This window comes from Dendronephthya gigantea, unplaced genomic scaffold, assembly GCF_004324835.1.
Source record: "Dendronephthya gigantea isolate DGI-Jeju-01 unplaced genomic scaffold, DenGig_1.0 000172F, whole genome shotgun sequence".
NCBI classification, from domain to species: Eukaryota; Metazoa; Cnidaria; class Anthozoa; order Malacalcyonacea; family Nephtheidae; genus Dendronephthya; species Dendronephthya gigantea.
Window position 1 is genome coordinate 112,690 of NW_021163182.1, and position 72,089 is coordinate 184,778.

At 35.2% G+C, this 72,089-nt stretch overlaps 4 protein-coding genes across 4 annotated transcripts; 2 read left to right on the top strand and 2 right to left on the bottom strand.

Moving 5' to 3' along the window:
* Positions 1–4,932: 4,932 nt before the first annotated feature.
* Positions 4,933–10,496, bottom strand: LOC114538003. The gene is made up of 6 exons (XM_028559114.1): positions 10,434–10,496; positions 9,470–9,532; positions 8,840–8,877; positions 8,280–8,319; positions 5,496–7,986; positions 4,933–5,243 (listed from the first exon to the last, which is right to left on the bottom strand). The coding sequence occupies exons 5-6, from the start codon at positions 7,975–7,977 to the stop codon at positions 5,101–5,103; spliced, it is 2,625 nt and encodes an 874-aa protein (XP_028414915.1). The 5' UTR covers positions 7,978–7,986; positions 8,280–8,319; positions 8,840–8,877; positions 9,470–9,532; positions 10,434–10,496; the 3' UTR covers positions 4,933–5,100.
* A 2,983-nt stretch (positions 10,497–13,479) lies between these two features.
* On the bottom strand, positions 13,480–28,257 carry LOC114538004. The gene is made up of 6 exons (XM_028559115.1): positions 28,138–28,257; positions 27,178–27,240; positions 26,548–26,585; positions 25,989–26,028; positions 25,584–25,697; positions 13,480–16,695 (listed from the first exon to the last, which is right to left on the bottom strand). The coding sequence occupies exons 5-6, from the start codon at positions 25,686–25,688 to the stop codon at positions 13,480–13,482; spliced, it is 3,321 nt and encodes a 1,106-aa protein (XP_028414916.1). The 5' UTR covers positions 25,689–25,697; positions 25,989–26,028; positions 26,548–26,585; positions 27,178–27,240; positions 28,138–28,257.
* A 5,571-nt stretch (positions 28,258–33,828) lies between these two features.
* Positions 33,829–40,645, top strand: LOC114538005. Its single transcript, XM_028559117.1, has 8 exons — positions 33,829–34,061; positions 35,720–35,802; positions 35,971–36,203; positions 37,029–37,080; positions 37,702–37,936; positions 38,327–39,299; positions 39,608–39,689; positions 39,895–40,645. Exons 1-6 carry the CDS (start codon positions 33,829–33,831, stop codon positions 38,622–38,624), a joined length of 1,134 nt encoding a protein of 377 aa, XP_028414918.1. The 3' UTR covers positions 38,625–39,299; positions 39,608–39,689; positions 39,895–40,645.
* Positions 40,646–61,051: 20,406 nt separating this feature from the next.
* On the top strand, positions 61,052–71,268 carry LOC114538006 (interferon-induced very large GTPase 1-like). Its single transcript, XM_028559118.1, has 5 exons — positions 61,052–61,127; positions 61,774–61,903; positions 64,298–64,507; positions 65,200–65,319; positions 66,566–71,268. The coding sequence occupies exons 2-5, from the start codon at positions 61,816–61,818 to the stop codon at positions 71,266–71,268; spliced, it is 5,121 nt and encodes a 1,706-aa protein (XP_028414919.1). The 5' UTR covers positions 61,052–61,127; positions 61,774–61,815.
* The last annotated feature ends 821 nt before the right edge of the window (positions 71,269–72,089 follow it).

Below are 72,089 nucleotides of genomic sequence, written 5' to 3' on the forward strand. Positions count from 1 at the left end.
TTCATTTCCAAAACTATCCGCCATCTATTGCGTGGGTGGCGAATAGTTGATTTTATACATTGCTTCTGAATGTCATATCTCAAAGAATCGAAAACTAATAAAACATATTCTTATAGGTTTGTGAAGTACTCACCAACTTGATGATATATTCTTCACTTTTTAATTCATATTCTAAAAGAGAAAGATAAATTATAACATGAAATTTATATCATGCTGATTACGTGGTCTACTGGTCTTGTTGTTGTATGCAAGATAATGGTTGTTTTGAAATACTTACCGAGCGAATTTGTACTTTTTACCACTCACTTATTTCATGTTATGTGAGTGCATGTAATGGATATGCGTTACATTTAGCAAAGAGGAGATGAACTGATCCAAAGTGAATAAAATCGTCTCACACTCACACAATTCAGTGAATGATGTGACAACTCTGCTCTTACAATGACGTAATTTACATGTTTACTAAAGACTTTCATTCCACAAATAACAAGTTTTGAAACAAATGTTATCATCATTTGTGTATCTCAAAACACGCAGGCGTCATTTCGTGCGATCATTTTACGCAATTTCGTGAACTATGTAAAATAACGAAAATATTGCAGACATTGTTGGGTTTTTACTTGACAATCTAAATCTGTCATCGCCAACCAAACGAAACGAATATTTCGCCCTATTATATCCACAAATATATTTATTTATACACAAAGCTTATCCTCTCGTAACGAAATTTAGTAAATTGACTGCCATTTGAAAATCATGTTATAGTAACTAATTACAGTAACCGAAATTCGAGCCACGTTCCACAAATAACAAATTTTGAAACAAACGTTACCATCAAACATGCATCTTAAACAAGCGTCTTGTATATCTGTACATTTCGTTTGGGCTCAGCCGGACAGTGTTTGAGATTCGAATGGAAAACCTCTGATTATCAGACCTCACACCCGAGAAATGCCGGTGAAATATTCAAAATTAAAATACACATTCTGCCTACTTTATGACAATGACAGATTAATGCCATTATGCGAGTATAAAAATATCGTGAAGGTGGATATATATATTTTTTGCCAATCACCAAAGCACTCATGCATCAGGTAGTAAGGAATAATAAAGAATAAAATGACGCCTTATTAATTACGATGAACCGAGCAGTGAATGCAGTATACAAATATATTGAATAAAAGCGAAACTGATAAATTTCAACATACGCCATCTATTGCGTGGGTGGTGAATAGTTTGATTTTATGAGTTGCTTCTGAATTCATGTCATGTCTCAAAGAATCATGCGTCAAAACTAATATTCTAATAAGAATACTCACCAACTTGATGATATATACACTTTCTAACTCAGATTCTAAACAAGAAAGATGATTATAATATGAGATTTATCTCATGCTGATTATGAGGTCTACTGACTTTGTAAGCTATAGCGTTCTGTTCAAGATAATGGTTGTTTTGAAATACTTATACCAAGCGAATTTGTAGTTTCTACCACTCACAAATTGTAATAGCAAGATTTGTTTCGAAAAAATAGAGATGAACTGATCCAAAGTGAGTAAAATCGTCTCACACTCACACAATCAGTGAATGATGTGATAACTCTGCTCTTACAATGACGTAATTTACATGTTCACTAAAGCCATGCATTCTACAAATAACAAGTTTTGAAACAAACGTTATCCGGCATCATTTGTGCATCTCAAATCATACCATATAATCCCCACTTCCCCTTCCCCGAGGAGCAATTTTGAGTGAAATAAAGTCATTTGCCGAGATATTTCGCGTAAATATTGTATACGGGGGGGGGATGGGGAAACGTGACGCAAAAAAAAAGTCTACAATTTTTTTCCAGGATTGTAGTTCTAGTCGCTCATTTAAAGCCATAAATATGATAGTTATAATTAGGTTTTAAAATATAGTTCAAGTACACACTTCCCATACTGCTCTCTGGTAATCAAAACTGTCCAACTAACAAATAACTATGTCCCATAAATTCTGAAAATATTGAATATAGATGGCGTCGTCTCGCTCACATAATTCGACCATCATGTGACAAGCTAAGTGTTTTCCGCGACTTCAAACAAGGGTGCGGAATATGCGCTAGTTTTTTTTTTTATCAACACACGCTATTTATATGACCAGGCATTACTTTGTGTTTTGTTTGAAAATAAACAAAAAATTAGCACGGCTTTTTAGCCTTGAAAGGGTCCTCAAGAGCCATACGAATTCACGCATTCACGCCCCAAAATAATCGAAATAACGCGTCACGCAAAAACAGGAAGAAAATTTCACGTTCACGCCGAGGCTAAAAGAGAGCATGCCTAATTGAATTCGACAAACTAAATGACAACATCAAACATGAATAGAAAGTCAGAAAGGGTCCAAAAAACACTTTTGAGATATTTTCTGTGGGATCAAGCCATTTTTGGAGCAGCTTGTATCACGTAATCACGCTATTTCGCAAAAGAATTCACGAAATCCGCCGCTTAGATTTAAACATTACCGGCTCTCGTTAATATTTGAATTCCCCATTTCACGCACCGAAAATAATTTAATCCCGTGATAAGGACGGAAATAAACGCTTCACGAAAATCATGGGGGCAGTAAAAACTTTAGACAAACTGATCTGAGTTGCAAAATATTTTTCAAAGAATTTGATCTGTCGTCTACATATCGAGACATGACCAAAACAATCAACACAATACTAGTACAGACCTCGATATTATTTCAAATGTTTCATTTTTGTTCACGATGAAGTTTACGTAGTTTCTTTACCAGCCAAGATATTCACATAACTCGTAAGCGAGGTCTACATTATCAGAAGTTGAGAAGCGATTGTCAATGACTCAATTCGTCTATTTCATCTGAATACGAAAACGAGACGAATTTTGTTATATATGCTACCTTGAAAGCTTTTGTGTATGCAAACAGGAAACTAACTGAAAGGGAAATTCCCCACTTTTGATATTGCATTCGAATGAAATAAAAGACATAAAATGTCTTTAAAATCCTGTATCGTGTTTCTCAAACCTTCGCAATAGCTTTTGCTACTCCAACTGCTTGTTTTTTTGCCCAAACACAAGAAGGCAAGAACAGTACCATGGTTGTGTGATAAATTGACAGTTGAGGTATTTCCCTTTTGCTTTTGATATTGCATTCAATAAAAATGACAGTGACAAATAAGAATTTAATCAACTTGTGGGTAACAGAAACACATTAACACCAGCAATGTCTCGATATAAGAGGGAAAATAGACAGAAGACAAAACAATTATTAACAGACAATTATTCTGAAGCATGAATTTCAACATACGCTTTCTATTGTGTGGTTGGTGGATAGTTTGATTTTGAATGTCAAATCTCAAAGAATCATGCATCAAAACTAATAAAACATCAGTATTCCTACAGGTTTATGCAGTATACTCACCAACTTGATGAAATATTCTTCACTTTTTAACTTATATTCTAAACAAGAAAGATTAATTATGATAAAATTCATATTTTATATCAAGCTGACTGAAATTTATATCATGCTGATTATTCGGTCTGCTGCCTTTATATGCTGGCGTTGTGTGCAAGATAATGGTTGTTTCGAAATACTTACCAAGCGAATTTGCAGTTTTCACCATTCATTTCATATTGCGATTATAATTGTTACATTTTAGTTCGAAAAAGACGATGAAATCGAGGAAACTTCTCTTACACGACACTCAACGAATTCGAATAACTTGCCATGTAAGCAACTAATTGACAGGGGAATTCCCTGTTTTCCTCTATATTGCATTCAAATGAAATGAAACGTAAAAACAAAAAAAATATTAAGTTAACAAACTTGTGTGTATCAAAAGATAGAAACGAGCGATGTCTCGATATAAAACAGAAAATAAACTGACGACAAAACTGTTTGCATTACAGAGGAAAATTACTCTGAAGCATGAAACATAAATTTCATCACACGCCATGTGTTGCGTTGGTGGTGATATTTAGCTAATATATCTGCTCCTAATACTCTGAAGAAGGTTATATAATTATGTTATATATATGATTGGGTTTATTTTGACTAATCTAAGTCTGCCGTCATCAACAAAATTAAATGACTTGTTCGTATTCCTGAAATTAAAATCATCTTTTTCCAGCGATCAAACTATTAAGCTCAAATTAAATAACTTATCCTAAATAATTTATAATTAGGCGAAGAGAATATATTTATTTAAAATACCTGGGCAAAGTGACCAACGAATCTTTGGATTTACAAACCACTAACTCAAATAATAGTTAAGACTTAAAGCGACGTCTCTGCGATCACATTCGCCGAAATTTTCTCGGACACTGCTGCGATATCAATAAGGTAACCTGGTGAACAGCAAGTTATTCTGATATTTGCTGATATTTGATAAATCCATAACTTCAGAATTGGTTGAACAAAATCAGTAATTTATTATACAAGGGAGTAGGAAACAACTCAAAGTTGGGAGTGGGTGCAAGGGTCAAGGGGCACTTTTGGGCAAGAAAAGGGCAGCTAAGGGGCTGTTTGCATGAGCCCGGTTACCCGAAATTCAACGAAGCATGAGATGATTTTGAGGTATTGAAATGAGCAGATAACATGATCCTGGCATTCGTATAATCACCACAACAATAGCATGTGCTTGTTTGGTGTCATAAAAATTTATTTCAATACCTCAAAGTCCTCTCACGCTTCGTTGAATCTCGGGTAACTGGGCTCATGTAAACAGCCCCTAAAACATCTATAAAGGTAGTTAATTGTTAAATATGCTGGTTAAAGGGCACTTTTAATCATTTGAAAAATTAATGGGGGGTGCATGCCCTGTACCCCCGGGTCCCGACGCCTCTATTTATATAGACAGCTTTATGATTCGAAACCTGATGTTTAAAAATAATCAATGGCTCTAATTAATGCAAACAATTAGTAAATTAATTCCATTGAATTTTAAATTATTGCAGATTCCGAAATCTTTATATTCTTAATCCAGAGGTATTTCAAGTGAATTTACAAAAATTTGTATAAATTCTTGCATTAAAGTCCGACCAAATCGTTGCAATATAATGTCCATAGCCCAATGATGATATTCTTCAGCTTTCTCTAGATCGCCTTGATTAAAACACACAGCGCCCAGCTGGCAGCTGACGTAGCTAAGCCAGCTACGTCAATATGGTTCTCTCCTAATTGTTCTAATTGAATCTTCAGCGCCCGCTGATGATAATCACTGGCCTGTTCCAGATCACCTTTACGATAAAACACATTACCCAGGTTGTTATAAGAATTAGCAACGTCAATATGGTTCTCTCCTAATTGTTCTAATTGAATCTTCAGCGCCCGCTGATGATAATCACTGGCCTGCTCCAGATCACCTTTACGATAAAACACAACACCCAGGTTGCTGTAAGACGTAGCAACGTCAATATTGTTCTCTCCTAATTGTTCTAATCGAATCTTCAGTGCCCGCTTATGGTAATCATTGGCCTGTTCCAAATCACCTTTATCAGAACGCACAACACCCAGGTTGTTGTAAGATTTAGCTACGTCAATATGCTTCTCTCCTAATTGTTCTAATTGAATCTTCAGTGCCCGCTGATAATAATCACTAGCCTGTTCCAGATCACCTTTACGATAAAACACATTACCCAGGTTGTTGTAAGAATTAGCTATGTAAATATGGTTCTTTCCTAATTGTTCTAATTTAATCTTCAGCGCCCGCTGATGATAATCACTGGCCTGTTCCAGGTCACCTTTATCAGAACACATATTACCCAGGTTGTTGTAAGAATTAGCCACGTCAATATTGTTCTCTCCTAATTGTTCTAATTGAATCTTCAGCGCCCGCTGATGATAATCATTGGCCTGTTCCAAATCACCTTTATCAGAACACACATTACCCAGGTTGTTGTAAGACGCAGCTAAGTCAATATGGTTCTCCCCTAATTGTTCTAATCGAATCTTCAGGGCCCGCTGATGGTAGTCATTGGCCTGTTCGAAATCACCTTTATTGTGACACACACAACCCAGGTTTTCGTAAGCACAAGCTGTAAGAACATGATTTTCGCCTAATAGTTCTAATTTATTTTTCAGTTCCTGTTGAAAAAAATCCATCGACATTTTGAACTCAGAAAAATAAAAAAGTTTTTTCCCAAAAAACCTATACACTCCAATCATTTCAGTTTTATCAAAGCCTGTGCTCAATAAAGATAACGCTTGATTCGGAAACAATCTGTTAATTTCTGTGTGAAATACTTTCAAATGTGGAATCATTTTAATTATATCTTTCCTATTCTTGAAGGAATACATTGTTTTCACAACGCTGTGAATTACTCTTTTTATAGTTCCACTTTTATTTGAAATTTCATTTTCGGGTGAAATGTCGTAGTTAATATGTTCTTTTAAAGGAAAAATCAATTTGATCACCTCGTGGACAACACGATGCAGGCGTATATCACCGTCTTTATTCCCAACATGAACAAACAACGAGCAGTGTGTTATTGTAAGTATAATATCCTCGGCATCCAACTCTTCTTTCTGCTGAACGTATTTCACAACAAGATCAAGTGGCAGTGGTTCAAACGATATCAAAGAGAAAAGGTTGAACGCGTCTTCAAGAATTTTGTTTTTTTCCGCACATTTTGTAACAGCTAAAAGCACAGCTGCACTCATGGTGGATGAATATGCTGCTGAATTTGTCTGCTTGAGACGCTCTTCTGTTAATTCCCTTTTCCCTTTCTTAAGCTTTTCTAAATAATCTGGCCACGAAAAGTCTTGATGACACTCGTTGGCTTGTCTCATATACACGGCTGCCGAAGCCATTGCCAGTGGTTGATGATCTAACTTCTCTGCCACCTCATCTAATAATGAATCATTGACTTCAGTTTTTGACAACAGGGCAAGAAGCTCGCGACTTTTTTTGTTATTCATACCGAGACTAAGTGAAATATGTTTACTTGACAAGCTGTCGGAAGGAACTGCATTTGTGTTTTGTGTCGTCACTATGATTTGACCGTTATTCCAAACATCGTCGCCCATCAGAGGCAATAGTGGGAAAATGAGCTCGAGATTTTCCACATTGTCGACGATAATCCACCACTTCTTCCAATGCTTGATTCTGTTGGATATTTGCAATCTCAAATCTTTGATTTTCCCATCTTTTGGTTTAGAAGAGCTCAAAAGATCTTTTAATACGCTTTCGTTGCAATTTAGCTTACGACAAAAAACTTCATAGGAATATAAAAGAGAATCTAAATCTTTTCCGTTTAATGTCATTGCAAACATTGCTTCGTCCTTCGCATGAACATCTTCGCAAATATCTTCACAAACTTGTCTGGCGAGTTGAGATTTTCCACTTCCAGGATTCCCAGAGATGTAAAAATATGTAAGTTTGCCATCGTTATCGCTGCGCAACTTTTCAAGATCTTCTCTTATCTCGTGTATCTTGTCAGAACGAGACACGACTTCATGAGATGGCTTGGGAGGTAGAATTTGGAAGGATTTATAGAGATTTTTAATTCGAACGACTTCGCTGCTTGACAGTCCTAATGCATTCAATGCATTTATAACGTCTGTTGTCTTGGTTTGAAAGTCGGCATCATCCAGCGTTTTTTCAGGTTTATGAGTTATTTCATTTCGCAGTTTTCTCAGATTATCGATTTCAGTTTTTTGCGTTGGAATAAGGTTTGCACCAATCGAGTTGGAATAAAGAATTGCATCAAAAAGTACAGTACAATCCCAATCATTTGAATTTCCATGATTAAATTTGGATTGAAGCATTGACTTATTTGGTCTTGCTCGTGATGCCTCCAGATTAAAGAACTTGCTACCACTTACGTTTGTGTCATCCCATGCTCCGAGAGAAGCCTTGTTCCATTCCTGAATAAAGAAACTTCTTAATTCCTTCCTCACAACGTCACTGACAATGTAGTCTGCTCGAATGAAGTTTTGTCTTTCCTCGCTTTCCCATGGTATACCGGACATTTCTGCTCGCTAAAAATTGAAAAACGTTTTTAACTGCGGTTCAAGCTAAGAATCAGCTGTACCATGGTTGATTAATAAATTGAGAGTTTGGGAATTTCCCTTTCGACTTCAATACTGCGTTCAATAAAAATAATGAATAATATCAATTTAAAAAAATTGTCTGTAACAGAAGATAGACACGAGCAATGTCTCAATATAAGAGAGTAAACAGATGTCAAAAATTATTGTGATAAGACAGACAATTATTCTAAAGCATGAATTTCAACATGCGCCATATTCTTAGAGGTTTGTGAAGTACTCACCAACTTGATGATATATTCTTCACTTTTTAAAACTCATATTCTAAAAACGAAAGATCAATCACAACAGGAAATTTATATCACGCTGATTATGCGGTCTACTGGTATTGTTGTTGTGTGCAAGATAATGGTTGTTTTGAAAGGGCTTACTAAGCAAGTATGTAGCGTATTTCATGATGCAATTATAATTGTTATGTTTTCGTTCGAAAACAAGATAAATTTGGCGAACTTCTCTCACACAGCACTCATAGAGTGCAAATAACTTGCCTATCTTGCGACCAATTGAAAAAAGGAATTTCCTTTTTGGTTTTCCATATTGCATTCAAAAGAGACGTAATAAAATCAATTCAACAAGAATGTGTAAATATAAGAGAGAAAATGAACGGACGGCAAAACTGATCGTGATACGACAGACAATTATTCTGAAGCATGAATTTCAACATACGCCATCTATTGCGTGGGTGCTGATTTTATACCTTGCTTCTGAATGTCGTATCTCAAAGAATCATGCATCAAAACTAATAAAATAATTGCCAGCTCTCATAGGTTTGTGAAGCACTCACCAACTTGATGATATATTCTTCACTTTTCAAATCATATTCTAAACGAGAAAGATTATAACATGAAATTTATATCATGCTGATTATGCGGTCTACTGGTCTTGTTGATGTGTGCAAGATAATGGTTGTTTTAAAATACTTACCAAGCGAATTTGTACCACTCACTTATTTCATGTTATGTGAGTGTAATGGATATGCGTTACATTTAGCAAAAAGGAGATGAACTGATCCAAAGTGAATAAAATCGACTTACACTCACACAATCAGTGAATGATGTTACAACTCTACTCTTAAAATGACGTAATTTACATGTTCACTAAAGACATGCATTCCACAAATAACTAGTTTTAAAATAAAACGTTATCATCATTTGTGTATCTTAAAACATGCGTCATTTCGTGCGATCGTTTTACCGCAATTATGTTTGATTTGGCGCATCTTTTATAGTGCGGTGGTAGTTTTATTAAAACTGAGAACTTGTAAATAAGTTAATATACTAAATAAACTAAAATTTCAACATACGCCATCTATTGCGTGGGTGACGAATAGTTTGATTTTACGCGTTGCTTCTGAATGTCATATTTCAAAGAATCGTGTTTCATAGAATCACGCGTCAAAACTAATAAAACATACCCAAATAGATTAATCAATTGCTCACCAACTTGATGGTATATTCTTCAGTTTTTAACTCATCTTCTAAACGAGGAAGATTATAATTATAACAAGAAATTTATATCATGCTGATTCTGCGGTCTACTGGTCTTGTTGTTCTGTGCAAGATATTATATATAATGCCTTCAAATACCTACGAAGTAATTCGTATTTTTCGCCACTCATTTATTTCAAGTGTCATGATTGTAATGGCTGCATTATTTTTTGAAAAAGATAAACTTTCCAAAATGAATAAAATCGTCTCACGCCCACACAATCAGTGAATGCTGTGAAATGCATGCCACAAAATTATTAACAAGTATCTCAAAACGTGCAGACGTCATTTTTGTATGATCGTTTTGTGCAATTATTTTTCGAATTGCATACCTATCTTCAGGATGTCTTAATGACATTCCATGCACTGATCAAACTAGGCTCTGCACGAGTGCTTATAACTCTAACCTTTACCCTGTAATGCACATACCTAAACTGCATACAGTATGCAGTATAAAACTTTGAATTATATTTTTAAGAAACATTTTGCAAAAATGTAATACGTTGCTTCTGAATGTCACTCGTATTTCGACTGTAATAACAACGACTTAGTCTACAAGGTCATCCGTCACCGTCTAATGTATTCAGCAAAACAAGTTTGAACGTGTATGCAAAACAAACCTCAATTTATGTGACGTTTTATACAATATGTATCCCCAATATTAAATTCAGCGATGTCCTATTCGTAAAATAGGGAGTATAAAATGTTCGCAGAGCAAGTCTAAATGAAATAATTCCCTGCGCTACTTTGATCGACTCTACAAAAGCACTACGGGAGATACCGTGATTGCGACAATAAATTTTCGTGTGAAATGACCTTTTCAGCACATTTTTCCCAGGCAGAAAAGCATGTTTGCATGATTGGAGTTCAAATGTTTAAATGAGTTCGTACCAACTTGATGATCTACTTCTTACTTTCAACTTAAATTCTAAAGGAAAAAACAATGATTGTGTTATCAACTGGCTTGATTGTGACTATAAATACTTGTGACGCCCCCACAAGTAAGCGTTAACTCCCAATATTATATATTGTAAATTTCGTAAATGATGTGCAGAAATAACTGGATGGGTCAGTCGTAGTAAGGCAAGATCAGCCTGGAAGGTGGTTGGATTATAATCCCTATAATCGAATATCTGACCAATGTGCATCTCTTTAACTTGAGTCTCGTTCTCCTGAGATCTGTTGTGAAGACCAAGAACGACTGTGAATCTTCGTCGTCGAACTACTTGACGTTTCTTGTTAACCACATAGTGAAAAAATTATAAACTTTAAAAGAAATGGAGAAGTTATTTGAATGTCTCTAATCGCCACTTAGTAACAGCGAATTTTCAATTCACCACTCCAGATATTAGTGCTAAACCTTAGAATCATTACTCACTCCTTATTGTTGCCAAGAAATTCCACGTGGCAGTGGCGTAGTTAGCATCGATAATTGAGGGAAGGCATCATTCATGTATTCATGGGAGCTCGCGACGTAATAACGCGAGTTACGCGACGATTGTCTTTGCCACTCGGCCAACAGATCTTGAAATCAACAGCTATATTTTTCTAACTTACCCAAATTTTACGTCATGATAAAACACTTTCACCACCCAGAATTCGAACCATCAACATGAAAGTTGCGAGACTATTCTCGTGACCTCTAGACTATTTGCTCTTGGGATAACTGACGTTATTTTTATTTTACTTAAACCTTTTTTCAAGTTCATAATGGAAAACATTCCTTTCATAATTTAATCCTTCCGCTTATGACATGCGAGAAACTAAAAACTACGGCGCCATAGACAAACTTGCAAGAGGAGCCTCTTTTCTCGAAACAGGACAAGAGAGCGAGAACTGATAGATTGGCACTTCACGCAGTGGATGCGACTCCAAAAGCCGAAAGCTTAGTATATATCACAGCGTTTAAGTATGTTTAGTAACCGTATATAGTGTTATTTTTCACTCACTGCATTTACTATATAAGCTAAACAGATTGATTTAGTTAAGAAATTAAGTGAATAAAGAACATTTAAAATTTTGTTGATTTAATGCAATAGTATACTAGTGAACATAGGGGGGGAATAACCACGTGCACACATCACAAACGTAGATAATTAAAGATAGTACACGCACATGCACGACGCATGTCTGCAAATTGCAATTACCATAAAAAAGAAAGTTCTTCAAGGATTAGCTACTAGAGCATCAGCGCTTTGTGTTAAAAGCTACATTTATTTATTCCTACCTAAATCCCTTTTCAAAGTCATAATGAAAATACATTCGTCGCAGCATTTGACCATTAAAACAGCGTGCATGGTGACCCATGTCAAAATATTTGACCTGATAAAGCATGGTTATATTTTTTAATGTTGTATATGAGCGCCAAACATGCTGGAAACTTTACATAGGACAAGCATTTAACCATTAAAACATCGTGGTTATCCATATCAAAATATTTGACATCATAACCAAAGTATGGTTATATTGTTTAAGGTTTGTATATGAGCACCAAACATGCTGGAAACTTTACATAGGACAAGCATTTGACCATTAAAACAGCGTGGTTATCAATATCAAAATATTTGACATCATAACCAAAGTATGGTAGTATTGTTTAATGTTTCTATAATATGGGCATGAAACATGCTTGCAACTTTACATATGACAAGCATTTCACCATTAAGACAGCGTGGTTATCAATTTCAAAATATTTGACATCATAACCAAAGCATGGTTATATATATATTGTTTAATGTTTCTATATGGGCACGAAGCATGCTGGAAACTTTACATATGCAAGCATTTGACCATTAAAACAGCGTGGTTATCCACATCAAAATATTTGACATCATAACCAAAGCATGGCTATATATATTGTTTAATGTTTCTATATGAGCACGAAACATGCTTGCAACTTTATATAGGACAAGCATTTGACCATTAAAACAGCGTGGGTATAAACCCATGTCAAAATATTTGACATCATAACCAAAGCATAGTAATATTATTTAATGTTTGTATAATATGAGCGTCAAACATGCTGGAAACTTTACATTGGACAAGCATTTGACCATTAAAACAGCGTGGTTATCCATGTCAAAATATGTGACATCATAACTAAAGCATGGTTATATTGTTTAATGTTTGTATGTGAGCGCCAAGCATGCTGGAAACTTTACATAGGACAAGCATTTGACCATTAAAACAGCGTGGTTATCCATGTCAAAATATTTGACATCGTAACTAAAGCGTGGTTATTTTGTTTAAAGTTTGTATATGAGCGCCAAACATGCTGGAAACTTTACATAGGACAAGCATTTGACCATTAAAACAGCGTGGTTATCCATGTCAAAATATTTGACATCATAACCAAAGCATGGTTATATTATTTAATGTTTGTATATGAGCGCCAAACATGCTGGAAACTTTAAATAGGACAAGCATTTGACCATAAAAACGGCGTGGTTATCCATGTCAAAATATTTGACATCATAACCAAAGCATGGTTATATTGTTTAATGTTTGTATATGAGCGCCAAACATGCTAAAAACTTTAAATTGGACAAGCATTTGACCATTAAAACAGCGTGGTTAACCATGTCAAAATATTTGACATCAAAATATTTGACATCATAACTAAAGCATTGTTATGCACCAAAGAGTCTTCCGATGTAAAATATAAAATATCAAAATTCTGCAGGTGCTTTAATAGCGGTAAATCAACCTTCCGAAAACTCATATTACCCGAAACATTATTGCAAAAAATAACTGTTGAGTAGATTCATTAGAAATTATTTGGGCCGCATATATAAGTGTTCCAGTTACCCTACTATTTGATCATTGGCAAGTGCATCTATAAAACACCAGACCCAACGCGAGAGATATATTTAACAGTTATTTTGCAATCGTATATCATTAGTCATATACCACGAGAGTGAGCAGAAAAACAGTTTTATTATTTACACAAGCGCTGAAAAACCACTTTCAAATTTATACGTAATTTATACGTAGCTTGCTCCAAATCACCTTTATCCCTATAAATATTACCCAAGTTTTCGTATAAATCAGCAACATCTCTATGATTTGGCCCCAATTGTTCTAATCGAATTTTCAGGGCTAGTTTATAATAATTATTAGCTTGCTGCAAATTTCCTTTCTTACGATACACAATACCCAGGTTGTTGTATAAGTCGGCAATTGTTATATGATTTGGCCCTAATTTTTCTAATTGAATTTTAAACGCTTGTTGAAAATAATCGTTAGCTTGCTCCAAATCACCTTCATTCTCACACACAAGGCGCCCCAAGTTGTTGTATGAATTGGCAACGTCAGCATGGTTTGGCCCCAACTGTTCTAACTGAATTTTCAGCGCTCGTTGATAATAATCACGAGCTTGCTCCAAATCACCTTTACCCTTACACACAAGCCCCAAGTTGTTGTATGAAGCAGCAACGTCAGCATGGTTTGGTCCCAATTGATCTATTTGAATTTCCAGTGCTCGTTGATAATAATTATCAGCTTGCTCAAAATCACCTTTAGCATAACACACAGTACCCAGGTTGTTGTATGAACTAGCAAGTTCAACATGGTTTGGCCCCAATTGTTCTAACCGAATTTTCCGCGTTTGTTGATAATAATAACTAGCTTGCTCCAAATCACCTTTATCTTTACACAAATTACCCAAGTTGCTGTATATGCCAGCAACGACATGATGATTTGGGCCTAAATATTCTAATTTAATTTTCAGCGCTCGTTGGTAATAATCACTAGCTTGCTTCAAATCACCTTTAACTTTACACACAACACCCAAGTTCATGTGTAAGGTAGCAACATCAATATGATTTGGCCCTAATAGTTCTAATAGAATTTTCAGGGCAGCTTGAAAATAATTATTAGCTTGCTCCAAATCACCTTCCTTAAGATATACACTAGCCTGGTTGGTGTATAAGTTAGCAAATTTTCTATCATTTGGCTCTAATTTTTCTAATAGAATTTTCTCCACTTGTTGATAATAATCTTTAGCTTGCTCCAAATCACCTTTATCACTACACACAACACCCAGATTTTGGTATGTAGTAGCAACATCAACATGGTTTGGCCCCAATTGTTCCAACAGAATATTCAGTGCTCGTTGATAATAATCTTTAGCTTGCTCAAAATTACCTTTAACTTTACACACATTACCAAAGGCGATGTACGAACTAGCAACGTCAAAAATTTTCTCTCCTGATTGTTCTAATATAATTTTCAGACCCTGCTGACAATAATCATAAGCTTGGTCCAGATCACCTTTATCACGATACACATTACCCAGACTGGTGTAGCAAAAGGCAACGTCAATATTCTTTGGTCCTAATTGCTGTAATGCAATTTTCAATTTCTGCTGGAAAATTTTCAACGAGAAGTCAAACTCGAAAAAGTCGTGTAGAATTTCTCCAAAAAAAGAAAATATTTTCCGGATTTCAGTTTCATCAAATGCTGAGCTCATTGAGGATAGCCCTTCATTTGGAAACAATTTGTTAATTTCTGTGAATAATGATTTTAAATGTGAAATTATTTTCATCTTATCTTTCCTATCTTTGAAAGAATACAATGTTCTTGTAACGTCGTGAATTACTTTTCTTATATTTTGCCCTTCATTTGATATTTTATCTTTTGATGAATTGCCAATGTCAGTTTTTTTCGAAAGACAAAGCAATTTGATCACATCATGGACAACACGATGAAGACGGATGTCTCCCCCCTTATTTCCCACATGAACAAACAATGAGCAGTGTTTTATTGGAAGAATGATATCCTCGGCATCCAACTCTTCTTCTTCCTGCTGAACGTATTTCACAACAAGATCAAGTGGTAGTGGTTCAAATGATATCAAAGAGAAAAGGTTGAATGCGTGTTCAAGAATTGTGTTTTCTTCCTGACATTTTGTAACAGCTAAAAGCACAGCGGCACTCATGGTGGATGAATATGCTGCTGAATTTGTCTGCTTCAGACGTTTTTCGGTGAATTCTCTTCTTCCTCTTTTAAGCTTTTCTAAATAATCTGGCCATGAAAAATCTGAACGAATCTCGTTGACTTGTCTCATATACACGGCTGCAGCGGCCAATGCCAACGGTTGACGATCTAACTTCTCTGCCACCTCATATAGTAATGGATCATTGACGTCTGTTCTTGATAACAGGGCAAGAAGCTCGCGACATTCTTGGTCAGTCATACCGAGACAAAGTGAAATATGTTTACTTGACAGGCTGTCGGAAGGAACTGCATTTGTGTTCTGTGTCGTCACTATGATTTGGCCGTTATTCCAAACATCGCCGCCCATCAGAGGCAGTAGTGGGGCAATGAGCTCGAAATTTTCAACGTTGTCGACGATAATCCACCACTGCTTCCAACTCTTAATTCTGTTGGATATTTGTAATCTTAAATCTTTAATTTTCTCATATTTTGCTTTAGAAGAGCTCGAAAGATTTTGTAACACGCTTTGGTTGCAATTTAGCTTACGACAAAAATCTTCATATGAATATAAAAGAGAATCTAAATCTTTTCCGTTCAATGTCATTACAAACATTGCTTCGTCCTTCACATGAGCATCTTCGCAAATATCTTCACAAACTTTTCTGGCGAGTTGAGATTTTCCACTTCCGGGATTTCCAGAGATGTAAAAATATGTAAGTTTGCCGTCGTTATCGCTGCGCAACTTTTCAAGATCCTCTCTTATCTCGTGTATCTTGTCAGAACGAGACACGACTTCATGAGTTGGCTTGGGAGGTAGAATTTGGAAGGATTTATAGAGGTTTTTAATTCGAACAACTTCGTTGCTTGTCAGTCCTAATGCACTCAATGCATTTATAACGTCTGTTGTCTTAGTTTGAAAGTCGGCATCATCCAGCGTTTTTTCAGGTTTATGAGTTATTTCATTTCGTAGTTTTCTCAGATTATCGATTTCAGTTTTTTGCGTTGGATTAAGGCTTGCACCAATCGATTTGGAAAAAAGAATTGCACCAAAAAGTGCAGTACAATCCCAATCATTTGTATCTCCATGCTTAAATTTGGACTGAAGCATTGGTTTAATTCCTCTTGCTCTTGATTTCTCGAGATTAAACAAGTGACTACCACTTACGTTTGTGTCATCCCATGCTCCACGAGAAGCCTGGTAACGTTTGTTCCATTCCTGAATAAAGAAATTCCTTAATTCCTTCCTCACAACATCACTGACAATGTAGTCTGCTCGAATGTAGTTTTGTCTTTCCTCGCTTTCCCATGGTATACCGGACATTCTTGGCTGCTAAAAATTGAAGAACGTTTTTAAATGCGATTCAAGCTAAAAATCAGCTGTACTATATATGGTTGATTAATAAATTGAGAGTTTCGCAAGTTCCTTTTCGGCTACAATATTGCGTTGAATAAAAATAATGAATAATATCAATTTAAAAAACTTGTCTGTAACGGAAGATAGACACGAGCAATGTCTCAATAAAAGAGAGAAAGTCAACAGATGACAAAAATGATTGTTTTGAGACAGACAATTATCCTGAAGCATGAATTTCAACATACGCCATTTTCTTATAGTTTTGTGAAGTACTCACCAATGTGATGATATATTCTTTACTTTTTAAAACTCATATTCTAAAAACGAATGATCAATCACAACATGAAATTTATACCACGCTGCATGATTATGCGGTTTACTGGTATTGTTGTTGTGTGAAAGATAATCGTTATTTTTAAAGGATTTACTAAGCAAGTATGTAGTTTTCACCACTCATTTTTACTACGCAATTATAATTGTTATTTTTTAGTTCGAAAAAAGATCAAATTGCCGAAACCTCTCTCACTCTTCTTAGTTCGAGTAACTTGCCTTATAACGGCCTAATTAAAAAGGGAATTTCTGTTTTGGTTTCTGTGTTGCATTCAAAGGAAATGAGATGTTATAAAATCAATTCAACAAACTTGTGTGTAACAGAAGTTAGACACGAGCAATGTGTAAATATAAGAGAGAAAATAAACTGAAGACAAAACTCATCGTGATTCGGCTGATAATTATTTTGAAGCATGAATTTCAACATACGCGATGTATTGGCTATTGCGTGTGTGGTAAATAGTTTGATTTTATACGTTTCTTCTGATCGTCATATCTCAAAGAAACATGCGTCAAAAACTAATAAAACAATTGCAAGCTCTCATAGGTTTATGAAGTACTCACCAACTTGATGATATAATTATATTCTTCACTTTTTTACTCGTATTCTAAACGATAAAGAAAGAACTGATGAATTGTAACATGAAATTTATATCATGCTGATTATGCCGTCTACTGGTCTTGTTGTTTTGTGCAAGATAATGGTTGTTTTAAAATATTTATACCAAGCGAATGTGTAGTTTTCATCATTCGTTTATTTGATGTTATGTGAGTGTAATGGGTAAGCATTACATTTAGGAAAAAAGAGGACTGGTCCAAAGTGAATAAAATCGTCTCACACTCACACAATCAGTGAATGATGTGACAACTCTGCTCTTACAATGACGTAATTTACATGTTCACTCAAGCCATGCATTCTACAAATAACAAGTTTTGAAACAAATGTTATCATCATTTGTGTATCTCAAAACATTTAGAGGCTGTTTACATGAGCCCGGTTACCCGAGATTCAACGAAGCGTGAGATGATGTTGAGGTATTGAAATGAGCAGATGACATTGTCCTGGCAGTCGTATAATCACCTTAACAATAGCATGTGCTTGTTTTGTGTCATAAAGACTTATTTCAATACTTCAAAGTCCTCTCACGCTTCGTTGAAACTCGGGTAACCGGGCTCATGTAAACAGCCCCTTAGGCGTTATTTCTTGCGATCGTTTTACGCAATGTTGTATACTATGTGAAATAAAGAAAATATTGCAGATATGGTTGTGTTTTCATTTGACAATCTAAATCTGCCATCACCAACAAAACGAAACGAATATCAGTTCGCCCTCTAATCCACAAATCTATTTATTTATACACAAAGCTTCTCCTTTGGTAATGAGTTTTAGTAAGTTGACTGAAATCATGTTATAGTAACTACTTAAAGTAATCGAGGTTTGAGCCAAGTTCCACAAATAACAATTTTTAAAAGAAACGTTGTACCATCATCCGTCAAATATGCATCTTAAAACAAGCGTCATTGTATATCTGTTGTACATTTCATTTGGGCTCAGCACGACTCTGTTTGAGATTTGGATTGAAAATCACTGATAATCAGATCTTGTACCCGAAATTCCGGTCAAATATTTAAAATGAAAAACATACACATTCTGCCTACTTTATGACACTCACAGATTAATGCCGCTATGCGAATAGAAAAATATCGTGAAGGTGAATATATTCTTTCTCTCTATCACCCAAAGTTTACATGTTTCAGGTAATAAGGAGTATTATTATATGGCAAGCGCTTGTTTTGGTTAATTCTGCAATTTGATTGGCTGCTGACAGGTCCGGATTTCCCCGTATTGCCCACGGGCAATACGCAATTCTTATTGCCCTGTGAAAACAAGGCGAAACTCACGGCAAAAACTAACTAAATTTAAACTGAAAAACAGATTAAATTCTTAAACGGAAAATAATGAATTTGAAATAAAAATAATAAATTTATATTTTACAAAATAGAGCGTTTTTTTTTCACTTTAGGCCGATGTTTTGGTGTCGTGTGCCCGGATGAGATTGATCATTAAAATTACTCATAAAGAATTAATCATTACAATGTCTGCATGAAATATGCCATATAATAAAAAACTTACTAACTTCGACTGTTCGGTCTGTACGGTAAAATACCACGATGTGATAACTCTGCTCTTACAATGATGTAATTTACATGTTCACTAAAGCCATGCATTCCACAAATAACAAGTTTTGAAACAAACGTTATCCGGCATCATTTGTGCATCACAAATCCCCGAGGAGCAATTTTGAGTGAAATAAAGTCATTTGCCGAGATATTTCGCGTAAATATTGTATACGGGGGGGGGGATGGGGAAACGTGACGCAAAAAAAAGTCTACAATTTTTTTCCAGGATTGTAGTTCTATAGTCGCTCATTTAAAGCCATAAATATGATAGTTATAATTAGGTTTTAAAATATAGTTCAAGTACACACTTCCCATATCGCTCTCTGGTAATCAAAACTGCCCAACAAACAAATAACTATGTCCCACAAATTCTAAAGGTATTGAATATAGATGCCGTCGTCTTGCCCACATAATTCGACCATCATGTGACAAGCTAAGTGTTTTCCGCGACTTCAAACAAGGGTGCGGAATATGCGCTAGTTTTATTTTATCAACACACGCTATTTATATGATCAGGCATTACTTTGTGTTTTGTTTGAAAATAAACAAAAAATTAGCCCGGCTTTTTAGCCTTGAAAGGGTCCTCAAGAGCCATACGAATTCACGCATTCACGCCCCAAAATAATCGAAATAACGCGTCACGTAAAAACAGGAATAAAATTCACGTTCACGCCGAGGCTAAAAGAGAGCATGCCTAATTGAATTCGACAAAATAAATGACAACATCAAACATGAATAGAAAGTCAGAAAGGGTCCAAAAAACACTTTTGAGATATTTTCTGTGGGATCAAGCCATTTTTGGAGCAGCTTGTATCACGTAATCACGCTATTTCGCAAAAGAATTCACGAAATCCGCCGCTTAGATTTAAACATTACCGGCTCTCGTTAATATTTGAATTCCCCATTTCACGCACCGAAAATAATTTAATCCCGTGATAAGGACGGAAATAAACGCTTCACGAAAATCATGGGGGCAGTAAAAACTTTAGACAAACTGATCTGAGTTGCAAAATATTTTTCAAAGAATTTGATCTGTCGTCTACATATCGAGACATGACCAAAACAATCAACACAATACTAGTACAGACCTCGATATTATTTCAAATGTTTCATTTTTGTTCACGATGAAGTTTACGTAGTTTCTTTACCAGCCAAGATATTCACATAACTCGTAAGCGAGGTCTACATTATCAGAAGTTGAGAAGCGATTGTCAATGACTCAATTCGTCTATTTCATCTGAATACGAAAACGAGACGAATTTTGTTATATATGCTACCTTGAAAGCTTTTGTGTATGCAAACAGGAAACTAACTGAAAGGGAAATTCCCCACTTTTGATATTGCATTCGAATGAAATAAAAGACATAAATGTCTTTAAAATCCTGTATCGTGTTTCTCAAACCTTCGCAATAGCTTTTGCTACTCCAACTGCTTGTTTTTTTGCCCAAACACAAGAAGGCAAGAACAGTACCATGGTTGTGTGATAAATTGACAGTTGAGGTATTTCCCTTTTGCTTTTGATATTGCATTCAATAAAAATGACAGTGACAAATAAGAATTTAATCAACTTGTGGGTAACAGAAACACATTAACACCAGCAATGTCTCGATAAAGAGGGAAAATAGACAGAAGACAAAACAATTATTAACAGACAATTATTCTGAAGCATGAATTTCAACATACGCTTTCTATTGTGTGGTTGGTGGATAGTTTGATTTTGAATGTCAAATCTCAAAGAATCATGCATCAAAACTAATAAAACATCAGTATTCCTACAGGTTTATGCAGTATACTCACCAACTTGATGAAATATTCTTCACTTTTTAACTTATATTCTAAACAAGAAAGATTAATTATGATAAAATTCATATTTTATATCAAGCTGACTGAAATTTATATCATGCTGATTATTCGGTCTGCTGCCTTTATATGCTGGCGTTGTGTGCAAGATAATGGTTGTTTCGAAATACTTACCAAGCGAATTTGCAGTTTTCACCATTCATTTCATATTGCGATTATAATTGTTACATTTTAGTTCGAAAAAGACGATGAAATCGAGGAAACTTCTCTTACACGACACTCAACGAATTCGAATAACTTGCCATGTAAGCAACTAATTGACAGGGGAATTCCCTGTTTTCCTCTATATTGCATTCAAATGAAATGAAACGTAAAAACAAAAAAATATTAAGTTAACAAACTTGTGTGTATCAGAAGATAGAAACGAGCGATGTCTCGATATAAAACAGAAAATAAACTGACGACAAAACTGTTTGCATTACAGAGGAAAATTACTCTGAAGCATGAAACATAAATTTCATCACACGCCATGTGTTGCGTTGGTGGTGATATTTAGCTAATATATCTGCTCCTAATACTCTGAAGAAGGTTATATAATTATGTTATATATATGATTGGGTTTATTTTGACTAATCTAAGTCTGCCGTCATCAACAAAATTAAATGACTTGTTCGTATTCCTGAAATTAAAATCATCTTTTTCCAGCGATCAAACTATTAAGCTCAAATTAAATAACTTATCCTAAATAATTTATAATTAGGCGAAGAGAATATATTTATTTAAAATACCTGGGCAAAGTGACCAACGAATCTTTGGATTTACAAACCACTAACTCAAATAATAGTTAAGACTTAAAGCGACGTCTCTGCGATCACATTCGCCGAAATTTTCTCGGACACTGCTGCGATATCAATAAGGTAACCGGGCTGAACAGCAACGTTATTCTGATATTTGCTGATATTGATAAATCCATAACTTCAGAATTGGTTGAACAAAATCAGTAATTTTATTATACAAGGGAGTAGGAAACAACTCAAAGTTGGGAGTGGGTGCAAGGGTCAAGGGGCACTTTTGGGCAAGAAAAGGGCAGCTAAGGGGCTGTTTGCATGAGCCCGGTTACCCGAAATTCAACGAAGCATGAGATGATTTTGAGGTATTGAAATGAGCAGATAACATGATCCTGGCATTCGTATAATCACCACAACAATAGCATGTGCTTGTTTGGTGTCATAAAAATTTATTTCAATACCTCAAAGTCCTCTCACGCTTCGTTGAATCTCGGGTAACTGGGCTCATGTAAACAGCCCCTAAAACATCTATAAAGGTGGTTAATTGTTAAATATGCTGGTTAAAGGGCACTTTTAATCATTTGAAAAATTAACGGGGGTGCATGCCCTGTACCCCCGGGTCCCGACGCCTCTATTTATATAGACAGCTTTATGATTCGAAACCTGATGTTTAAAAATAATCAATGGCTCTAATTAATGCAAACAATTAGTAAATTAATTCCATTGAATTTTAAATTATTGCAGATTCCGAAATCTTTATATTCTTAATCCAGAGGTATTTCAAGTGAATTTACAAAAATTTGTATAAATTCTTGCATTAAAGTCCGACCAAATCGTTGCAATATAATGTCCATAGCCCAATGATGATATTTCTTCAGCTTTCTCTAGATCGCCTTGATTAAAACACACAGCGCCCAGCTGGCAGCTGACGTAGCTAAGCCAGCTACGTCAATATGTAGTTCTCTCCTAATTGTTCTAATTGAATCTTCAGCGCCCGCTGATGATAATCACTGGCCTGTTCCAGATCACCTTTACGATAAACACATTACCCAGGTGTTATAAGAATTAGCAACGTCAATATGGTTCTCTCCTAATTGTTCTAATTGAATCTTCAGCGCCCGCTGATGATAATCACTGGCCTGCTCCAGATCACCTTTACGATAAAACACAACACCCAGTTGTGTAAGACGTAGCAACGTCAAATTGCTTCTCTCCTAATTGTTCTAATCGAATCTTCAGTGCCCGCTTATGGTAATCATTGGCCTGTTCCAAATCACCTTTATCAGAACGCACAACACCCAGGTTGTTGTAAATTTAGCTACGTCAATATGCTCTCTCCTAATTGTTCTAATTGAATCTTCAGTGCCCGCTGATATAATCACTAGCCTGTTCCAGATCACCTTTACGATAAAACACATTACCCAGTTGTTGTAAGAATTAGCTATGTAAATATGGTTCTCTCCTAATTGTTCTAATTTAATCTTCAGCGCCCGCTGATGATAATCACTGGCCTGTTCCAGGTCACCTTTATCAGAACACATATTACCCAGGTTGTTGTAAGAATTAGCCACGTCAATATTGTTCTCTCCTAATTGTTCTAATTGAATCTTCAGCGCCCGCTGATGATAATCATTGGCCTGTTCCAAATCACCTTTATCAGAACACACATTACCCAGGTTGTTGTAAGACGCAGCTAAGTCAATATGGTTCTCCCCTAATTGTTCTAATCGAATCTTCAGGGCCCGCTGATGGTAGTCATTGGCCTGTTCGAAATCACCTTTATTGTGACACACACAACCCAGGTTTTCGTAAGCACAAGCTGTAAGAACATGATTTTCGCCTAATAGTTCTAATTTATTTTTCAGTTCCTGTTGAAAAAAATCCATCGACATTTTGAACTCAGAAAAATAAAAAAGTTTTTTCCCAAAAAACCTATACACTCCAATCATTTCAGTTTTATCAAAGCCTGTGCTCATCAAAAAATAACGCTTGATTCGGAAACAATCTGTTAATTTCTGTGTGAAATACTTTCAAATGTGGAATCATTTTAATTATATCTTTCCTATTCTTGAAGGAATACATTGTTTTCACAACGCTGTGAATTACTCTTTTTATAGTTCCACTTTTATTTGAAATTTCATTTTCGGGTGAAATGTCGTAGTTAATATGTTCTTTTAAAGGAAAAATCAATTTGATCACCTCGTGGACAACACGATGCAGGCGTATATCACCGTCTTTATTCCCAACATGAACAAACAACGAGCAGTGTGTTATTGTAAGTATAATATCCTCGGCATCCAACTCTTCTTTCTGCTGAACGTATTTCACAACAAGATCAAGTGGCAGTGGTTCAAACGATATCAAAGAGAAAAGGTTGAACGCGTCTTCAAGAATTTTGTTTTTTTCCGCACATTTTGTAACAGCTAAAAGCACAGCTGCACTCATGGTGGATGAATATGCTGCTGAATTTGTCTGCTTGAGACGCTCTTCTGTTAATTCCCTTTTCCCTTTCTTAAGCTTTTCTAAATAATCTGGCCACGAAAAGTCTTGATGACACTCGTTGGCTTGTCTCATATACACGGCTGCCGAAGCCATTGCCAGTGGTTGATGATCTAACTTCTCTGCCACCTCATCTAATAATGAATCATTGACTTCAGTTTTTGACAACAGGGCAAGAAGCTCGCGACTTTTTTTGTTATTCATACCGAGACTAAGTGAAATATGTTTACTTGACAAGCTGTCGGAAGGAACTGCATTTGTGTTTTGTGTCGTCACTATGATTTGACCGTTATTCCAAACATCGTCGCCCATCAGAGGCAATAGTGGGAAAATGAGCTCGAGATTTTCCACATTGTCGACGATAATCCACCACTTCTTCCAATGCTTGATTCTGTTGGATATTTGCAATCTCAAATCTTTGATTTTCCCATCTTTTGGTTTAGAAGAGCTCAAAAGATCTTTTAATACGCTTTCGTTGCAATTTAGCTTACGACAAAAAACTTCATAGGAATATAAAAGAGAATCTAAATCTTTTCCGTTTAATGTCATTGCAAACATTGCTTCGTCCTTCGCATGAACATCTTCGCAAATATCTTCACAAACTTGTCTGGCGAGTTGAGATTTTCCACTTCCAGGATTCCCAGAGATGTAAAAATATGTAAGTTTGCCATCGTTATCGCTGCGCAACTTTTCAAGATCTTCTCTTATCTCGTGTATCTTGTCAGAACGAGACACGACTTCATGAGATGGCTTGGGAGGTAGAATTTGGAAGGATTTATAGAGATTTTTAATTCGAACGACTTCGCTGCTTGACAGTCCTAATGCATTCAATGCATTTATAACGTCTGTTGTCTTGGTTTGAAAGTCGGCATCATCCAGCGTTTTTTCAGGTTTATGAGTTATTTCATTTCGCAGTTTTCTCAGATTATCGATTTCAGTTTTTTGCGTTGGAATAAGGTTTGCACCAATCGAGTTGGAATAAAGAATTGCATCAAAAAGTACAGTACAATCCCAATCATTTGAATTTCCATGATTAAATTTGGATTGAAGCATTGACTTATTTGGTCTTGCTCGTGATGCCTCCAGATTAAAGAACTTGCTACCACTTACGTTTGTGTCATCCCATGCTCCGAGAGAAGCCTTGTTCCATTCCTGAATAAAGAAACTTCTTAATTCCTTCCTCACAACGTCACTGACAATGTAGTCTGCTCGAATGAAGTTTTGTCTTTCCTCGCTTTCCCATGGTATACCGGACATTTCTGCTCGCTAAAATTGAAAAACGTTTTTAACTGCGGTTCAAGCTAAGAATCAGCTGTACCATGGTTGATTAATAAATTGAGAGTTTGGGAATTTCCCTTTCGACTTCAATACTGCGTTCAATAAAAATAATGAATAATATCAATTTAAAAAATTGTCTGTAACAGAAGATAGACACGAGCAATGTCTCAATATAAGAGAGTAAACAGATGTCAAAAATTATTGTGATAAGACAGACAATTATTCTAAAGCATGAATTTCAACATGCGCCATATTCTTAGAGGTTTGTGAAGTACTCACCAACTTGATGATATATTCTTCACTTTTTAAAACTCATATTCTAAAAACGAAAGATCAATCACAACAGGAAATTTATATCACGCTGATTATGCGGTCTACTGGTATTGTGTTGTGTGCAAGATAATGGTTGTTTTGAAAGGGCTTACTAAGCAAGTATGTAGCGTATTTCATGATGCAATTATAATTGTTATGTTTTCGTTCGAAAACAAGATAAATTTGGCGAACTTCTCTCACACAGCACTCATAGAGTGCAAATAACTTGCCTATCTTGCGACCAATTGAAAAAAGGAATTTCCTTTTTGGTTTTCCATATTGCATTCAAAAGAGACGTAATAAAATCAATTCAACAAGAATGTGTAAATATAAGAGAGAAAATGAACGGACGGCAAAACTGATCGTGATACGACAGACAATTATTCTGAAGCATGAATTTCAACATACGCCATCTATTGCGTGGGTGCTGATTTTATACCTTGCTTCTGAATGTCGTATCTCAAAGAATCATGCATCAAAACTAATAAAATAATTGCCAGCTCTCATAGGTTTGTGAAGCACTCACCAACTTGATGATATATTCTTCACTTTTCAAATCATATTCTAAACGAGAAAGATTATAACATGAAATTTATATCATGCTGATTATGCGGTCTACTGGTCTTGTTGATGTGTGCAAGATAATGGTTGTTTTAAAATACTTACCAAGCGAATTTGTACCACTCACTTATTTCATGTTATGTGAGTGTAATGGATATGCGTTACATTTAGCAAAAAGGAGATGAACTGATCCAAAGTGAATAAAATCGACTTACACTCACACAATCAGTGAATGATGTTACAACTCTACTCTTAAAATGACGTAATTTACATGTTCACTAAAGACATGCATTCCACAAATAACTAGTTTTAAAATAAAACGTTATCATCATTTGTGTATCTTAAAACATGCGTCATTTCGTGCGATCGTTTTACCGCAATTATGTTTGATTTGGCGCATCTTTTATAGTGCGGTGGTAGTTTTATTAAAACTGAGAACTTGTAAATAAGTTAATATACTAAATAAACTAAAATTTCAACATACGCCATCTATTGCGTGGGTGACGAATAGTTTGATTTTACGCGTTGCTTCTGAATGTCATATTTCAAAGAATCGTGTTTCATAGAATCACGCGTCAAAACTAATAAAACATACCCAAATAGATTAATCAATTGCTCACCAACTTGATGGTATATTCTTCAGTTTTTAACTCATCTTCTAAACGAGGAAGATTATAATATATAACAAGAAATTTATCATGCTGATTCTGCGGTCTACTGGTCTTGTTGTTCTGTGCAAGATATATATAATGCCTTCAAATACCTACGAAGTAATTCGTATTTTTCGCCACTCATTTATTTCAAGTGTCATGATTGTAATGGCTGCATTATTTTTTGAAAAAGATAAACTTTCCAAAATGAATAAAATCGTCTCACGCCCACACAATCAGTGAATGCTGTGAAATGCATGCCACAAAATTATTAACAAGTATCTCAAAACGTGCAGACGTCATTTTGTATGATCGTTTTGTGCAATTATTTTTCGAATTGCATACCTATCTTCAGGATGTCTTAATGACATTCCATGCACTGATCAAACTAGGCTCTGCACGAGTGCTTATAACTCTAACCTTTACCCTGTAATGCACATACCTAAACTGCATACAGTATGCAGTATAAAACTTTGAATTATATTTTTAAGAAACATTTTGCAAAAATGTAATACGTTGCTTCTGAATGTCACTCGTATTTCGACTGTAATAACAACGACTTAGTCTACAAGGTCATCCGTCACCGTCTAATGTATTCAGCAAAACAAGTTTGAACGTGTATGCAAAACAAACCTCAATTTATGTGACGTTTTATACAATATGTATCCCCCAATATTAAATTCAGCGATGTCCTATTCGTAAAATAGGGAGTATAAAATGTTCGCAGAGCAAGTCTAAATGAAATAATTCCCCGCGCTACTTTGATCGACTCTACAAAAGCACTACGGGAGATACCGTGATTGCGACAATAAATTTTCGTGTGAAATGACCTTTTCAGCACATTTTTCCCAGGCAGAAAAGCATGTTTGCATGATTGGAGTTCAAATGTTTAAATGAGTTCGTACCAACTTGATGATCTACTTCTTACTTTCAACTTAAATTCTAAAGGAAAAAACAATGATTGTGTTATCAACTGGCTTGGTTGTGACTATAAATACTTGTGACGCCCCCACAAGTAAGCGTTAACTCCCAATATTATATATTGTAAATTTCGTAAATGATGTGCAGAAATAACTGGATGGGTCAGTCGTAGTAAGGCAAGATCAGCCTGGAAGGTGGTTGGATTATAATCCCTATGCTCGAATATCTGACCAATGTGCATCTCTTTAACTTGAGTCTCGTTCTCCTGAGATCTGTTGTGAAGACCAAGAACGACTGTGAATCTTCGTCGTCGAACTACTTGACGTTTCTTGTTAACCACATAGTGAAAAAATTATAAACTTTAAAAGAAATGGAGAAGTTATTTGAATGTCTCTAATCGCCACTTAGTAACAGCGAATTTTCAATTCACCACTCCAGATATTAGTGCTAAACCTTAGAATCATTACTCACTCCTTATTGTTGCCAAGAAATTCCACGTGGCAGTGGCGTAGTTAGCATCGATAATTGAGGGAAGGCATCATTCATGTATTCATGGGAGCTCGCGACGTAATAACGCGAGTTACGCGACGATTGTCTTTGCCACTCGGCCAACAGATCTTGAAATCAACAGCTATATTTTTCTAACTTACCCAAATTTTACGTCATGATAAAACACTTTCACCACCCAGAATTCGAACCATCAACATGAAAGTTGCGAGACTATTCTCGTGACCTCTAGACTATTTGCTCTTGGGATAACTGACGTTATTTTTATTTTACTTAAACCTTTTTTCAAGTTCATAATGAAAAACATTCCTTTCATAATTCAATCCTTCCGCTTAAGACATGCGAGAAACTAAAAACTACGGCGCCATAGACAAACTTGCAAGAGGAGCCTCTTTCCTCGAAACAGGACAAGACAGCGAGAACCAATAGATTGGTGTGTCACGCAGTGGATGCGACTCCAAAAGCCGAAAGCTTAGTATATATCACAGCGTTTAAGTATGTTTAGTAACCGTATAATATAAGCTAAACAGATTGATTTAGTTAAGAAATTAAGTGAATAAAGAACATTTAAAATTTTGTTGATTTAATGCAATAGTACTAGTGCACATAGTGGGGAAATAACCACGTGCACACATCACAAACGTAGATAATTAAAGATAGTACACGCACATGCACGACGCATGTCTGCAAATTGCAATTACCATAAAAAAGAAAGTTCTTCAAGGATTAGCTACTAGAGCATTAGCGCTTTGTGTTAAAAGCTACATTTATTTATTCCTACCTAAATCCCTTTTCAAAGTCATAATGAAAATATATTCGTCGCACCATTTGACCATTAAAACAGCGTGCATGGTGACCCATGTCAAAATATTTGACCTGATAAAGCATGGTTATATTTTTTAATGTTGTATATGAGCGCCAAACATGCTGGAAACTTTACATAGGACAAGCATTTAACCATTAAAACAGCGTGGTTATCCATATAAAAATATTTGACATCATAACCAAAGTATGGTTATATTGTTTAAGGTTTGTATATGAGCACCAAACATGCTGGAAACTTTACATAGGACAAGCATTTGACCATTAAAACAGCGCGGTTATCAATATCAAAATATTTGACATCATAACCAAAGTATGGTAATATTGTTTAATGTTTCTATAATATGGGCATGAAACATGCTTGCAACTTTACATATGACAAGCATTTCACCATTAAGACAGCATGGTTATCAATTTCAAAATATTTGACATCATAACCAAAGCATGGTTATATATATTGTTTAATGTTTCTATATGGGCACGAAGCATGCTGGAAACTTTACATATGCAAGCATTTGACCATTAAAACAGCGTGGTTATCCACATCAAAATATTTGACATCATAACCAAAGCATGGTTATATTGTTTAATTTTTGTATGTGAGCACGAAACATGCTTGCAACTTTATATAGGACAAGTATTTGACCATTAAAACAGCGTGGTTATACCCATGTCAAAATATTTGACATCATAACCAAAGCATAGTAATATTATTTAATGTTTGTATAATATGAGCGTCAAACATGCTGGAAACTTTACATTGGACAAGCATTTGACCATTAAAACAGCGTGGTTATCCATGTCAAAATATTTGACATAATAACTAAAGCATGGTTACATTGTTTAATGTTTGTATATGAGCGCCAAACATGCTGAAAACTTTACATAGGACAAGCATTTGACCATTAAAACAGCGTGGTTATCCATGTCAAAATATGTGACATCATAACTAAAGCATGGTTATATTGTTTAATGTTTGTATGTGAGCGCCAAGCATGCTGGAAACTTTACATAGGACAAGCATTTGACCATTAAAACAGCGTGGTTATCCATGTCAAAATATTTGACATCATAACCAAAGCATGGTTATATTATTTAATGTTTGTATATGAGCGCCAAACATGCTGGAAACTTTAAATAGGACAAGCATTTGACCATAAAAACAGCGTGGTTATCCATGTCAAAATATTTGACATCATAACCAAAGTATGGTTATATTGTTTAATGTTTGTATATGAGCGCCAAACATGCTAAAAACTTTAAATTGGACAAGCATTTGACCATTAAAACAGCGTGGTTATCCATGTCAAAATATGTGACATCATAACTAAAGCATGGTTATCTTGTTTAAAGTTTGTATATGAGCGCCAAACATGCTGAAAACTTTACATAGGACAAGCATTTGACCATTAAAACAGCGTGGTTATCCATGTCAAAATATTTGACATCATAACCAAAGCATGGTTATTATTTAATGTTTGTATATGAGCGCCAAACATGCTGGAAACTTTAAATGGACAAGCATTTGACCATAAAACGGCGTGGTTATCCATGTCAAAATATTTGACATCATAACCAAAGCATGGTTATATTGTTTAATGTTTGTATATGAGCGCCAAACATGCTAAAAACTTTAAATTTAGGACAAGCATTTGACCATTAAAACAGCGTGGTTATCCATGTCAAAATATGTGACATCATAACTAAAGCATGGTTATATTGTTTAATGTTTGTATGTGAGCGCCAAGCATGCTGGAAACTTTACATAGGACAAGCATTTGACCATTAAAACAGCGTGGTTATCCATGTCAAAATATTTGACATCATAACCAAAGCATGGTTATATTATTTAATGTTTGTATATGAGCGCCAAACATGCTGGAAACTTTAATAGGACAAGCATTTGACCATAAAAACGGCGTGGTTATCCATGTCAAAATATTTGACATCATAACCAAAGCATGGTTATATTATTTAATGTTTGTATATGAGCGCCAAACATGCTGGAAACTTTAAATAGGACAAGCATTTGACCATAAAAACGGCGTGGTTATCCATGTCAAAATATTTGACATCATAACCAAAGCATGGGTATATTGTTTAATGTTTGTATATGAGCGCCAAACATGCTAAAAACTTTAAATTGGACAAGCATTTGACCATTAAAACAGCGTGGTTATCCATGTCAAAATATTTGACATCAAAATATTTGACATCATAACTAAAGCATGGTTATGCACCAAAGAGTCTGCCGATGTAAAATATAAAATATCAAAATTCTGCAGGTGCTTTAATAGCGGTAAATTAACCTTCCGAAAACTCATATTACCCGAAACATTATTGCAAAAAATAACTGTTGAGTAGACTCATTAGAAATTATTTGGGCCGCATATATAAGTGTTCCAGTTACCCTACTATTTGATCATTGGCAAGTGCATCTATAAAACACCAGACCCAACGCGAGAGATATATTTAACAGTTGTTTTGCAATCGTATATCATTAGTCATATACGACGAGAGTGAGCAGAATAACAGTTTTATTATATACACAAGCGCTGAAAAACCACTTTCAAATTTATTCGTAATTTGAACAATAGTGAACACACTTTTTAAAAAAAAGGTTGGATACAGTAATTAAATCCCGTATCGTGTTTTTTCCAGCATTTTAAAAGCTAATTGTTATTTTGTCAAACCGTATTAATATATTTTGTAAACCTATAGTTTTCAGCCTACTGTATGTTGAATAATTTTATTTCAAATTTTGTCGCCCTTTCGGTGCATGCATTTTGGTTCACTTTTATAAAAAAACCCGTTGAATTTAATCATCGCTTTACTCACCGAATCTTGTCACCATTTTGTTTACGTTTTTCTACTAGACAGGTACGAGCAAATATCTGTTTACGAGAGAGCCAATCAGTTGGCATGAGCTCATATCCGGCGTCTGTGTACATAATAAAAGCCTATATATATATATATATATATATATATATATATATATATATATATATATATATTATATATATATATATATATATATATATATATATATATATATATATATATATATATATATATATATATATATATCATACTTTTTCGATATGCATGAGTAGTGAATTCACATTCAGTTTTAAAGGGAAATGGCAATATTTTTATTTATTTCCTCATTTGAAAGAGCTTTGAAAACTTTATTAATTCTCTTTTACCGTTTTTACATATTTTTCTTACCTCTACAAATATTTTGATCGAAAGGAATGAAATATCTTGGATTTTTGTAGATATGCAGTTACGTTACAACATTACGTTACGCAATATTTCTATCTCGACAACCACTAATCATTTTGCACTCAAAACTATACTCTATATGCTCTTCGAAATATCAAGATCACTCAACACCTTTAAAACATCTACAAATCAATATTTGGCTAGCAACGATTACTTTTATATGGCTAACCCCTGTTGTGACGTCACCAAATTATCCAAGATGGCTGATATTTCATTCCTTTTGATCAAAATTATTGTAGAAGTGAGGAAGATATAAAAAAACGGAAAAAGAGAATTAAATTTAGTTTTCAAAGTTCTTTCAAATGAGAAAATAAAAAATATATTGCTATTTCCTTTTAAGGAGATTTTCGTTTCTTTTCTATATTGATTTCAAGAAGCTACTAGGTTCTACGACACAAAGCTCTCTGACACAACAACAGTCGACAAGTAAGTCCTAGGAAGTCCACAATGTAATGTAATACCAAAAAAACACAACTTTTAATAGAATGGTAACGCTATCTACAATAATTATACATAATGATTAATCGCTTATCGGCTTTGTTTATGCTTCCATATCTCCTTCGCTCCGAGTAATTTGGACAGCAACCCGTATACTTAAAAGTAATTTTTACTGCATAATAAGCTATCGTGCTTTCATTTAGTTTCATCCACAACGGCAGAAACAAAGAGTTCAACACCTCAACCAACAAGTAACTAATCGTGTTATTATTTTTTCCCTAACCGCGTCGGGGCATTTTTATTGTAAACTTCTTTTATAAAGTCATGTATTTTTTATAATCTATAGTTTACGGATCGCTAATGCAGGTTTTAACAACCGGGGCTGCATGGTTGGTTGTATAAAATAGTAGTTTTAAACTTTAACTTCTGAGTTAACTAGGATTAAACTATGCAAAATGTAGTTAAAGAATTTTATACAACCGGCCCTACGACAATTTTCCATTATTAATTTTAGTCATTTTACACCTCCTCTCTGAAATCTTTTATTTCTAAGGTACCCAAGCGCATGAAATCATGATTACCTTATAAACTTCGCAAAACACTTTTAACTTCAACTTTTAGCGATGCCTTTAACATGTTCTGATGCGGACTGGTGGGGAAGTTTTGACATTCCATTGATCTGGTCAAAATGTGGCGCAAAAAATCTTCTTATCACAGGATTTTATCGAAGTCCCCTCAAAGGTGGCAGCGATTCGATCAGTTTACTAGAAGAAGCAAGATGTTGTAACTCGATACCTGGGTACAGCGGTCAGAACGGCCAGTGTAAAGAAGCTAGCTGGTGGAGTTCTTTCGACAAGTAAGTAAAATATTTTATACGATTCCGGTATAATATAATTTGTTTATACATGTGCTGCATACGTATTTTTGAGGATTGTGAAATCTACTCTCTGGATAATTATAGAGCTTGCACGGAAAACAGAAAAAAGATTAGGAAAGAAAACGACGTAATTGTGTTTATCAATGAAAATCGTTAAATTTCTTTTTGATTAAGCTAAAGTTTAGAGACGAAAACTACTAAAACCTTTTTTAAATATGCAAATCACTGCGCAAAATTATAGCTATAGATGCACCATGTATTTAATTCATATAACTTCCTGAAATAATATATTGTAAATAATACATTGATTGTTAATAATTGCCGGACCTCCAAAATGCCACAGAATGTATTTTATACATCCGCGTTAATGTCTTCTAAACATAGGAAATGACAAATGGAATGTTTGCCCTCTGGGTTATTTTTAAATGGGTTATATCGCAACATTGGAGCCGGCACATTATCTGGTATCGAAGCAGGTTATTGCTGGAAACCAAAGAATCATCCTGACAAGTATGCATCGTGTTATGATGAAGATGTTGGAACATATTTTAATAAAAAAGGATGGTCAAGCTGCTCCCAGGCAGGTTATTACGTCACTGGTCTTTATCGAGGATCTGGTAAATGGCTGAACAACATCGATAAATTTCGATGCTGTCAAACACTTAACAATATGAATATACTGTACCGATACAATACGGTATTCAGAATCAGAACTATTTCGGGAACTAAGCTAGAATCTGGAATTATAATCCAGAAACCTCGTTAATGCACAGAAATTTATTGTGTACGTAAAGACTGTAAAAAGAAACCTGTAAATTTTGATGTTATCAAATTATCCAGGTAAAGAATCACTAATCTGAAATTTTGCGATAAATAGTGAACAATGTTTACTATGAATGACAATAATAATTTTTGTTGAGGTTTACATGAACGCCTTTGCAAAATGCATTAAAACGCTTGTATATTGTATAAAAGCTAACTTACGCACACTCAAACACATTTGCTATAAAAGGCAGGTTAAGGGACAAGGCAAAAAAGAAAAGACCGTTACTAGTTGCATTTATATTAAGTATTAAATTCACGTGTACCCATGCAACGACCTTAAACGGTAAAATATTTTGAAAAAAAATTGTAAAGATATTGTTATATAAAGTTTGTACAAGACTTATTGGAACAGCCTTGCATGATAACAAGTGTAAAATAATTAATAAACGATCTTCTTATTGGAACAGCCTTGTGAGCAAGTCTTTGATAATTCACAAGCTTCTTACAACTTTTTCCTGACAGTTTGTTTCATACTTGCATGTCGATTGCTTTGAAAAAGTCGTGAGAAAAAAACAGGTATAGAATTGTTAAAAGATATTAAATTTTCTACGAAAAACAGAATTTATGCGCATGCGAGAAAACGTGACCTCATTACGTATGTTAACTCTTGCACAGGTGGCAATTGCTCTTTAAAGGCAAGTTAATGAAAACACAGATAATTAGTGCTCCTTTGCAAGGGAAAGAGAGTGAATATATTATAGTTGTTTATAATAATATGGCACACAAACATACAAAATTAGAATTAATTAGGATAATGCTGTCATGGCTTCAAATTCGATACAAGCTTCATGTTTGCCTATCGTGTTTTTGAGATTCATGTTTCTATTGTTGATATTTTTATATCTCCAACCTTTTGTTCATGGGTATGACTTTTGCTTCGATGGATCAAATGAAGGTAAGCTTTGGGATTCGTTTGCAGCTGTTCAATAGAACAAGGCTGGTTTAGAACCGTGTTTATTAACCTTATAAACATAACAATGTGAGTAAATTTGTTCAAACAAAAGCATGTAATTATCAATCACAACTAAAGCTAAATCTTACACGTTGTTTTGTAATTTTAAAGGCTATCGTTTGAACGCTGAACCTATCGAAATTATTCACGCCGAGTCGGGACCAGAATGCGCTATGAAATGTGCAGCAAAAAATGGATGTAGATCTGTCAACTTCAAAAAACAGAGAAGTTGTGAAGAAATACAAAACTGTCAGTTACTGACAGAGGTCTATTCGGAAAAATCTCCTGAACAGCTGACTGAAGATGAGGAATATGATTATTATATACTGGTCGATTGTAATGGGGTAAGTATGCACATTACGTAACCAATCTGCATTTATCACAAAAAGCTATGCAAATTGTCCGCCAGAAGAAAATGAAATTTTGGAAAGGGAATCAACGTATTGATTTGTTTTGATCGCATTAAGTAGCGAGATTCAGGCCAATTGTTTATGTACGCGGTAAGAAATTTCTCAAACGAAAATTTTCTTCCATTTGTTCTCAAGACGTCGTTAAAAATTGTTGTTTATGAACTTTCCTTTTTCTTAGCTTCACTTTGTTTAAAGACATCTATCTGAAGCCAATGAAAAATCTAAGTTGCATGATATCCAAAGTTACAGCGTAGCAAGCCAGACAATTTGTCCCGCAATGCTAATATTTTGGTGTTCATTGACTGCGAAATCAATGAATTTTTAAAGATATGAGTAATAACTCGAAATTTACATATTGGGACAAAATCGTCATGCTGGCTACGCCAGTATCCAAGTCATTCATAATAAATGAAACTTGTCTCCTAAAGTGTAACGGTATCACGGTTAACAAAATGTAATAACTAGCTATCTTCATATTCAGGCAATTCCGATACGTACAAAGAATTAATCGATTAATTTAATAAAGTGAATTTCTGAAATAAACGGCCAACTTTTTCAAACTAAATTTAATCCCTATTTTTTTTTTCTCCCAGTCAAATTTGCAATGTTAAATGGGCAACTGTTGGCATAATTGCTACCAGAAAAATAACAAAAACAATTTCGCGACGAATGTCTATAAACTATTTCTGCTTGAGTATAAAGTGATACTAGGAAAAATCAAATTTTCAAAAAATTATTGCTTTTTACATTGATTTTTAGAAACCATTAGATCCAACCCCAGCCAACTCTACGACACCACAACAATCAACAAGTAAGCCTTGCTATCTTACATACACAATTGTTTATTACATGGCAATAGATGCGTTCCGAAAAATATCGAGTATAATTCATTTGCTCAATTTTAACAGTTACGGAGAGTCAAATATTTGAAAAACTTCTTGAAAAACTCCTAACTTCCGGTTTCGAATGGGAAACGGAAGTTAGGAGTTTTTCAAATATTTGATGAACTCCTTAAAGCCACCTGATAAATTTGTGCAGATGAATTACTCGATATTTTTCGGAACGCATCTATTGCCGCGGCTGTGAAATCAGTACATTATTCATTAAAATGCAATACTACAAAATATTTACAACTTAATGAAATAAAAGAAATGCGAGCGGCCAAATCATTCATTCCCCCCCGGCTATCATCCAGACTTTCAACGTTAACTGACTCCGCGGCCCTTGATCTAGTAAGTGCATTGCTATAAAAGGTAAAAAAACTGGAAAACATGATTTGGCTATATTATCTCAAATAAACTAAGATTCACTTTGTACATGCATATAAAATTTTCTATCTGATTTCCCTGCGCGAGCACGTTTCTATAGATTACATACACCAGCTTGCATGACCGAAATCGTATTTGACATCATCTTTCAACGACTCCTTTAGCATGTTCTCATGTGGACTGGTCGCAAAGTGTTGACAGTATGGGTTGGTCGAAATGTGGCGAGGAAAATCTCTTTATCACGGGACTTTATAGAGGTCCTCCGAACAGCGACAGCGATCCCATCACTTTACTTGAAAAAGCAAAATGTTGTAAAGCGATCCCTAAAGCGAGTTGCAAAGCGTGCAGCGGTCAGAATAGCCAGTGTCAAATAGCTGACTGGTGGAGCTCTTTCGACACGTGAGTATTTAGCTTTTTATGTGATTCAACAATGGTATAATTGGAAATTTAAATATAAATCGTTTATTAACCAAGTCTGAACTTCTGTGTTTGTTCCCTTCATAACAATATAACAATGGAGCTATATATATATATATATATATATATATATATATATATATATATATATATATATATATATATATATATATATATATATATATATATATATATATATATATATTATAGCGAATCACACGGTTACATATCCATGTGACTCCATTTGACGCCATTCCCAAATCTCAATCGAATTTCGAAGGCAAAAACTTATTCAAATAACATCATCATATAAAACACATGCAGTTGATGAGGACATTAATTTCTGAATATTTTTACTTCCATTATGTGAAGGAATAACAAATCGAGCGTTTGTCCAGTGGGTTATTTTCTAAATGGGTTATATCGCAATGCTGATGGCGACGACGTGTTACATGAATTACATCGAATCGAACAAGGCTATTGTTGCAAACCAAACAATCATCCTAACCGATATGGATTGTGTTATGATGAAGATGTTGGAACATCGTTTAATCAAGAAGGATGGTCAAACTGTTCCAAGGCTGGTTATTATATCACTGGTCTATATCGTGGATATGGTGATAATTGGCTGAACAACATCGATAAATTTCGATGCTGTCAAACCGCTTAATAACATCAACGCTGCTTTTTATCTACCTTGATAATTTTCATCAAAAATGTTGAGAAAAGTGTGGACGAAATTTTTTTGTGGTTCTTTTAGCAGATGTTGCGGTTTATATGTCATAAACTTGTAACCACATATTTCAGGGAGCATTGTAGATTAGTAACTAGTTAAGCACTAATATCACTAAATAAATTTTCACAATTTGTTTTCGTCAAGATTAAAATCCTGTATATAGCTAGTTAAGGTGGACCCGATAGGTTGTTTGATGGAAAATCGTGATTTGATACGGAATACTATATATAGCAAAGTTATACCATGTGATTTATTATAGACAACCGATTCTAAACTGGATGCATATTATCCAATTTTACCATTTTTACCTAAATATAACTTGATGATAAACGTAACTTTTTACATAGGGCACAAACCTATATCACAGTTAATCACAGTTAATGCAAGCGTGAGGCAACAGTGTAGCTTTAGAAGAGGTAAAATTTATAGTTACCGTAGCTACTGCATTCATGCACGCTTATATAGTCTTATATAAACCCACTTAAGCTGTTTAATGTATTACCAATTTATTTAATAAAACTTTCGTTTAACGCTTTCTTGTTTTATTTTCAACTGATCATCGTTATGATATCAAACATATCAACAAGGACAAAAGTAGCAAGCGAAGCGGTAAGCTGCATTGTTAGCTATTATTAGCTCAGCAATTAATCTTTCTACTGAATACATAATTTTTCTCACGTGGTAGAATAATCCCTACAAATATTTACACTTAATAACAATACCAAACCCATGCACTTTCATGAAAATACACAAGACTTGGGTGTCAAAACGTTGGATCGCGACGATGTATGAATCATACATCCGGTTTGCCGTGAATTAACAATTAACACACTGTTTTTACTAACTCGCTTTCAAATAAAACTTAATCACGCCGTACGCTAATATTTATACTAAACTATTATGTATAAATTCAATAGTTCCAAAGAATGAGTGGTTTGAAACAAACATATTTGACGAAAAATCCAACATTAAGAAAGAATACAAGGAAGATTTGTTAAGGTAAACAACGATGAAGGTGAAATCCTATCATCAAGAAATGCTGTTGTGCACATGATCATCTTAGAATACGTTCGATATACGTTAGATTTGCGGAAAGAACTACCAATTTTTTTAATTTTTAGTCTAAGAGCTCTTTTCAATTAGCTAAAAACAATTTTTTGACAAAGATTGAACTTAATTTTTTTCTCTTTTATACGGTTCTTAGATTACCCGGAGTGGAAAAATTCCATGTTGGTTTTGATGGCAAAAAGGATCGAACGTGGAAAATATACATCACCCACTCAGAAAACTCACTACCGTCCATGGATCAACTGCAGAAAATATTTGGTAACAATATCTCCTGTTTTGTCGAATTCATCGAAGAAAAAGTCGATAAAAACAGTAGATCTGCTTTTCTTCGAGGACCAAGATCAGGAGATCCGCATCATGTTACAAATGGGGAAAATAGAGGCAGTGGAAAAATAAGTATTCTTGGTTTTGGGGATTTACGCGGACAGAAACACTACGCAATCACCTGCTATCACGTTTGTTACCAAAGAGAATTATCAGGAGACCTATACCAACAACACCAAAAACTGAAGACAGACTGCGAAAATGACGCCAGGGGATGTTTTGGATACAAATATCAGTACCAAGGAGATGAACCTCGAAGGCTTGGTGAATTTTATTGTGGTTTATACAACGACAAGAACGATATTGCCCTCATCGAACTTGATAGATATTTGGACTGCAACGATGCGGTCAAATTCCTGAACGACGCGGGTATTGAGGACACTTTGGCGACTGAAGAGGTAGTCACTGAGAAATTAAAAAACATGAATGGACCAGTTTCGGTTGGAATATTTAGTCCTGAAATTGGGCATAGAAGAGGAAATTTGGTTGAAAAAGATGCGGGATTCAAAAACGGAATGAATGACGGCTTTTATGGCATAAAAGACGTGTCTGACGATAACATCTTTGCGAAAAAAAACGACTCAGGGTCTTTGGTGTATATTATCTGTGAGGATGGCAAGAAGATACCATTCGCCTACCTTAGTAACATTCACAAAGGCGTCTATTACTGCCCTAATTTGAAATCCAGTTTGGAGGCACTGGCAAGTTCTGTAAAACCTTGCTTGGGTAGATGTGGAAATCACTCTGAATAATTATATGTGCAAAGTGACGTTATGTCTGGCATGCAGTAAATGCTTAGCACGAAACGGTAATCCACATCTTTATATTATTTCATTTTGTACTTTTCTGTATCAGTATAACAGTATATAACGATAATCTGTAATAGCATAAGTAATAAGTATTTTATAAAACGTTAAGTATTTCAGTACCCGACAATTCGTAATCTGTATAAATATATCGACAACGATAATTTGTAATTGTCAAGCAACAAGTTTTAATAGCATAAATATAACCACATACGATTCATAAATTGTAATTGTAAACGTATATCAGCCATTGTTTAGGCTAATACTCTCTATATTTATAAGTAGTTATCAGCAAACGATTTTAGTATAAGCTAATATTGTAAGTACATATATAATTATAAGAATATATCACTGGGAGAAAAATAAGGTGTAATCAATGTAACTCTACATGAGCAAACGAAAAATAAAGTGTGTAATCTCCACGCGTGGATAACTTCTTAACATAGTAAAAAGAACTGGAATAGATTCTTGATCGCTATACCACGTACATAAAAAATCGCTGCAGACGCTATGTAAAATTCCAAAAACATAAAACCACAAAAAGCACAAGGTGTCAAACATTAATTATTATGACAATATGACCACGTTACCTCACATTACTTATCCAGCTTTTGAAGTGCACAATATCAGCATTTAGTATACACCCGACTATTGCTGTATTAGAAACCAAACATTCTGATTTGCTACTCAACCATTGTCTATTCGTGATGGTGAACGTTTGGAAAAAATTCGCTCGCGCGACCGTACAAAATTGAATTAAATAAATTATTTTTGGTGTAATTGCGGTTTATCGACTATTTTCTCGAAATTAATATATCTATGTACAGGGTGTATACTACAACAATTAGACAACTTGCCTTCGTTGTCTATGCATGAGCGAATAGTCAACTCAGGCTTCGCCTTCGTTGCCTATTCTCTCATAAGCAACTCGGACTCGTTGTCTAACTGTTAAATATCCCATAATACCCCCTACTAGCACAACCAATCCCCCAGCTCGCAGTGCCCATCAGATGCCACCTTCTGTTCACACGAAGACCAATGGCCCCCCTCTGTCCCCTTGAAAGGAATCAATCTTCCCAGTGTGGTAGCCAGCACAGAGCATGCTCGATGTGAGCGAACCGTAAACATAACAGCTTTGCTTACTAACGAGAGGTACTTTAGCAAGATCCCTGGGCCGTGACCATCTTCTTCCAAGGCAACCCAGCCTGTCACCCAACATTGCGTGCCTGCAGGAAGTTTAGAGGAAGGCAGGCAAACGGGTAGGGCCCGACTATTGTACTTGATGGGGGTTCCTAAGTTCAGCAACGCTATAATTTATCATTATCCTGACTGTCTGGGTCGCACTTATATCATGACGTTCACATACACACGATGTTAAAGTAAAACATTTACACCTGCTCGTGAATTGGATTTCGTTGGAGTGTAAACAGAGAAAATTTTGTACATTTCGTAATCAGCGAAGCTATTGACGATTTAAGCATATGAAATTTTAAACTCGATGAAAAACTTTTTAATATCAACAGTTACAGAGCTGATTTGTGAACAACGAGACATAATCAACATAGGACGGTTTGAGCTTGGATATCGGAAGGAGTAAAAGTTCGGGAAGAGTGTGCAAGGTCACAACATTCAAGAGGGGAACTCAACGTATGCAGAAGACACAGGAAGTTGATTACGAAAAGGAATCGACGATACGCTTGTGTTTCCCATAACTCTATATTCCGAAGCCTGCATGTTCATGGGAGCAGGACGTGAAATTATAAATGCACCGAAAGGTGTGAGTTTTTAAATATCCTTTGAAAATTCGTAATCGATATTCAGTTGCATCGTTATTCAGGTACTATGAATTTAGGATTGGCTGCATGCAGTAATCTATTTCGCTAACGCTGAATCTGCCACTGAGTTTAAGGTTTAATTAAATCAAAATGTCAAGCATAATAATGACTAATTACCGAGTTGTAAGCCACCCAGTTCCACAAATTCTTCCCATGCATGAGATCAAGAATCCCGACATCTTCTTTTGTAAGTTATAGGGCATGCATTCAAGTTTTCGATGCGAATTAGTTGGGATGTAAATTCTCTTTGTTCAAACCGGTCGTTAGAAACACCTCAACGTGTGTCCGTTACGTTACACTGTTATTCCTGCCACATTTTCATAGGAATTGAATGTAACTATCTTTGGACTATTAGATTTACATATGTGTGACTTTGCATAATATAATAATTTCGAGAAGTTTTCTTAGGGGCTGTTTACATGAGCCCGGTTACCCGAGATTCAACGAAGCGTGAGAGGACTTTGAGGCATTGAAATAAGTCTTTCTGACACCAAATAAGCACATGCTATTGTTGTGGTGATTATACGACTGTCAGGATCATGCATCTGCTCATTTCAATACCTCAAAATCATCTCACGCTTCGTTGAATCTCGGGTAACCGGGATCATATAAACAGCCTCTTAATAAATATTTCAGGCAGTCACTAAGCCACATTTGAAAGTTGATCGAAAAAATGGATTGAATGAATTCGTATTTTCCGAAATTAAATTTATTTTGTTTATTTGGAATGTTCAATTACAAATTCTTTATCATACCTTTATTACATGCGTTCAGTCGGGGGAGGGGGAGGGTGGTGCGTGGATGAGACAGCTGTTTAGAATTGGAACGCTTTGAGAATATCTTTTGGTTCAAGGAGAATGGCACCGAAGAATCTATATCATAAACTAATCACGAGAAGTAATCTTGCCGCTAGGCTTCTTCCAAGTTGCATGAGTCCACCTATTGTTTCCTGTTGGCCATGCCACATCTTCAAAATCGTCTTCAAAAAGATAGTTTTAACTATACAGTTGTGGTCAAAAGTTTACATACACTGCATATTGACCGACATAATAGCTATTTGTTTGCAAGGCACGATAGAAAAATATATCAGTTTATGGAAATAATGAAAACAAATACGTAATTGACGAGATTTCGTCAGCAATTGTGTGGGTTTCCAAAAATAGAAATTAAAGACGGGTGTTGTTTCACCAATGACGAGATTTCGTCAACAATTGTGTGGGTTTCCACAAATGGAAAGACGGGTGTAGTTTCACCAATGACGAGATTTTCGTCAATTAGTGGGTTTCCACAAATTGAAAGACGGGTGCAGTTTCACCAATGACGAGATTTTCATCAACAATTGTGTGGGTTTCCACAAATTGAACGAGGAATGTAGCTTCACCAATGACGATATTTTTTCGTCAACAATTGTGTGGCTTCCACAAATTGAAAGCGGGTGTAGTTTCACCAAGGACGGGATTTTTCGTCCATAATTGTATGGGATTCCATAAATTGAGAGAGGGGTGTAATTTCCCCAAGGACGCGATTTGCGTCACGAATTGTGTGGCTTGCCACAACTTGTGAGAGGGGTATCATTTTGCCAAGGACGAGATTTTCGTCAACATTTGTGTGGGTTTCCACAAATTGAGGGAGGTTGTCCTTCCGCCTCGGACGAGATTTTCGTCAACTTTTGCGTGAGGTTCCCCGACAGTGCATTAGGGGTGTGGTCTCATCCGCGACGAGATGTTCCGTAACAATAGTGTGGAGTTCCACAGCATTAGCGACGACGGTAGTTTCACTGCCGACATTCTGTCAAATTTCGTGGGGGTTGCCACGATGTGAATGTGGGTAATAATTTTTATCTGCATGGGATAATATTAATTTGACATCAGTGATTTTGTGTTTGTTTCTACAACAATAGGCTACTTACCGATGTGATTTATTCTGAATTGAGAGCTTAATGGGTTTGGCTATGGCTGGCGATCTTTCTTTTTGTTTGCTTGGCCATGACCCTGATGAATTTGTTTTGCTATCCATGTCCTAGGCTTTATATTATGTCGCCACGTATACTGTTGCATGTACATACCGATGTGGTTCACCGTGTAAGGTATAGTGCTTTTGAGTTATATCGGAAGCTATCTTAATTGTGTTTTTCGCTTTACTTAGAATTTGAAAGCGGAGGTAAAAACGTTACGCTAGAGTGTCGAATTACTAACTAAAGCGTCGGTGGAGAATATTACCAATAGAATTATGAGTTATTCTGCTCGTCCGTTGGCAGAATTTAATAAATATGAGGCTTTAGAGATGGTGGAGAATCTCAATAACGCTTCCCAAGAACAGAAGCATGCTAAGTATTCCTACCATCGTATGGTGTATCAGACCTTGCGCAGTAAAATGAACGTATCTTCTGACCAATTTCGAAGTCTGATCTTGCGCCTTCCCGGTGATAAGGACCACGAACGAGTTTTTGATATCGTGGCAAAAGTTGAAAAACGATTTCAGCGCCGATCTCAAGGCGTCGGCCAGAATGCGAGTGATAATGGTGGCGTTCGTACCGCTCCGTATCGTCGCAATATGGGGAGGTGTTTTTATTGTCAGAAGTTTGGACATTTCCAGTCACACTGTATCCAAAAGAAACGGGATGAGGACCGAGAAAAAGAGAAAAGTTCGACGACTGTACAAAAAACCCGCAACAATGGACTGAAAACGTGTTTCACGGAAGTTTATTATGAACGGTATTCCGTGATCTTCTAGTGTCTAATCTAATTTTCAAGAATTGCTGAGTGGTGTTGACTTTCATATAAGATTTTTTAACGTACTCTTGTAATAGTGTCCATGCAATTCGCATCTAAGATGTAATAATCGCTTGTAATTTTATGATTCACTAAAGCTATATGTCATGTCTATGAGCGCTTGATCATGACTCGTGTGGTTCCCTGTAGTTACCATTTCAAGTCGTTGGATATGGTAGTTTTGAAAAGGGGTATCTAAATCCACCCTCCCTGCGTTTGCGGGGTCAAGGCGATCATATCCTTGCCGACTTGTCGGGGTCGAGAGCGAGTACAGTTGGTATCTTTTTTCTTTTAGATAACCACAAGTTCTAAGCATATGCTTTGTAACGATTTTCACACTTCAGTGGTTGAGGCAGCTAGAAAAATATATGTTAGGGCTTGCGTCACTCCTTCTGCCGACCCCGTCACAGTTGGTGAGGGTATGGCGCCAAATAGCCATCTTGCGGATCATGTTAGAAAAGTCACGCAATGCCTTAATACGAATATTAATAGGGTAATCTGCGTGCATGTACATGAGTATTTAAATTGTCTAGTCGTTTTATCTCACGCTACACTAATCAGGCGGCTTATATTTATGTAAGGGGAAACATTTATAATATAGACCATTGTATATCACCAGTATTTCGGGCAGGATGAAGAGTGTTTGGAAGTGGATAAGAATGGGGATTAAGGAATGAGGATTGGATATGATAATTTACAGAATTATATGAGTTTGTAGAGAAATTGGATAGAAAGTGTTAGGATATAGGCGAGGCAGTGACGCTGATCGCTATTTCCATACCCTAACTCAACTTCAAAGTAACACTGAATTTTCTGTCAGATTTCTTCGTCAAAAAACCGCTGCATGTGTTGTTATACCTTACATATGTCATTCTGTTCGTTTTTCCTATCGCAACATTGCCCGAAACATTTGATTAAACGAAACAAATGAAACCTTCAATTGAAAATCATAATTAGAGATTGAATCATATAGCGACCGCGTGTAACCATCCGCTGTGTGGGTCAAGTTTTGGAAAATAGCGATCCACATTCCACAAAAAGCCTAGCCACAAGCATTGCGTGGCAAAGCTTTGGGATCAGTGAAATTTGAATCTTGGACTTTTATCTCTGTATACGACAAACCTGATACGACTACGTGATACGAATCAATCAACATATATTTTGTCAAAATCAAAAGCTGAGTGAACATTCGTGGATTTACTTCTATTGTATGAAGTCATATCGTCATCGTATGTCGAATGTTAAAAAATACAAAGTGAGAGGGGGAAATGATCAATGAGGACAAGAGAATAAGAGAAGCCTGACTCTTATCGAGTTTATGAAGAGTATCAAAATACGGAAGGATTCGCTAAACTGAAATGAAAGAAAGTGTACCCAAGTGGGAATGAACCATGCGAACAACTATCTCATTGAAATGATGAGCTGGTAAATTTTCGTCAAGAAGTGTCTGGAATGTAACGTAGAAGAACATGAACAAACAGAGTAAAGAAAGAGTTGCTGGATACAAAAATAAAGGACCAATAAACGATTTAGATGCTGTATGATGTTGTGGTATAGGTGTCCAGGGGGGCACAAACGTTTTCAAATATAAATTTTAGGCAGATTAGTTTCCGCGATTTCATTTTTGACAGTTTTACCTAAAAAATCATGATTGCTTAGAATGTAGGCAACAAAATTATAAGCAATGTGACGGCAAATGACAATGTTGACGAAATGTAAAAGAAAACACCAAAATTCGGTCATATTCTTTCTATTTTTTTATTAATTTTGTTGCATATCATAAAATTACCAATGACATCGACTTAAAAACGGAATGAAAATGCAGAACATCTTTAAATTTTCAACATATCGACACAATCGCTTTTATAAATAATTGTAATTGATATATTTGCATCAATCTGTAAATCAATATATCCAATGAACCAATGATATTTGAAAAACATTTCACTATGCATCTGCTGCCTGCTGGATGTGACTTATTTGCACATATAGCCTATATACCTCTCACAGGACTAAATATTTGCACATATTATATACCAAGTAGATCTATGCCACTTGTTATATACCAACTTGTATTGTAGTAATCAAAAGTTTTTTTAGCTCGCCTGCACTTTAGTGCAAGAGAGCTATTGCTATAGTCTTGGCGTCCGCGTCCGCGTCCGCGTCCGCGTCCCCGTCCCCGTCCCCGTCCCCGTCCGCGTCCACACTACATGATAAGTAGAATGTTAAGATGCCACTTTTATTTTCCCATTATTTTCAACTTATCTACTTAAGGAGTCTATTTGTTGCAAAAGAACCATTTACCAGGGGGGAGTGAACATTATACAACAAAATATAATGATAAGGTGAATGTTAAAATGCTATATTTTTTCTATACTTTGGCTTTACATCAGAGGAATCATAATCAATATAAGTCATCAATATGCATTGTGACTATTTATTGCCATTTGGTACACATTTATACAATAATAAAGAGAGTTTTGCTCAAAATTATCAAATGATAAGGTGAATGTTAAGCTAATTAGCATAATGATAAGGTCAATAATAATAATAATAATAATTATATTTCAACAGGGAGCCCATATCACCGAGGTGTTTTTCAATGGGGCCCTGCAATGTTAAGATGTTATATTTTTTAAATATTTTGGCTTTGCATCAGAAGATTCATCATAAAAATATAGCTCATCGATATGTCTTGTGACTATATGGTGACATTTAGTACACATTTACACAAAAATAATGGGAATTTTTTTCAAAATTATCAAATGATAAGGTGAATGTTAAGCTAATTAGCATAATGATAAGGTCAATGTTAAGATGCTATATTTTTTAAATATTATGGCTTTACATCAGAGGAATCATCATAAATATAAGTCATATAGATATGCATTGTGACTATTCAGTGCCATTTGGTACACATTTATACAATAATAAAGAGAGCTTTGCTCAAAATTATCAAATGATAAGGCAAATGTTAAGCTTATTAGTATCATGATAAGGTCAATGTTAGAGTTATCGAGAGTTATCACGCTCATTTATACGATTTTCAGGGCTATTGTGTAGCCCTGTTTTTTTTTAGTTCAAAGTTGTAGCTGAATCATATTTAACGAAACTATTTGTACAACCCTAAGCCAAATGAGAAACTTTCAAATATTTTAACCTGTATGCTACCATTTGTTTGTATTGTACATGTACAATTATATAATTATGAGATTGTGTTGTGACATGCCGTATCAAAATTCAATCGCTTAATATAGAAATCATTCAGGGAGTGAAAATATATAAAACATAGTCCAACGTTAAAGTTTAAAGAATATTGTCAGATAATTCGCAATTACAAGCTTTAGCACATAAGTATTTATAAGTAGAAAGCCGATAGGTTCGGAATGCAAAGGCAAATGGCAACGCATGTGACATATATTTGCATATTATTTATGTAGATACACATGCAAATATATTATTAAAGCACCTATAAGATTTATGTACATACCTTTTCGTTGTTTGATGCATAATCCTTTTTTGTGTAGATATAAAAATCCAATCTTGTTTATTTCATAAAGCTAGGCGCACACACGACGATTTTAGTCGGCCGATTCCTGTCTAGATTGTCTAGATGGATGTTTTCATCAAAATGTGGCGACTGGCGATCTATACTTGGTCATAATATTAGACCAAGTAGACTCGCGTACACGCGCGGCGCGCGAGAAGGAAAACATGTCTGGGCAAGGGCTGCTTATATGTCTAAACCTGAATGGACCAACTACCGTAAAATCGTTGTGTGTGCGCCCGGCTTAAAGCAGGGACTTTTGCCTGGTCCGTTAACTTACCTGTTGATATCACGTGCGCGGATTGCTAGAAACGGAAGAAATATTGGTCACAAATAAAACTAATGAAATTCCAAGGCCAGTTTTGGCCAGTAATTCTGAGGTCACAACTAATATCTGAAGTTTGTGCTTAATATTACCTTCTAACGCGGATTTTAGCCTTGTAATTTGTAATAAAAAGATCGGTAATTTGTGCTTCATACAGATACCTTTCATACAGATGTTACGCAAAGCTTTATTGTGTTTAGAGATATGCATATAAAAATAGCTGCAAAAATAGAAATATCAAGAGCATGACAGGGATTAGTGAATGATTTTTGCCACAAGACGCCTGAGTAAATATAATTTTTCGGCCATTAGCAAACATTAATCGCCTTCCCCTTTCATGTATGACATATCGTGGGATTAAATAAGTAATAAGAGGAAAATATTTATAATCCTCTCAGAACTATAATACCTGGATAAACAGTCTTAAGTCCTCACTTATCTAAATGGTCGCATTCTTTAAAAAAGTGTGCGCGCTGTAGGCCATTCAAGTTCATATGTCAATCAATTGTGTTAAAAATGTTGCTCGGTCAAGCATGTAATAGATTACGTCATCACAAGTTCAATTCGATAAAATAAGAGTGAAAATAGTTTAAGTTAAAAGATATTGTTCACAGACGTATTGTTGGTATATTTTACTAGTTGTTGATGATGAATATTTTAAGTTGTGAACATTTTTAAGTATTGATCGATTGAGCAGAAGACCAACTCGACTAGTGCGACAACGCCTTAAATAAACAAGATATGAGAGCTGGAACGAGCTTCTAAGACCAACCCACTGGTTACATGTATAACGCTGATTGGCTGGATAAGGATCAGCCCACTATGGTTGATGACGTATGCAAGAGTCACTGAACCCTCATTATAAAAGGGCGTGCACAGCACCTGAACCTTCAGTGGACTAGCGGAGTAAAGATTAACTTAGGAAACGTTAAGAAGCTCAACCTACAGGACAGACGACCAAAGACAAGAACGCAAAACGACGAAGATAGAGAAGTAGAGAAGAGAAGAACGGAGAAAGAAGAGAACATTAGCGAACTTTAGTTAAAACTATTGTAAAGATCTCGTACCTCGCGTATCAATTAAAGAATTTATAACAACTTGGTGGAGGAACGGCCTTATGAACTAGCGGAGTGAACTAGCGGAGTGGACTCCCAAAGAAAGTAAAAAAAAAAGTATATGAAACGTTAGAAAAGTTATATAACAATTTGGTGCAGGATCGGCCTTACAAAACGTTTCGGAAACTCAATCAGTCTACTATATACTCAGAAGAAGTCAGAACAATCAATATTACAAACATTGCTTAGAAACGGGTGCTGAAGCGACCTGATGACTGGTTCGAAGGAAACGCACGTTCTGTATTCATCCATACTTCTACTTATGGCAACGCTAGACCTTGTTTCACGTTTTGGATGTCTCTTCAAGACAGCTGTCCACAACCTCTACACTTCCCTCGAACTACAATTGAAACTACAGTCGTTTTGCCCTCAGTCTGTAGTCCAATACGAGTTTGGCGACATGTACTCTCTCTATCCGAACGTGTTGGCTATGTCGAAGATCCAGCCAAAGAGGCACCAATGGAAGCCTCCGTGGTCGTGTACATTCATGGTTTAGAACGTTGAAATATCAGAGTTTCCCGATCCTTCCTGATGGTCAGAATGCTTGTATTATGGACATGAAACTGGACACATTTTAAGATTTGTATAATATAAGTTTTTGTCATTCTCATGTTACACGTATATGTTTATCATTTGTTTGTTTATGTGCGATAATATTAAACACGGAGTATAGCTGTTCAACTAAAATTCCTTAGGTACACTCAGCATGCTGATTAAACATGTTGCCGTAGGATAGCGCATGCATGTTTTTAATTGGGTCAGTATATAAATTTAATTCTGACGCTTTTAGTTATGCGTCATTCGTGATAATATATTTTTCTCTTCCCCCGGGACAGTCAAGGGTCTCCCAAACTTGTTGTAATGGATTACAATTCTTTTTCAAGCCAAAAGCTTAAATATTAGGCACATTCTTGTTTTCTCTATGTAGACTCGGTATTTATATTGTCGATGAAAACCTACATTTTGGAGTTTGGTTTGCCGTGCATGACGTTTAAAAAAGTAAAATGAGTTTCAGTTATATTAAGAAGTATACGTATAAAATTTGTTTGCATAAGTTGAAATATTTTGAAGAATTATTAAGACGTATATATAGGTTTAGGTTATTATTATGGAGAGATGTTTTGTCGGAAGAGCTTTATAATAATTTCCTGTTATGTGAGTTGATCAACCAAGAATCTGAATACAATTTTCGCTGTTGCAATGATAAGATATTTTATGAAATTTGAATAATTTTTGGTACACTTTCTGACTGCATCTACAAAATTTATAATTTCGCTTAAGTCCCTGGTACATACATTCAGGAAAACAGGAAATTTTACCCTTGTTTTCACACTAATTTTGGTTTAATATTGCTATATTCTGACGTGTTTAATATAATTATATGACATTATTATAGTTAGATTACCCCTGAGGTGCATGTAGGCATAAGTCAATTATATTAGATCAGTTGTATCTCGTATAATCGATTATGTAGTGTTGTCGTAGAATAACAACACGTACTATGTGTATAGTCTCAGTTATTAGGCATTTGGTATTATGCCCGTGATAGCCACGCCGAGCTCAAAAATAGTGCGAATTTGTAGACATATATAGTTCGTTATAGCTCACTCGAAGCTGGGGACAGCTTATTCTAGGTGAGGAGGATTGTTACGCAAAGCTTTATTGTGTTTAGAGATATGCATATAAAAATAGCTGCAAAAATAGAAATATCAAGAGCATGACAGGGATTAGTGAATGATTTTTGCCACAAGACGCCTGAGTAAATATAATTTTCGGCCATTAGCAAACATTAATCGCCTTTCCCTTTCATGTATGACATATCGTGGGATTAAATAAGTAATAAGAGGAAAATATTTATAATCCTCTCAGAACTATAATACCTGGATAAACAGTCTTAAGTCGTCACTTATCTAATGGTCGCATTCTTTAAAAAAGTGTGCGCGCTGTAGGCCATTCAAGTTCATATGTCAATCAATTGTGTTAAAAATGTTGCTCGGTCAAGCATGTAATAGATTACGTCATCACAAGTTCAATTCGATAAAATAAGAGTGAAAATAGTTTAAGTTAAAAGATATTGTTCACAGACGTATTGTTGGTATATTTTACTAGTTGTTGATGATGAATATTTTAAGTTGTGAACATTTTTAAGTATTGATCGATTGAGCAGAAGACCAACTCGACTAGTGCGACAACGCCTTAAATAAACAAGATATGAGAGCTGGAACGAGCTTCTAAGACCAACCCACTGGTTACATGTACAACGCTGATTGGCTGGATAAGGATCAGCCCACTATGGTTGATGACGTATGCAAGAGTCACTGAACCCTCATTATAAAAGGGCGTGCACAGCACCTGAACCTTCAGTGGACTAGCGGAGTAAAGATTAACTTAGAAACGTTAAGAAGCTCAACCTACAGGACAGACGACCAAAGACAAGAACGCAAAACGACGAAGATAGAGAAGTAGAGAAGAGAAGAACGGAGAAAGAAGAGAACATTAGCGAACTTTAGTTAAAACTATTGTAAAGATCTCGTACCTCGCGTATCAATTAAAGAATCTTATAACAACTTGGTGGAGGAACGGCCTTATGAACTAGCGGAGTGAACTAGCGGAGTGGACTCCCAAAGAAAGTAAAAAAAAAAAGTATATGAAACGTTAGAAAAGTTATATAACAATTTGGTGCAGGATCGGCCTTACAAAACGTTTCGGAAACTCAATCAGTCTACTATATACTCAGAAGAAGTCAGAACAATCAATATTACAAACATTGCTTAGAAACGGGTGCTGAAGCGACCTGATGACTGGTTCGAAGGAAACGCACGTTCTGTATTCATCCATACTTCTACTTATGGCAACGCTAGACCTTGTTTCACGTTTTGGATGTCTCTTCAAGACAGCTGTCCACAACCTCTACACTTCCCTCGAACTACAATTGAAACTACAGTCGTTTTGCCCTCAGTCTGTAGTCCAATACGAGTTTGGCGACATGTACTCTCTCTATCCGAACGTGTTGGCTATGTCGAAGATCCAGCCAAAGAGGCACCAATGGAAGCCTCCGTGGTCGTGTACATTCATGGTTTAGAACGTTGAAATATCAGAGTTTCCCGGATCCTTCCTGATGGTCAGAATGCTTGTATTATGGACATGAAACTGGACACATTTTAAGATTTGTATAATATAAGTTTTTGTCATTCTCATGTTACACGTATATGTTTATCATTTGTTTGTTTATGTGCGATAATATTAAACACGGGAGTATAGCTGTTCAACTGAAAATCCTTAGGTACACTCAGCATGCTGATTAAACATGTTGCCGTAGGATAGCGCATGCATGTTTTTAATTGGGTCAGTATATAAATTTAATTCTGACGCTTTTAGTTATGCGTCATTCGTGATAATATATTTTTCTCTTCCCCCGGGACAGTCAAGGGTCTCCCAAACTTGTTGTAATGGATTACAATTCTTTTTCAAGCCAAAAGCTTAAATATTAGGCACATTCTTGTTTTCTCTATGTAGACTCGGTATTTATATTGTCGATGAAAACCTACATTTTGGAGTTTGGTTTGCCGTGCATGACGTTTAAAAAAGTAAAATGAGTTTCAGTTATATTAAGAAGTATACGTATAAAATTTGTTTGCATAAGTTGAAATATTTTGAAGAATTATTAAGACGTATATATAGGTTTAGGTTATTATTATGGAGAGATGTTTTGTCGGAAGAGCTTTATAATAATTTCCTGTTATGTGAGTTGATCAACCAAGAATCTGAATACAATTTTCGCTGTTGCAATGATAAGATATTTTATGAAATTTGAATAATTTTTGGTACACTTTCTGACTGCATCTACAAAATTTATAATTTCGCTTAAGTCCCTGGTACATACATTCAGGAAAACAGGAAATTTTTACCCTTTGTTTTCACACTAATTTTGGTTTAATATTGCTATATTCTGACGTGTTTAATATAATTATATGACATTATTATAGTTAGATTACCCCTGAGGTGCATGTAGGCATAAGTCAATTATATTCAGATCAGTTGTATCTCGTATAATCGATTATGTAGTGTTGTCGTAGAATAACAACACGCACTATGTGTATGGTCTCAGTTATTAGGCATTTGGTAATATGCCCGTGATAGCCACGCCGAGCTCAAAAATAGTGCGAATTTGTAGACATATATGAGTTCGTTATAGCTCACTCGAAGCTGGGGACAGCTTATTCTAGGTGAGGAGGATTGTTACGCAAAGCTTTATTGTGTTTAGAGATATGCATATAAAAATAGCTGCAAAAATAGAAATATCAAGAGCATGACAGGGATTAGTGAATGATTTTTGCCACAAGACGCCTGAGTAAATATAATTTTTCGGCCATTAGCAAACATTAATCGCCTTCCCCTTTCATGTATGACATATCGTGGGATTAAATAAGTAATAAGAGGAAAATATTTATAATCCTCTCAGAACTATAATACCTGGATAAACAGTCTTAAGTCCTCACTTATCTAAATGGTCGCATTCTTTAAAAAAGTGTGCGCGCTGTAGGCCATTCAAGTTCATATGTCAATCAATTGTGTTAAAAATGTTGCTCGGTCAAGCATGTAATAGATTACGTCATCACAAGTTCAATTCGATAAAATAAGAGTGAAAATAGTTTAAGTTAAAAGATATTGTTCACAGACGTATTGTTGGTATATTTTACTAGTTGTTGATGATGAATATTTTAAGTTGTGAACATTTTTAAGTATTGATCGATTGAGCAGAAGACCAACTCGACTAGTGCGACAACGCCTTAAATAAACAAGATATGAGAGCTGGAACGAGCTTCTAAGACCAACCCACTGGTTACATGTATAACGCTGATTGGCTGGATAAGGATCAGCCCACTATGGTTGATGACGTATGCAAGAGTCACTGAACCCTCATTATAAAAGGGCGTGCACAGCACCTGAACCTTCAGTGGACTAGCGGAGTAAAGATTAACTTAGGAAACGTTAAGAAGCTCAACCTACAGGACAGACGACCAAAGACAAGAACGCAAAACGACGAAGATAGAGAAGTAGAGAAGAGAAGAACGGAGAAAGAAGAGAACATTAGCGAACTTTAGTTAAAACTATTGTAAAGATCTCGTACCTCGCGTATCAATTAAAGAATCTTATAACAACTTGGTGGAGGAACGGCCTTATGAACTAGCGGAGTGAACTAGCGGAGTGGACTAGCGAAGCCAAAAAGTATATGAAACGTTAGAAAAGTCTTATAACAATTTCGTGGAGGAACGGCCCTGTGAACTAGCGGAGTGAACTAGCGGAGTGGACTAGCGGAGTAAAGATTAACTTAGGAAACGTTAAGAAGCTCAACCTACAGGACAGACGACCAAAGACAAGAACGCAAAACGACGAAGATAGAGAAGTAGAGAAGAGAAGAACGGAGAAAGAAGAGAACATTAGCGAACTTTAGTTAAAACTATTGTAAAGATCTCGTACCTCGCGTATCAATTAAAGAATCTTATAACACAGAGTTTAGCCTTATTCTAGACAAACAGTGCAGGCGAGCGTTAGGTGATTTCAGCACCTCTCTGGTTTCAAAATGTGTTTGAGTTTTTTTTGCTTGCATGTATTCTGCAATACTTAAAGCAAACTATACCAGCGGTCATGCAAAGCCAGATTTCCGAGTTCCGCGGTCATATACATTGAATGGCAAGTGGAGAGATAACAAGGTTGTGGTTAATGATTTTATAATATATTCTTCCAGTATTTATTATTTATAGACCTGGAGTGAGAGGAACTCGGCGAAATATTTCTCAGAAACTGGCGATATTTCTTCAGGCAAAGCCCTATGCCACCTATGTCATCTTAGATGTCATCAATACTACGATTTACGCAGATCTTGTTTATTTTATTACTATAGTCTAATGTGACTGACAATCAAGCTTCTTCCATATTCAGATTTAAAGTTAAAGATTTGAACAATTAATTCAAGGGATATGAAAGGTTTGGCGTTGAGTGGCCCCAACTCCAGATGGAAACACGGTTTCCTATCTTAATGCTTATTATAAATTAATACTTCACGATCTTGTGATTCGTATCATGCACTTTAGCGGAACGTTCTTACTTCAAACTGGCATGAAGCAGCATTATGCGCAAAAACCAATTATGATTCGATCCTATTGCGTAAGTATTGAATGAATGACCAACCCATACGGAAGTAAACGGCATTTGAATAAATCAACATTTTTCACAACAACCAAACCTCGACGTTGTCGTTAACCCACAAAGATAATGCTCAGAGCTTAATTGCTTGTGCGTTTCTAAACCTGTATCAAGAGACTATCCTTGTATGCAAATAAATCAGCGCTATTTAAAGTTAGGTTACTCAGTTTTTACGTTTGTTGACTGTGTGAATGAAACAATATCGGTCATAATAATGTCGCTTGACGTAGATGTCATTTGATAAAAAAGGAAAATGGGGACTTGATGTCATATTTATATTCTTATCGAATAGTGAAATGCATAAATGAAAAAGTTGACAGGTGTCGCTATGGTCCATACCGATCTTGCCAGTGGGTCCTGTTCATATCTGATTAATCGGAAAAATCTAATCGTAAATTATCTCTGTGTTCATATAACTATGGCCACATTTGATTCGTTTTAGCTTCGAAAGTTTTGCGTCCATTTTGGGCAAGCATTTATCGTTCATTATATGTGAAGAAGCATTCAAAAATGACTTCTAAATTTCTCCAAACGCCGTTAGTGAAACTCTTTCCCGCCCTGACTCTAAGCCGTTTATCGCTACCATAGCTGGAATTTAAGTGCGCAAGGGTTCGAACGAATTTAAATTTTAGATCGATGTTAAGCGCTGCATGGAATAGATCGATGAATATTCGTCATTAATTATTCAATGTCATTACTTGGAAAAAGCAATATTGATGAGTTCGAAGAAGTGTAAATAATATTTGTTGTTTAGTGATACGGACTGAAAATATCAGAGCCTACGTACAAATGCAAGTACATCTTCATGAACACGTAACCCAGCTCATCATACAGCATTTGTTACCAATAAATTCAGGCTTAGATCTGTTTCGAGCGCATTTAATTTAAATCTCGGATACGCAATAATTGTCACACGATCGCGAAAAGGTATAAAATTGCTAACAATCGACTTCGTTAGGTATCACCATATAGTATCACATATCCTACATCTTAAAGTTCATATTGTTCCTCTTTCATAGTATTTTAGGCATGCAAGCAGAGATGCACACAAACGAAAAGTTTTTTTTCCTCATATAGCGTGCATAGTCTAACAAATAACGCCTTCAGTGTTTTCTTTGTGGCCAAACCTTGTAGCTATGATACGGAATGTTTCCTTTCTCCAATGTCAACTTGTAGGCTAGTTTTTGCATGTTCATGCAGAAAAACCGGTGACATATAATATACTTCTTCTAGTTCCGTGTCCTATAATTATTTAAAATCTTAGAGACTTAGATGGCCCGGAAGCAGAAACAGGCCGACGAAAAATCTTGTTTTTGTTCACGTACCGTCCTTACAAAAGCAAAACAACGCTGCGGTCGCGGTTCTTTGCGGTTTAGTTTGTATTCTTCGGAAGCGACGACTGGATACCTGGCTGGGCATGCAAAACCTTTAACAAATTATTCCCCTAAAATTGTTGGACGAATTTATAAGATGAAAATTTACTCTAGACAAATCCACAGTTACCAAAAATCCTGATCTGAAAACGCCTTAGAAAAAACTCAATCCAAACTGCCGCCTTTTAAAGAGACAAGGAATTACTCGACATGAAAATATTTTTGCATGTTAATTGTAAGGCTGGAAATCAAACAATTACCCTTTATAGTTTTGAGATAAACTAATTTAACTGCGCTAGGGTTCAAACGAAATTGATTTTTGGATCGATGTTAAGCGCTGCATGGAATAGATCGATGAATATTCGTCATTAATTATTCAATGTCATTACTTGGAAAAAGCAATATTGATGAGTTCGAAGAAGTGTAAATAATATTTGTTGTTTAGTGATACGGACTGAAAATATCAGAGCCTACGTACAAATGCAAGTACATCTTCATGAACACGTAACCCAGCTCATCATACAGCATTTGTTACCAATAAATTCAGGCTTAGATCTGTTTCGAGCGCATTTAATTTAAATCTCGGATACGCGATAATTGTCACACGATCGCGAAAAGGTATAAAATTGCTAACAATCGACTTCGTTAGGTATCACCATATAGTATCACATATCCTACATCTTAAAGTTTATATTGTTCCTCTTTCATAGTATTTTAGGCATGCAAGCAGAGATGCACACGAACGAAAAGTGTTTTTCCTCATATATAGCGTGCACAGTCTAACAAATAACGCCTTCAGTGTTTTCTTTGTGGCCAAACCTTGTAGCTATGATACGGAATGTTTTCTTTCTCCAATGTCAACTTGTAGGCTAGTTTTTGCATGTTCATGCAGAAAAACCGGTGACATATAATATACTTCTTCTAGTTCCGTGTCCTATAATTATTTAAAATCTTAGAGACTTAGATGGCCCGGAAGCAGATACAGGCCGACGAAAAATCTTGTTTTTGTTCACGTACCGTCCTAACAAAAGCAAAACAACGCTGCGGTTCTTTGCGGTTTAGTTTGTATTGTTCAGAATCGACCACTGGATACCTGGCTGGACGTGCAAAACCTTTAACAAATTACTCCCCCAAAATTGTTGGACGAATTTATCAGATGCAAATTTACGTTAGACAAATTCACAGTTACAGAAAATCCTGATCTGAAAACGCTTTAGAAAAAGCTCAATCTAAACTGCTGCCTTATAAAGAGACAAGGAATAACTGGACATGGAGATATTTTTGCATGTTGTAAGGCTGGAAATCAAACAATTACTCTTTATAGTTTTTGAGATAAACTAATTTAACTGCGCAAGTGTTCAAACGAAATTAATTTTTAGATCGATGTTAAGCGCTGCATGGAATAGATCGATGAATATTCGTCATTAATTATTCAATGTCATTACTTGGAAAAAGCAATATTGTTGAGTTCGAAGAAGTGTAAATAATATTTGTTGTTTAGTGATACGGCCTGAAAATATCAGAGCCTACGTTAGCGCGTACAATTGCAAGTACATCTTCATGAACACGTAACCCAGCTCATCATACAGCATTTGTACCAATAAATTCAGGCTTAGAACTGTTTCGAGCGCATTTCATTTAAATTTCGGATACGCGATATTTGTCACTCGAAAAGGTATAAAATTGCTAACAATCGACTTCGTTAGGTATCACCATATAGTATCACATATCCTACATCTTAAAGTTTATAATGTTCCTGTTTCATAGTATTTTAGGCATGGAAGCAGAGATGCACACAAACGAAAAGTGTTTTTTTTCTTATATAGCGTGCACAGTCTAACAAATAACGCCTTCAATATTTCTTTGTGGCCAAACCTTGTAGCTATGATACGGAATTTTTCCTTCTTCCAATATCAACTTGTAGGCTAGTTTTTGCATGTTCATGCAGAAAATCCGGCGACATATAATATACTTCTTCTACTTTCGGGTCCTATGATTATTTATAATCTTAGAGACTTAGATAGCCCGGAAGCAGATGCAGGCCGACGGAAAATCTTGTTTTTGTTCACATACCGTCCTTACAAAAGCAAAACCACGCTGCGGTTGCGGTTCTTTGCGGTTTAGTTTCTATTCTTCGGAATCGACGACTGAATACCTGGCTGGGCATGCAACACATTTAGCAAATTATTCCCCCAAAATTGTTGGACGAATTTATCAGATGAAAAATTACGTTACACAAATCCACAGTTACAGAAAATCCTAATCTAAAAACACCTTAGAAAAAACTCAATCTAAACTGCTGCCTTTTAAAGAGACAAGGAATTACTCGACGTGGAGATATTTTTGCACGTTGTAAGGCTTGAAATCAAACAATTACTCTTTATAGTTTTGATATAAACAAATTTAACTGCGCTAGGGTTCAAACGAAGTTAATTTTTAGATCGTTGTTAAGCGCTGCATGCATGGAATAGATCGATGAATATTCCTAATTAATTATTTAATGTCATTACTTGGAAAAAGCAATATTGATGAGTTCGAAGAAGTGTAAATATTATTTGTTGTTTAGTGATACGGACTGAAAATATCAGAGCTTATACGTACAATTGCAAGTAGCTACATCTTCATGAACCGTGACCCACCTCATTATACAGCATTAGTTCCCAATAAATTGAGGCTTAAAACTGTTTCGACCGCATTTCGAGCGCATATATACTTAATTATGTATGTGATACCTAATGAAGTCGATTTTTAGCAATTTTATACCTGTTACGTATATGTGTATATATATAATTATACATATACTTCTTTTAGTTTCGTGCTATATATTTGAAAGCTTGGATATGTAGGCACGCAAGCAGATGTACACAAACAGAAAGTTTCCTATTTTTTTCGTGGTAGCCTCGTAACAAGAGCGAAACAACGCTGCGGTTGCGGTTCGTTGCAGTTTACTCTGTGTTCTTAGGAATTTATTTAAGATATCTCACTGGTACCAGTTGGTCAGTTTGCTTGCGAATTTTTTGTGAAAACAGTTTGCGAAGATTTCCCTACAGATGAAAGTACAGTAAGGTAGGCCGCGCATGCAAGTAACTTCATATCCTGAAAGCGCATGAGTAAATCACTACTATTCGCGAAAGAATATCAGGGGTTTTAAGAGAAGACAGTTACTGAGTCAGAACACATCTTGTCGCTTGTATGTTCAGTTGACGTTAACTTGATTCTCGTCAAGTTTCATATGCATTTTTAACAAGACCTCAATTAATATATTTTAAACAGTAAGCCTGACATTATGCAGGGTTTATAAAGAAGTTATTATTTTAAACCATACTTTTGTTCAGGATAGGTAAATTTGTGGGAAGTTTCTTAATGTTAGGAAGTTTTTTTACTTTATTGATAAAAATTAACGTAAAGATTTCCACACAAGGGGATACACCGACAACTCGGTTTTAACCATAGTATGCTCTAGTTTACCGGCCAAATCCCCGTTCTCACGTCGACCAATACGGATACTCTGATAATGTTTCGACAATTTACAAAAATCAATTCTACCTACACCACAACCTTAATTAAATAAAGCTATATAATGTGCTCAAAACAAAAGTTAGATGCTAAGCTAATCTATTACTCTCATATAGGGAAAAAATTACCCTTGTATTGCATGCTGCAAGTTTCTCTCCACGCAATTTTGGCCACAAAAACATCTCAAATTTATTAGGAATTGATATTACGCGCTGGAAAAAAAACACTGGACTAAACAATGGAGAAAACGGAGGATGGGAATAAAGAACAAAAGGACGAAATCAAGACAAGTTCTAAGAATTTCCCAAAAGAAAATGACGAAGATGGTACAGTATGAAACATGCAGAATTTAACCTACGACTATATATATATATATATATATATATATATATATATATATATATATATATATATATATATATATATATATATATATATGTATATATATATATATATATATATATATATATATATATATATACATATTTAGGGCAATCACCTGGCAAAAAGCCATTTATAAGTAAATCACAAAAACATATTAACGTTTCCACTTTATTATCTTTCTCAAGTGAACTAAATATTACAGGCTTCTACTTTTATATACCTACCTAGATTAAAATTAGCATACATAGTTATCCATTTCAATATTCAACCCAGAGGGGTACATTGTCTTAAGTCTGTTGATCCAATACTTTTCCCTAATTGTAGGTTCTGCCGGATTAGTTTTATCAATGATAACTATCTCACAATCATTAACTAAACCATTGTGCTCTTTTCTTAGAAAATGTGAATGAAAAAACGCTTGTGTGTGGTCCCGATTGTTATATATATATATATATATATATATATATATATATATATATATATATATATATATATATATATATATATATATGATAAGCATGTCAAAAGAAATATATATATATATATATATTTATATATATATATAATATATATATATATATATAATATATATATATATATAAAATAATAATATATTTAAGAAACATAGCCAAGATCAGAAAGTACATTAGTGCTAGCACGACCGAAGTACTTATCCATTCCTTTGTCAGTTCGAGATTGGATTTCTGCAATTCACTTTTGTATGGTTTACCTAAGTACGAAGTTAATAAATTGCAAAATGTGCAAAATGCAGCTGCACGGATTATAGCTTGTTTGCGAAAGTATGACCACATCAGTCCAATTTTAAGAAATCTACACTGGTTGCCAGTTCAAGAAAGAATCGTTTTTAAGATGAATTTAATGTGTTTCAAAATAGTAAATAATATTGCTCCCAAATATTTGCAAGAACTTGTATGTCTTTATGAACCAACAAGAACACTTCGATCATCTTCAGATAAATGGCGTCTTAAAGAACAATCATACAAACTTAAAACTTATGGATATCGGGCATTTTCGGTAGCAGGGCCAAAACTATGGAACACACTTCCAGTAGATATCAGATCTATAACTGACATTAACATTTTTAAAACAAAATTAAAGACGTATCTTTTTAAATTAGCTTACAACGTATGACTTATAATTATGATTATAAGACATTCTCATTATTAAGTTTTACTGCAGTTTTAAATAGTATTGGTATTGATATAGAATTTGTAGCGGTTGAACTTTAACCTTGTCATATAAGACGTGTAAAATATTGTATAATTAATTTTAAAATGTAAAGCGCATAGGACAGAAATTTTATAGAAATTATAGAAATTTTATTATTATTATTTTTATTATTAGTAGTAATATATATATATATATATATATATATATATATATATATATATATATATTATATATATATATATATTATATATATGTATATATATATATATAATATTATATATATATATATATATATATATATATATATATACACCCATTTGCAAAAACGTTGGCCGCAGATAGATAGATAGATAGATACTCAAAGTCTAATTAGAATTGCATATGAATACATTTGCATGGGATTTCAATCATATTACACAACATATGCAATTCTAATTAGATTTCGGGTATATATCTATCTATCTATCTGCGGCCAACGTTTTTGCAAATGGGTGTATATATATATATATATATATATATATATATATATATATATATATATATATATATATATATATATATATATATGTATATACGCAAATTTGGATGTGTACGTTGTGAATCAGAGTGCTCAATACCAATACAATAGTAGAGCAAAAAAATCAACAAATTACAATCTTAAAATTTTTATTTCGCTACACTGTGTTTCACGTACTCGCCTGATGATCGTACATGGTAGAAGTACGTGAAACACAGTGTAGCGAAATAAAAATTTTAAGATTGTAATTTGTTGATATATATATATATATATATATATATATATATATATATATATATATATATATATATATATATATATATAGTTGTTGTGTTTAGTTGTTGGTGCAATTTGTTCACTAGATAAAACTGCGCCCAAAGCATATATATATGATGTCGCAATTTCCTTAAACGTGATAAAACATTTTTCCATCTTACTTTATTTATTAAAGATTATATGAGCCACTAAGTTTAATCGCGTTGGACGCAGTTGTAGCCTAACAGCCTGATGATTAGGTTAATTCCTAACAATGAGGTGTTCTATTTTAAAGAATCATATATAATAAACGTTTGAAAAACACAAAACTGAAAATGTATTTCAATTCTTTGTATTTTGAAATAATATACAGTTAGAACGAGAGGAAATGAAAACGAAGATTGTCAGCAGGAAGATGGAAACAAAACAAAATCAGATGAAGATAAAACAAAAATTATTATGACAGAACAATCCTTTGAAGAAACAGACTTAAACGATATGGAATCAAAAAATTACGACACTAAGGCAGAAGTGGAAAACATTGAAAAACTTGAGGAGCAAAAATCTGACGTTTCAGAGAAAGGTAGCAACGCAAATTGCTTGTACTATTTCTGTAACGGTTTACAACCCCAACTACTTGGTAGCTTTGTAAGATTCTTTTCCTATGATGCTGTCAGCTAGCTAGGGCCGTTTCGTATTTAGTTAATAAAAAATATATTTTTAAACACAACTTTTATATATATTAACTTACAATTTTTTTCTCACATACGTCTATAGCAAATTGTTTATAGCAACGGGTTAAACCATAATTGTGAAATTCATTCATAATTAATGAGTCTAACTTCCAATCATTGCGCAGTATTTTAGTCACATACATACATTTGTAATTCGCCATAAAGGTCTTATGAATTAGCAATTCATATATTGTATTAACTTTGATTCAAGTAATCTCAATTAGTATTCATAACTTTGTTACACACATGCCCTGATGTATACATTAAGCTTAATCTATTCATTTCCACAAGCTATATAATGCTAGGATTTTAATTTTTTGATCAGATTTGTCAAATGATCCATCTAACTTAAATTCTCTCCATGCAAGCGCGATTGAGTCAGTTTATTGATTATTAGCTTTATGAAATTGCAAATTACACAATCAATCATATCATGTTAAAACTTGTTAAAAAAGTCTTGCTATGCCTCGTTTAGAGGTCGTATATGGGATGAATTAAATGAGTTTTTCAAACTAATTTAAACTTCTAATTGGTTTTGTAGTCGATGTGGAGGAAACTGAAAACGGAGATTGTCAGCAAGAGAATGAAAACGAAACAACATCAGCTGAAGATGAGAGAAAAATTACCATGACAGAACACCTCGTGGAAGAAACGGATAAAGGTATGTTGGAATGAAATTAAATTGTACTTTATCATTTAGTTTTAAACTAGTGGTCTGCTAAAAAAGATTCCAAACGTCTTTTTTTAATTTTCACTACAACCCAAGATGTCTGGTTTCGCCAGTAAATCTTCCAATATGTAATATAATTGATCAGTCGAGGGTTTACAATTTTTTATGAATTCATAAATTCGAAAATTCTAGCATTGATTGTTTTCATTTATTGATGTTGGTTTAACCACAGAAGTCACGTACGTTCATAAATCCTACGATTGTGACAAAAAACGTGTTCAGAATACATAATTAGCTATATTTCGTAATTGAAAATACGCTTAATCTTTCAGGCATAATTCTTCGCCCAGATCGTGCGAGGATGAGGCTGCACTGATCTTTATGATCTGCAATAGACGTGTACATGTAGTCTAAAATTGATATCTGTATTACAGTTGATTTCACAAAACTTTGGCCGCTCCAGTTGCGAACTATGTTTTGAAACTGTCAAGTGGGCGGGGAAGTTGTCAATTCCGTTTTGTAATTCGCAACGAAATTCCGAAGTTCAAATCGAACTTCGAAATTTCAAATCGAACTTTGTGGGCAATTTGGCTCAGTCTCTATAAAATGGGCACTATAAAATACCTGGGCAAAGCAATTACAATATATTTCTTTACTGCATTGAAATTGCTTTGCCCTGGTGTTTTATAGTGGCCATTTTTTAGTGATTTAGTCAAATTGCCCGCAAAGTTCGATTTGAAATTCCGAAGTTCGATTTGAACTTCGGAAATTCGTTGCGAATTACAAAACGGAATTGACAACTTCCCCGCCCACTTGACAGTTTCAAAACATAGTTCGCAACTGGAGCGGCCAAAGTTTTGTGAAATCAACTGTAACGTAAAACGTAACTGCCTTGATGCGTGTTTATTCAGTTTTCCTCTTTCAATCAACATAGCACAAAATTATGAACAAAATTATGAATTTATATCCAACATTTTCATCATGAACAAAATTATAAATTTATATATACCCAAGATCAATAACGCAATCTGGACGAATCTATAAAACTATTATTTGTTATATCGCTTTGAATAAGGTGCTAATCGGGTTTTTTAAAGAACGAAACGACACAATATGATATATAATATTAAAAAAATAAGCTACTTCAATAGAATAGACAATAAGTTCTAATAATAATAAATGCCTCTTCAATCTAACTCTCATAGTCCATGTTTATTTTTTTCTCTTCTGAATACAGAAAAACCCGAACAAACTGCGAGTAAAGATCAATCCCCAGACGCTTTAGCAACATCCGGTGCCCTGTTTAAATTATGTAATGAATTAAATTTAAAACCTGATTCAAAGTTTACTTTAAAACACGCACGAACAATTGATAATCACACACTTACTGATGAAAAGCTAAAATCCCCTGAGCAAATACCTGAGTATATTTTTAAAACAATATTGATGGCTAATTACCATGTGCGCAAATTTAAAATAACCCAGGATATAAGCAGAACTAAACAAAGCGAAGATTCCGATGACAGCGAAGATGAGGACGAAGGAGTGAACCCAATGGATGCATTGCTTTGTATTTTTTATTTCTCGGATGATTCTTTGCGGCGTTATCTTGCCTTAAAATTAGCGACATGTCAACTTAGTATTCCGTTTCTTTTGCCTGATCCAAAAATGCCATCTGAAAATGTTACAATGCTGCTGTCGTCCGTAGAGGGCATCACGAAATCTTGGAAAGATTCTCCCGAAATTTTTGTAACAGAATATCCATTTCCAGTGGTTTCTTTCATTCGCATTGGCAAAGTCACAACATCGAAATCATCCTTGATCAACAAAATTATGAGTGATGGAAGCAATCATCATGACTTCTTCTTCCACAAAGACATGGAAGGTGGGCATTTTGAGAGAAAAATAGTCGATGGATTGGTTGAGATGAGCTGGTATCTTCCTGGAGAAAGTGAGAAACAAACATGCCAAAATGAAATTTGTTTTATGAATCTACGAGGAGACGCAGGGGTTTTAAAGAAGCAACGAAATGTCCTTTCAAAGATCTCATCTGTTTTATGCATTTTAATACCTTCGGAGTATCCAGACGAGACCAGTAGGAAGATACTGGAAGAGGCGATGGATGACAAAGCAAAAATCATTCTCATTTTCCTTGAGAAACCAGGGCAAGAAGCAAAACAGTATTTCAAACTGCTGGAAGGCGAAAAGTTAGCTTCAATAACCAGATCCAAGCGAGCCAATGAACACGAATTTGTAAAAATTATACAAGAAAAAGTTATAGGAAAGCTACAAGATATTCAAACAACGCCTCTAAGAAACTTGGCATCTCTTGCAAGTGAACATTGCATCAATTATAACATCGGTCAAACACAAACCAAATTTGAAGAAAACGTTGACAAATGGTTGAAAATCGGAATAAAAGAAGCCAAAGACCATTTGAAATTACAATTGCACGTCCCAGTATTGGCGGACCTGGAAAGAGAAAAATATCGACCCAGAGGCCGGGGTACCAAATCTCTTAAAGATGATATGGACAAAATATATAAAAAAATTAAAAATGAAAATAAAAACCAAAAGAAATCGTTTAAACAACTGGATCGGCGATTTCTTGACTTTCTTGATTTTCTTTCAAAGATGAATGTGACTGAACGAGTTAAAGCGTTGTGTAGGTTGAAGCATCAGTTGAATAAGATGTCTCTCCGTGTTATGGCAGAATTGCATGGCGAAGATCAGAAAAAACAGGCAGCAACGTCCCAGGAGTTAAAAGAAAAACGCTTAAAACATTCCCGAGAGAAATCCAGATCCTCGTTTGGTTTAGAGCACATCATCAGAGAACTTGCCCAGCTCTACCAACTTCGAGAAAGCAAATACGACTTTGCAGATGTCGCAGCAGAGATGTTGCTTTCAGGACAATCTCTTGAGTTAGTAGATGGTGATTCCTCGTACATTCCACTGCGATGGTTTGAAGCTGTATATACTAAGCTAGAGAAAAAAACAAAAAACGCTACAATATTTGTAATTTCTGTTCTAGGTATTCAAAGTTCAGGTAAGTCCACAATGTTAAACACAATGTTTGGTTTAGAATTTCCAGTCAGTGTAGGAAGGTGTACTCGCGGCGCTTTTGTTAGCCTCATTCCTGTCAGTGATTCACTGAAGATTGCTTCAAAGTTTGATTATGTTTTAATCGTTGACACTGAAGGTCTTTCAGGATCTGGAGATCCTAAGGTACGAGAACATGACAATGAATTGGCAACTTTTGTTATTGGTGTCGCCGACTTGACCATAGTTAATATCATGGGCGAAAATCACAATGAAATAAAAGAATTCTTGGAGATTTCCATGCATGCTTTCCTGAAGATGAAACTTGTGAAAGAGAAAAGGATATGCAAAATTGTTCACCAGAACGTTGCTGCGACCGACGCAAGAGACAAGTTGACCGATGACCGTTTAAAACTGAAGAAAGATCTCGATAAAATGGCAAAACTAGCTGCTATTCAAGAAAATTGTGAAGAAGAAATCCAAAAATTGGATGATATAATATCATTCAATGAAAATGAAGACGTGTTTTATATACCAAGCCTACTTCAAGGTAATCCCCCAATGGCTCCAGTAAACCCTAACTATGGAAGAGCCATTCAAAAGGTAAAGGAAAGTATTATCAGCTTGATATCTTCGAAACATGGTTTTCAACTTTCGATTGCTCAGTTTCGAGAGAGGGTCTGCAACCTTTGGAATGCAATGCTGAAGGAAAATTTCATTTTTAATTTCCGTAATGTAATTGAAGTTAGAGCCTATGCGGCTTTAGACCGAAAATACTTCGAAGAATCAGTGAATTTGATGGTGACAGGAATGACGGAGCTGAAAACAAGAATTGAAGTGGCTCTAAGCAGATGCACAACACGAGAAGAACGTGAGAAGGAATGGAAGGAAAGTAGAAAACAGATATGGAGTGAAGCAGCAAACCTTGCAAAAAAAATGGAAAGAGTTATGAAACGCTTCTTTGAAGAAAACGAAGATAAAGCAACTCTTGAGCAGTGGAGGGAAAACACTATGTTGAAAATCAAACAAATGGAAGAGAATCAAAAATTAGAAGTCACTACCTATTGTTCAGAAGCTTTTCGTTATTTACAAAATCGTCAAGACGTCGATGAAAAGAAGCAAAGCTTTGAGAAAGAGATCCTTCACAAGGCAAAAAAATTCATAACTTCAGCTCAAAATACTGATGATGCAAAGAAATGCTTAGCGGCTTTCGAACAAGAATGGGAGAAATGGATGGCAGAAATTCCACATTATCAGGAAAGCAAAACTGACGTCGCTGACGTAATGGTAAATGTTCTTTGCGAAACTAACCCTGCTCTGAATGCAGAAATGACAGAGAAGATAAAAAGCCAAAATTACAAAATATTAAACTTCAAAAAAAGTCCGGTGCTACGATACACTTCCAGTTCACTTGTTCAAAGGAGCGTCCAAACAATGGCCAAATTCTTTAACTTGTTTAATAAACAACAAGATTCTTCAGGAAGAAACATCAATGATCAAGCAGTTGATTGCGCACTTGATTTCGCGGAAAAAAAAGCAAAATCAGGAGTTCGATGTACTCGCAATGACCTTATAGAAATGTACCAAAAAGTTATAACAACCTTGGACAAAGAGGCAGAAAAATCTTGCTTTAAATTCGACGATTTGTTTAAATGTGATATCCTGCTTTATGCATTTGCACATACTTACGACATTTTTGAAAAAATGGAACAACGCTATTTGGAAGAACGAAATATAAAAGGCGACCTTGAAAAGAACCTGCGACCAAGGTTAGAAACGTATTTCAAAAATCTCTGCGATAAAATGGGAAAGGAAATGTCGGCTGCTACCTCCTTTGTGGATGTACTTCGAACACCAATTGAATCAGCGCTGAACCGCGCCATGGGTCCCGCAGTAGCAAAAGAAGTCTTGAAAGTTAGCAAGTTTCAGAGTAAAGGTCAATTTCATGCCAGTGTATTGATTGAACTCGGCAAAGAGGCAGAGTTTAAATCGTACATTCCTTATCTTCAAAATCCAGTTAAATTTCTAAGGGCTAAATTAATGGAATCAATTGAAGACTATTGCATAAATGAAAATCCTGACTCCATCATCTCAGTTCTCAGAAAAGAAGTCGACAAGTTAAAAGAAGATGTTTCGACTGGTATTTCATCTGCTAAGGAAGAAACAGAGAATCATGGTGAAAAACTGACCTTTTGGATCCAGCAATTCGTGTCGAAGTGTTCTTCGTTGGCCATCACAAAAGAAATGTTTGCCGTGGCCGCAATTGATGACGATCTGAAAGACATTGATGTGTTCGAAACCCAAGTTGAGGAAAAGATAAATGATTTTTTTGTATCGTTAATAGAGCGTGGAATAGATGATTTCATTATGAGGGAATGGGACCCATCCCCGCACGATCACTTGTTCTCTTCGATATTTGGTTGTCAAAGTTGTTGTCCATTTTGCAAAGGTTTGTGCGATCAAACCAATCAAAATCATCCTGGTAGTCACTCTACAAGAATTCATCGCGCACAGGGATTGAGTGGTTATCACAGTGTCGACACAAAAATATTGCGTAGTACCATTTGCACTAACGATGTCGCTAATGAAAAAAGACGTTTTCGAAACAAGGAAACAGCCGGGGAATGGCATTATTACAAAGATTATCAATCGGTGAATGATTATTATAAATCGTGGCAAATTCCTGGAGATGAATCATTTGAGTTATCTAAATATTGGCAGTGGTTCATGGCTAACTTCTCGGAAGAATTGGCAAATTTCTATGAGGTTGAAAAACCAAAAATCCCATCAACATGGCATGATCGTACATTCGAAGAAGTGGAACATGATCTTCGTCAGGAATACAACATGCTGCTGGTTGTGAATGAACCAAGTCAGCCAACAGAGCCCAGTAGTCCCTAAGACGTTTTTAATCTTGTCTCTTTTTTATCTATATCTGTTTGTACGTTCGTGCACGTAGTACTTTTAGGAATTTGGAGATTATATAACATCCTAGGTTGTTAATTTTTCGTATTTTCACTTTTAACAGCAATTAGTTTCTCAGATAAGACCTATACTTGACTGGAGTGAACGTATTCGTCTCTATCACTTCCTCAAACTAATTCAAGTCAGTCTTGAACATAAATTAGTCGCGATTCAATGTTTTTAATTATCTATTTAATAAGCTGTAACAAGTAAAACAATCAACTACACTTTAAATGTAATCTCCACTTTGCTCGAATGCACATAAAACGTTCGAAAAAGGGGTCACCAATGTAATCTACATATATCAGAAAGTAAATAAATGAAGCAATTGTCTCATATAACCTTCAGAACTATCATTTATAAAATGATAAATTTTAACACGTGCATGATATAGGTTTAAATTTGGTAAGTAGCGTAAAAAGTAAAAACCCGGTAAATAGTATACTCTTGTAATCATATATAAAGCAGGCAGTAGAGCTATTACTGATTTTACCATTGACAAGGAAAACAATAAATAGCTACATGACAGTCATAATCTATATATGAACAGCATATGCTTACATATACATATAACTTAATTGCATAAATATTGAATTAATCTCACATTTTCAAAAGAACAGACATACCTAAACTCTACAATACATAAATAAGAAGGGTAAATGCAACGAGTTCTGTTTGAAAAAGCAACCTTGAAAGCGGCTGATTCTGGTGGAAAGATGCAAGATACATGCATAGAAAAGCAGGTGATGAACCAAATA

Bases quoted from the DNA above. Each gene is read 5' to 3' on its own strand.
- LOC114538003 (XM_028559114.1), bottom strand. From the start codon at position 7,977: ATGTCCGGTATACCATGGGAAAGCGAGGAAAGACAAAACTTCATTCGA. The intron at 5,244-5,495 runs GTGATTTGGAAC...TTTATCGTAAAG, and splicing joins TGTTGTGCGTTCTGATAAAG to GTGATCTGGAACAGGCCAGT.
- LOC114538004 (XM_028559115.1), bottom strand. From the start codon at position 25,688: ATGTCCGGTATACCATGGGAAAGCGAGGAAAGACAAAACTTCATTCGA. The intron at 16,696-25,583 runs GAATGGAACAAG...TTCTTTATTCAG, and splicing joins TAAGAAGTTTCTTTATTCAG to GAATGGAACAAACGTTACCA.
- LOC114538005 (XM_028559117.1), top strand. From the start codon at position 33,829: ATGCCTTTAACATGTTCTGATGCGGACTGGTGGGGAAGTTTTGACATT. The intron at 34,062-35,719 runs GTAAGTAAAATA...CGTGTTTTTGAG, and splicing joins TGGTGGAGTTCTTTCGACAA to ATTCATGTTTCTATTGTTGA. The intron at 37,937-38,326 runs GTGAGTATTTAG...CATTATGTGAAG, and splicing joins TGGTGGAGCTCTTTCGACAC to GAATAACAAATCGAGCGTTT.
- LOC114538006 (XM_028559118.1), top strand. From the start codon at position 61,816: ATGGAGAAAACGGAGGATGGGAATAAAGAACAAAAGGACGAAATCAAG. The intron at 61,904-64,297 runs GTACAGTATGAA...AATAATATACAG, and splicing joins AAAAGAAAATGACGAAGATG to TTAGAACGAGAGGAAATGAA. The intron at 64,508-65,199 runs GTAGCAACGCAA...TTGGTTTTGTAG, and splicing joins ATCTGACGTTTCAGAGAAAG to TCGATGTGGAGGAAACTGAA.